General features: G+C 46.7%; 1 protein-coding gene and 3 long non-coding RNA genes across 5 annotated transcripts; 2 read left to right on the top strand and 2 right to left on the bottom strand.

Annotated features, from left to right (window-relative positions):
• Window positions 1-174: 174 nt before the first annotated feature.
• On the top strand, window positions 175-3,032 carry LOC123096737 (chaperone protein dnaJ C76, chloroplastic). Of its 2 annotated transcripts, none has more exons than XM_044518508.1 (9): window positions 175-546; window positions 777-905; window positions 1,046-1,175; window positions 1,254-1,374; window positions 1,557-1,638; window positions 1,864-1,914; window positions 2,128-2,166; window positions 2,323-2,419; window positions 2,639-3,032. In XM_044518508.1, the coding sequence occupies exons 1-9, from the start codon at window positions 277-279 to the stop codon at window positions 2,764-2,766; spliced, it is 1,047 nt and encodes a 348-aa protein (XP_044374443.1). In that variant the 5' UTR covers window positions 175-276; the 3' UTR covers window positions 2,767-3,032. The 2 variants fall into 2 exon arrangements, with proteins under 2 accessions (XP_044374443.1, XP_044374435.1); XM_044518500.1 differs by having other exon boundaries at window positions 2,636-3,032.
• A 46,344-nt stretch (window positions 3,033-49,376) lies between these two features.
• Window positions 49,377-51,254, top strand: LOC123141511 (uncharacterized). Its single transcript, XR_006470338.1, has 2 exons — window positions 49,377-50,498; window positions 50,975-51,254. It is a non-coding gene; the product is annotated as an uncharacterized lncRNA (long non-coding RNA).
• A 393-nt stretch (window positions 51,255-51,647) lies between these two features.
• Window positions 51,648-52,412, bottom strand: LOC123141518 (uncharacterized). The gene is made up of 2 exons (XR_006470340.1): window positions 52,071-52,412; window positions 51,648-51,953 (listed from the first exon to the last, which is right to left on the bottom strand). It is a non-coding gene; the product is annotated as an uncharacterized lncRNA (long non-coding RNA).
• A 3,945-nt stretch (window positions 52,413-56,357) lies between these two features.
• Window positions 56,358-59,048, bottom strand: LOC123141502 (uncharacterized). The gene is made up of 2 exons (XR_006470336.1): window positions 58,699-59,048; window positions 56,358-57,147 (listed from the first exon to the last, which is right to left on the bottom strand). It is a non-coding gene; the product is annotated as an uncharacterized lncRNA (long non-coding RNA).
• Window positions 59,049-72,089: the final 13,041 nt, after the last annotated feature.

The raw sequence follows: 72,089 nt of genomic DNA, 5'->3' as shown, positions 1-72,089 counted from the left end.
AAAAATATCCTATGAATGAATTTAAAGTCTACAAAATTTCTTTCAAAATTCTTCAACAGGAAGGAGGCACTAGACACCAAAAGGATGACACGACAATATGAGTTTCTGCAAGGACCCTTCTGTAAAAGAGCCTATGTTGTTAAGCACTTAAGTCTGAACTCTGACTGAAGCAGAGCTACACGCAAGAAGAGATCGGCAAGAAAACCCAACCCTGTTGCCGCCTTCTCCGGTTCTCCTCCGTCGTCTCCGGCCGGCATTCTCCTCTCGCACTACCCAATGGCTCCTCCTTTCCCCTCGCCGTCTCTGGTCTCCACCACCTCGATCCCGACGCTCCGCATCGTCTCGCCGGTGCCGTCTTCCCGCTGGTGCCGCCGTGCCGGGCCGTTGGCCTCCGCTGGGCTGGGGGGAGCCGCGCGCAGAGACCGGCGCCGGAGCCGGAGTAGGCGGGGACGGAGGGTCCTGAGGATCTGTGCCTACACGGCGGAAGCTGAACACGGGAGGTGGGAGGAGGATGTGGCCGACGATTTCTACTCTGTTCTTGGCGTCGTAAGTGCTCTGAAACAATCCTTACTAATTCTGCAAGTATGTCAATTAGTGTTTAGAATGGAAAATCGAGTGCCTAATATAAGAGCAAAGAAATGTCTGTTGGAACTCATATTACCTAGAAATGTTCAGGTCAGGGTTGGAAATGATGCTTGCTATTTCTGAATTAAGTCGTTGTTTGTGGACTTGCTGCTGACATGTGACACCTGATTCTCTGATTGTTGCACCACCAGATGCCAGATGCAACCTCCGAGGAAATCAAGAAGGCGTACTACAGCTGCATGAAAACGTGCCACCCAGACCTCAGTGGAGGTGACCCTGATGTGACCAACTTCTCCATGTTCATCAACGAGGTTTACACGGTAGGAGCCTCCAGAAATGGTTTTGGCCTTTTGGGTTGCTTATTATGGATGCAAATGTGCAGTTGTTCTGAAGATACCTGCTCTGCATTGAAACGGTCTCTGTTCACAAAGCTAACAAGTGGTGTGGATTCGAAGAGCAGGTGCTGAGCGACCCGGTGCAGCGTGCGGTGTATGATGAGATCCATGGGTACACGGCAACGGCGACAAACCCTTTCGTTGATGACAGTGCAGTCAAGAACCATGTGTTCGTCGATGAGTTTACCTGCATAGGTATTGATAATTTTTCCGTAAGAAGTTTGGTTCTCCGTAAGGAAGCCAGTCTATTTTATCTTGTGCACGTCGTTTCAGGATGCAGAATTTGCGCCAACGTGTGCCCCAGTGTCTTTGAAATTGAGGAAGACTTTGGGAGGGCAAGAGTCTGCTCCCAGAGGGGTAACCCAGAGCTCATTCAGGATGCCATTGATAGTTGGTGAGAATACAAAGGCCACCATAATATTTATTTGGAGTTTATGGCCTGCCAATTGTCCCCATCACTATATCCAAGTCCTTGCAAGATTTTCAGATTTCAGATTTTATTTTACACTTTCATTACATTATATAGTGCACATTTTAAAGTTGCTTCACTGAACTTTCTCATATTCCCGTTTCCAGCCCAGTTGACTGTATTCACTGGACTTCTGCTGCACAACTTTCACTCCTTGAGAGTGAAACACGAAGAATAGAAAGGGTCAATGTAAGACGACTTTCTTTCAGTCATACAGTTCTACATCTCTATATGCTCATATAAGCTATTGGTTATTAATGAGGACCTTGTAGTTCACTTTGGTAGCAAAATGTGTATTACTCTCAGAACTCCAAATAAAAGTATACACAAGAAAATGCCTGTGTTTACTCTGGTTTATCATTTTACATAATTTGTAGTTTCAGTATTGTAATCCTGGTTTCCAATTTTGGGCAGGTTGGGCTGATGAATGCTGGAATGGGAGTTTCAGTCAACATTTTTCGAGTGGTAATAGTCACTTCATTTATGTGATATATTTTCTTATCTAATTTACTCCCTAAGCATGCTCCCAAATTATGTATTTCTTCTCAATATTGATAGTCTTTTGGCTACCATAGTACAAAATGCAGTTCAGTTTTGTTCAAATCCACGGTTCTGTAGATATTGCCTGCTGCAATATGCTGTTATTTACTTGTTATTGAGATACTTCTTATTTGGCAGGCAAGTGCGAGTTGGGAAAAGCGACAAGAAAAAGTCTTGGTATAATCCTTCCCATTTTGTTCATTTGTATAATGCCATATTGCCTCGAGAATTTCATGATTGTTTCCCAATGTCATATATTCGACCAGAACCGAAGATATGTCATTGGTTAGCAAAGGAACTAAAACAAGTACGTAAACCTATCTCCTTTTACAGGAAAAAATCAGAACACATATGATGAACCAAAATAGTTCAGACATGGCTAGCCCTTGGAGTGATATCTGGGGATCTCCAACGCGATACCAAAACACTGGTAATGTTTCTGCAAATAACATATCCTCAATAAAATCCTTCCATTTAAGAAAGCACATCTTATAGCAATACTTCTTTAGTTGGTACCATTATGAATTTGCATCACTTTCCTACTAAGCCGATAGAACAATATTGACTCAAAACAAATGTGTTCTCTTACTGTCTGTTCATTCCCATATGGTTGTATTACGGAATCTGATTAATCAAAATCAAACAGAAGATGAAGAAGCATCAGAGAGAGCGAACAGAGCGGCAGCAGCTGCTAGGCGATGGAGAGAATACTCAAGGAAAGGTGCCGACAGGCCTCCGAGATACAAACTTCCAGATGCAGTAGGCAATAAGGAGTAGCAACAGAACAGAGGAATTTACATGTTGATTCCTGTTGATACCATTTGATCACATTTAGCTACCTGTATATAGTCTAATGGTGTGTAGAGATAGATAACCAAGAAGATGTAGCATCCTCTTTCTTCTGCCAAGATTCCCATTTTTCATCAGTAAATGGTGATGCAGCTGATGTTGACGAACTGCAGAGTACACAGACCCAACTGTAACACAGTCAGAATGTAACACCAAATATATAATGTACATTCGCACCTAGGCAACTTGAGACCCATCTTCTCTTCTCCCATCTGTGCTTGTGCAGATGAATTCCGGGGCAAATTTCCTTTGGCAGACCCCCGAATGGCAACACCCGACACACACCGGTGTCGGACTGCGGCAACATCTGCCAAAGGAGACCCTGCCCAGCAATTCAGCTGCACATCTTCTCCCTTCTCCCCCCTGGTGTGGCACTCTGTTTCATCCGGGGAGCACACATTGTCATTTATACCCGTTCTCGTCTTGCATGGTGCAAGGCAGAAACGTCCTTTGCAGCAGCCGAGCTCTGGCTGCAAAGGCACAATGAGGATCAAACTGAGGATATACTCTAGGACAATGCCAGGCCTAGACTGAATGATGCTTCATACAAGGCTGAATAGGAGAGGCCACGTGCTAAGAAATCATGCTACAACATCTAATCAGTCTTCTTCGCTCAGTCCAACCATACTAGCCACTAATTCAGTGTCCTAATCTAATACTGACACAGAGAGGAAACGATGGGACAGTACAACTCAAGGTAGACAGAATTGCGATTTCACTGTACGATTCTACAACTACTTCAAGAACCAAATCAACTCCTATGATTATAGGATTTTGGCCAGTAGAATCTACGCTTCCAAAATTCTAACAGTGAAGATTCTACGATTTAAGATCCTGGCAGGGGTGCTCCGATCCGATTCAGTATCATGATTCTGACTGCCTTGTACAACTGTATTAGCTAGCCTCTAATTCAGCGTCCTAATCTAACATCATGTACAAAAAGCCTGACTACCTAATAATGTACAAAAACACAATCATCCAGAGCTGTGCGACCCATGCTCTATTTCTTTTTGCAGGATATGCGAGCTTTAATTCTGTGAATCGATCTAATGATGTGTAGTCTCCTGTAAATTCCGTCGGCTAAATCCAATGATGTGCAGTCCCCCGTAAATAAATACGCCAGGCCTTTTTCAAAGGTAACTAGAACCACATTTCCCTCATAATCGTGTGGGCACCATGCTAGTTCGTATTAGAGGGTCATGACTACTAGTACAGTAATATTAAGTTCAAGCAATATAGCAGGACAGGTATAATTTAAGGGTCGATGTTTGATTTTAGGTAGCCTGTGAATACGCAAATCTTGTTGAGTGTGTTGGTTTCAACAGATGGTTTTCTCTTCCTGTGAGATGTTGATGAAGTTCACCGAATTTCTGTAGACACCAAAATATATACCTTTCAGTTAAAATATTTCAATAATTTTAGCAGTACATATGAATTTAAGTATTTTTCAGAATTTCCAAATACTTGGTTGAATTCAAGTGAATGTTTTGGCCCTTTGGCCGGAATGCAAACCGAAATCACTAGTCACTGTGATAATCCGGTTGTTGCTGAAATATTTCTGAAATTGAAAGTGAAAATGACATGGACCCATAATTTTGGTTGAGAAAACTACTTCTACAAATCTCCCCACAAAAAAGAATAAATCTAAAGATATTAAGTGCCTGAGACATGTCAGCCACTCATATAATGGGAGCATATGGGTTGGTTCAAGTGGGTATTGCCAAATTGCTGGTATCTCTAGGCTGAGTACACATTGTGGGTAGCTTACAATAATTTATTGTTTCAATTCTAAATATTTAGGCCTATTACAAAAAATTATGATTTTCATACAAACACAATGGACAACAGGCATGTAACCATGACTAACTATTGACCCCTAGTTAAGAAATTGGATGTACAAAGGAGTACCGCCAATGAGCGAGACCGTAGAAGGGGCTTGAGGGGAAACCTAATGTTGGCAACTCATACACACTCTAGAGTTCATTAATTTTTGTTGGCAGTGAACTAGAATTCATTATTTAGTTACTCCTAAATTTGATACTCTTGCACTAGAAACTTGTATCAAACAATGTATTTGATTTGTGCAATCTAGTATGCTCTACCAAATACTATTGACAAAGGCACATAAATAAATCCAGATGTATAAATAATTTGTCAACTAATGCTATAAATATATTGTAAATGTTTTCTAAACTAATCTAATAAAATAAAATACGAAATTCAACCATGATTTAGCACAACAACAACAAAACATTTGTGATGACAAAATCAACTATTATTTGGACCAACTCCAAAATGATTAGGATAATTTTCGTCCGAAACTGTTCCCGAATCTGTTTTTATAGGATACGATAAGAGATTTTGATATCCGACAACAATCTGATCTGAATACGAGACCAATTGATAGGATATGGTATTGCTAATATACGATGCAGTAGGATAATCCTTTTTTTCTAGCCGGGTAATCAATCTTTTTAATTCCTAAGCCAATTTATGGGTGAAGTTTTTAGTATTAGCTAGCAATACATGAATGCTATCTTTGCTTATGATACAAGACATATGATTGTTATTGATTTATTTGGCTTATTTTAATACCATCTAGTGTTTATGTATAATTCTCTTCAAAACATTTATATATTCCTCGTATATGAATATGGTAAATGATCATTTCCAATCTGACATCGTTCCTTTACTGCACCACGTCTGAATCAACATAATCCAGTATTGGAATCCGTATTCATTCAGCTTCCAAATTCAAAAATAAATATGGAATATGATACAGTAAAAGGATTACCTATCCGAATCCAATTCGGTATCATCCCTAAAAATACGCAATACACATATTGGACAATTTCAATGGAACGCTGTTTCTTTCTCTCGCTATTTCTATAAAAAACGAAGTAAACAACAACAGTTATGAGAAGAGAGCCGGTGACCCAAATCTGCAACTACTACTAGTCCTACCATCATATATATCTTTGTCTTGTTTATATACTAGAGCCGTGAGTGGTGACATGACCCACATAAAAAAAATATGCAGACCATCTCTCCATCTGTTTGCCCGAGCTTCATGTCTTGGAAGTGAGGAAAAACCCTGTCGCAATTGCTATTTTGACACAACCATGCTTATGTATGAGCGGCATTGGGAAAAATGACTCCACCTCCATGACATCTCTAGGAATGCCCCATCTTTAGCCTCAAGTCTATCCCATGTGACCAGGATGTGCTTTCACTCTTTGACGCATGCATGCACTGATCACTTTGACTTGTGATGGAGCATGATTCCAATGCTTCTCATTGCATCCTAGTCGATCTCCGGTGTTGGAGTGTTTGGGTGATACATGTGGCGATGCCGCTGGGTCCGTAGTGGATGGCCAAGCCATGCACGTATGCATCCGTGCGTGGAGCCCAAGCCATGGACGTATGGATGTGCACACCCTCAGAGTATTTGGCTCTCGTTCTTCCTGCCGAGGTGGGTGCATGGAGTTCATGACGCAGAGGGATGGACGCGGTGTCCTGGACTCGCCGGAGCAGTCAGGTCGGCACGAGAGCAAGGCTGGTGCTGCCATCTCTGATGCACGTGAGTGCTTGATGTAATACCCCAGCCAGAGCAGAGGAGGAATAAGAAGACTAAGTCAACATGCACGCATGGCCCTGATGGGCGGGCCCCACCATTCAGAATGGTCACCAAAGAAATTAGGAGGATAATTGGTTTGATGCTCACATTTGGCATTGGCAATACTTGGCAAGCCAACAATTGACAATATCAAATGTCAAAAATTGACAATTTCTTATAAGGTTGGCAAATAAACATGGTAACCAACGAAACACTAGCCCATATTTCGCATCAAACCAATCAGTCCCTAGGTCCATGGTTAATGCTTTTTTTTTCTGTTGTTAAACATCGTGTTCGGTGCAGTTCGTCACCAAATTTACTGTGGTGTTGTTTTTCTCCTAGTGACCCATGTATTGGCTGTTTTTTTTTCGTTTCACTCCGTTTTAGGATGCAACTTTTTTTCTTTTGCATGTGTGATGCAAAGTTTGTGGCAATGTGTGCCCCAGTGTCTTCCAAATTGGGCATCACTTTGGGAGGGCAAGAGCCTATTCCTAGACGGGTAGCATGGAGTTGATTCAGGATGCCATTGATAGTTGGTGAGAATACAATGCCCACCATGATATTTTATTTATCATTAGGAGTTTGTGGCCTGCCAATTATCCCCACCACTATATTCAAGTTCTTGCAAGATGTTTGGATTCAAAATAATTTTACTGAATGTATTATTGACATTTTCATGATGTAGTGCACATGTTCAGGTTGTTGGATTGAACTTTCTTATGTAGCTCCCTTTTTTCTTTTTGCCAAGCTTCTCATTCTTCATTTGTAAACGATGATGTAGCTGATGCTGATGAACTGTAGAGTACATAGACCGAACTGTAAAACATTCAGAATGTTCTCTAAAAAAACATTCAGAATGTAACATCAAGTATATATAATGTACATTTACACCTAGGCAACTTGAGACCCATCTTCTCTTCTCCCATCCGTGCTTGTGCAGATGAATTCCGGGGCAAATTTCCTTTGGCAGTAGACTGGCCGTCAACCCCCGACACACACCGGTGTCGGACTGCAGCAACATCTGCCAAAGGAGACCCTGCCCAGCAATTCAGCTGCACATCTTCTACACAATCATGATCACAGCCAACTCTCCCTCCACCCCCTCGTGCGAAACTCTGTTTGATCCGGGGAGCACACATGGTTAGTGATCACCCTGCAGTAGGGGCATTTATACCCGTTCTGGTCCTGCATGGTGCACCTTTCTGAGCTCTGGCTGCAAATGCACAATGAGGATCGAACTAAGGATATACTATAGGACAATGCCAGGCCTAGACTAGATGATGCTTCATACAGGGCTGAATAGGAGAGGCCATTTGCAATGCATGGGTGGTCAAGCTCATTTCCTGTAAAGAAGAATCAGATACCTGCTAAGAAATCGGGTTATGGCATCTCGTCGGTACCGATCTGCTTAGCTCGGTACAATCGTAAAAGCTAGTCTCTAATTCAGCGTCCTAATCTAACATCATGCAGAAAGCTTGATGACCTAATGTACAAAAACACAATCAGCCAGAGCTTTGCGACCCTTGCTCTATTTCTTTTTGCGGGATATGCGAGCTCTAATTCTGTGTATCGATCTAATAATGGGTATTAGTGTCCTGTAAATCCCATCGGCTAACTTTTAATGATGTGTAGTTTCCCATAAATTATTATTGAGCATAATTATCAAAAATCACAAATAAGTAAACACGCCAGACCTTAGTTCAAAGATATTTAGAACCGTTTTCCTAACAATTGTGCGGACAGCATGCTAGTTTTCATTAAAGGGCCGGCCATGACTATTAGCACAGTAATAGCAAGTCCAAGCAATATAGCAGGATTGTACACCTATAAGTTAAGGGGTGATGTTTGATTTTTGGTAGTCTGTGAATACACAAATCTTGTAGAGTGTGTTGGAATCCACAAATGGTTTTCACTTGCAGTGAGACATCAACGAGGTTCACAAAATTTCAGTAGACACTAAAATATTTACCTTTTGGTTAAAATATTTCAACAATGTCAGTAGTGCACAGGAATTTTAATATTTTTCAAAATACTTTTCAGAAATTCCAAATATCTGGTTGAATTCAAGTGAATGTTTTGGCCCTTTGGACAAAATGCAAACGGAGATCACTAAATTCACTGCGATAACTTTGATTGTTGCTGAAATATTTCTGAAATTCAAAGTGAAAACCATATGGACCATACGTTTTTAGTGGTGACAACTACATGTACAAATATCCTTGCAAAAAAGTGTTTTATGCGGTACAGCAAAAAGTCACAACAATAACGATGTTTGTCCATAAGAATGTTGGCACAAAACATAGAGCATGTTTATTTACTATACTTGATGGTCAAACACTTAGTAATGAAAGTTATAGTACAAAGTGTAGTATTACAGTGATAACATCTCAAGAAATATCATAAGCTAGTCTAATTACGCTATGAATGGAGGTTTTATTTATTTCGGTCAGCAGGTGCTCCAACCACAGACAGCGTGACGCCATGACCGTCGCAACCTACGAAGTCAAGGGGTGGAGGTCCGCAGTGGTCTGACGAGTGGCAAGGGGAACATGAGGAGGAGCGGCCCGCCACATTGAGTTTGCTGCGCGACGCGAGAGATAAAGAAGGCGCGAGAGGAAAACATGGTGCGAGGGGGCAAGATCACGGTCGAGGGGTGACTTGCGCCTAGCGCGCGCCTTTATTATTCCCCCAAGAATCACATCACCGGCATAAAGTTGGAACGGAATCGTGGAAAGGCGAAAGGCAACACGAGATGCTAGTGAGAAAGGAAATTGGATATCCGAGAGCATGTTCTTTGGATGGACTCTGCTCGATCTCGCGCGCGGAGACTCGTCCGTGCTCTTCGGTTCGGTCGCTGCAACTTTGCTCCGACGTTCAGACGTGGCCGCACGACAGGTTAGTGATATACTGCTAAATACTCCATAGACTTCATCGAAGTTTAACTTTCAGATTTGGACTTTACTCTGTAATAATGCAATATGTATTCTAGATTTGGGCCAAAGTAAACGGGATCTAGCAGCAGACTGATCCCTGAGCCACGATAGCTGCTTTCTGGGGTAGATTCTGCAGATGTATTCCTCTCAACTGAGACCACTGGAATAAACAAGGACGGAATATAGCACGAGCAAGAAAGGCGGGTGATACATAGGATATCCGAGAGCATGTCCCCCCGGTGGTTCTTGGTTCCTCAGTTTCGCAGAGACTCATCTGCGCTCTCTCCGATCTGACGGTCGTGATTTGCTCCCTGAGCACGGAGAGCACGGATGAGAGGGGTCGCACTCGCACGGGCTTCATCGAAGTTAACTTTCAAGCCTGCAGATTTTCAAACATTTATTTTTCTGGAATGCAGTTTTTTGAAATTGTATAGACCAGATATCAGTGGAGGCACGTCGAAGTTTCCAAAAATTATGAAAACTTTGTGATTTTGCTTGATGATGTAACACGGAAGTTTTTTAAGTTTAAAACAAATTTAATACTACCATCTAGGGCCTGGAACACTTTAAATGGTGTTATTTATTTAGTTAACACATGTTCTTTCTATGTGGACTACAACAAGTCATATTTTTCAATCAAAATTTATAGGCAGAAATGTTTTTGAGCTTGAGCTCTAGAGCCCTTTTTTTAAGATTCATATTTAGAAGTGCAAAAACTAAAGAAAAGTGTGGGGGCGTGGCACGTTTCATGCGGTTGCCCCCTTTTAGAGCACGAGAAGTTTCGAGGTCAACGGAGCAACATGACCCACATTTCCTACACAAACCGGGTACGTTCCCTCTCGATACACAGAGACTATCTCGGAGATGGTGCGGTTTACAAAGGCCTCAGGGAAAGAATAATAGTAGTTGAATTAATAAAAAAACGCCGACATCCACCATTAAGAAGATGATCTATTAATTTGAATATTCTCTGCCCGAAACAGGTGAACATTCAAAGTGATAGTCCATCTCCTTAATAAGAGTGTAATGAATACCGAAGCTTACTACATGTAGACTACCACACTATTTAAACATGTTATGTTGCTTGTCTCTAGGCGAGGTGAGACTAAAGTTTGATGGTAACCTTATCTTTACCGAGAGCTACTCTCGGCAACTATTCCTTTACCGAGAGCTACTCTCGGTACAGGTACTGTTGGATCATAAAATTAATACATATTCATAATTGTGAACACCGAAGTTTAATCAAATTGTTGGACTATCACACAATGTAACTAGATAGGCGAGGTGAAACCAAATAGGCAACCGTTAGTTTTCCGTGAGCTGCTCTCGGTAAAGAAGTCAAACCGTGATCGTGCTATTAACCGGCGCTGGATGTGCCACGTGGCAGAACGTTGCCGTGAGGCACTGCTCAGCTCTCGGCAAAAAGTTCCTTTGCCGAGTGCTTCCTTGTTCCCGAGTCGTTCTCTCGGCAATATCATGTGTTTGCCGAGATGCTCTTTTTGCCGAGTGTCACTCTTCCGTGTCTATTACTTTGCAGAGTGACCGTGTTTTGGCTCTCGGCGAAGACCCTGACACCTGGCGTATACGAAATTTCTAGTAGTGATGAGTGCTTCTCACACCTTGACCAGGTCCTTGGCTGTTCAGATCTGCAAATCTCCTTTGACAATGGCTGGTTGTTTGTTCAGTCCATTGCCAAAGGAGACCACATATACACATTGCTCGTTAGACTCTGCACTAAGGGTACTCTCCATGCTTGTATCTTAGCACAAGTTCATAGGTAAATTGTTGATGTGACACATCAATTAATGAAGAAAGGGAGGAGGATTGCATGTTAGTGGAGATATGGCTCTTAGCCGGTTTTTATGGGAGAGCAAAGAGGTTGTTCCTCGTGGGAAGTGCTTGGTCAGTTGGCTCACTTTTGTAGACCGCGTGAGCTCGACGACCTTGGTACAACATGGCTCTGGCAGAGTGGCAGTCTGGACTCTTGACACAACCCCGTGTACTGTTTTGTTGCTTTATATATAAAACGGGACGAAAGCCTGTTTTGAGAGAGTCTTGACACAACCGAAAAAGCCTTGCAAACAACTACATATATGGATATACCGGTGGATAATCAATCTTCAACGCGCCTATCTGCTTCAAGCTCGGTAATGGGCAGCGGATCAGCTTCTGGAAAGAACCTTGACTGCTTCATGCCAATTTCGACGTGCTCTTCCCTGAGCTGTTCAGATTGTGCACAAGGAAGAACCTCACAGTAGCCACCTGAAACAACAACTCTCTAACCAAGCAGTGCGTTAGTTTGCCACGCTCTCCGATCGTGCTTTCCGACAAGCAAGACAATGCCGAGTGACAGTGGACGGCGCATAGGAAATTCAACGATGCATAGGAAATTCTCCTCGGCATCGGCATACGCTGCCCAGTTCATGGGATTGCTGCGAACGAACTTCATCCCCATCATCAGGAAAGTTGATGCCCCTCTACGGTGCCGGACCTTCTCTTGGCTAACCATGCTCGGAAGATGTCTCATGGCAGACAACCATGCCAAGCATGGCTGGCCCCACAACCCCACATATCCATCGTGTCTTTCTTCATCGAAGACATCCTGTCACTAATTTGCGGCGTGCCCTTACACGCGTGAGCTGTGGAGCCACGCCCCCTGACTAGCTGCACGCTTCCCAGCACGCCCGATCTTTTTTTCGGAAAAACTTTTAATCTATTCATCTTCAATCATGGTAGTACAACAAACACTAGAAATAATAAAAATTACATCCAGATTCGTAGACCACCTAGTGACGACTACAAACACTGAATCGAGCCGAAGGCGCGCCGCTGTCATCGCCCCAGCACGCCCGATCTGCTATGTTGGTGGGAGTGTTGGGACAAACCATCTGCGGACGAACGCCAAGTTGTGGGCGACTCGAACGCGGGACGGAAGACACGAACTCGAGACACCAGTATTTGTGGCAACATACGCCCCAGAATGATCTCTCATGCTCACGAACGCGAGACGGAGCTCGAGCATACTCGGCAATGGCACGCACACACTCGGAGGCAAGTTATTTCCGGTGAAGAATGCCGCGGCGTGTACACGCCTGTATCATGGCTCTTATTGTTGGACTCGACTCACCGAAACAAAGCAGCTTACAATGGTTTAAATAGACACACGCACACACTAACAGCCCTGAGCTATTCCTATGCCATGCGGCCACATGACTCGGCCACTCACCGGCAAGATGCATGCAACTACATGGGAGGAGTCCACTAACTCACGTCCATGCATGCACTAACAAACTCCTGGAGCTAGTCTCACGCTGGGCGCGCAATGGTTGATAAGATAGTCTTATCTTAAGTCTTGCATGTGATTTAGAGATGACAAAATCTTTTATCTACAATGGGTCATCTCTTAGCCTTTTCTTGAATAACTAGCAATTCCTAAAAATATGGTGAGACATGTCGTGCTAATGTAACACCCACGATGCGGCTATATCTCCCACGTGTCAAAGCACGACTTAGAGTCATAACCGCATTGTGGTTTTGTTGCAAGAAGGGTCATCTTCACACAATCCCATGTAATAAACAAGAATGGGATAAAGAGTTGGCTTACAATCGCCACTTCACACAATGAACATATAATTCATACATCATTCAGAGTACACACATAGTCCGACTACGGACGAAGCCAAAACAAAAGAAGATGACCCAACTGCTAGATCCCCGATCGTCCCAACTGGGCTCCACTACTAATCAACAAGAAACAAAACATAGCAATGACCAAGGTCTTCGTTGAGCTCCCATCTGAGCTCGGTTGCATCACCTGCACTGGTATCATCGGCACCTGCAACTGTTGTGATAGTATCTGGTGAGTCACGAGGACTCAGCAATCTCAAAACCCGCGAGATCAAGACTATTTAAGCTTATGGGAAAGGAAGGGGTAAAGTGGTGAGGTTGCAGCAGCGACTAAGCATATATGGTAGCTGACATACGCAAATAAGAGCAAGAAGAGAGCAAATGGAACAGTCGTGAAGCTAGCAATGATCAAGAAGTGATCCTGAACCCCTACTTACGTCAAACATAACTGAAAACCGTGTTCACTTCCCGGACTCCGCCGAGAAGAGACCATCACGGCTACACACACGGTTGATGCGTTTTAATTCGTATATGGTGTCAAGTTATCTACAACTGGACATCAACAAATTCCCATCTGCCTATAACCGCAGGCACGGCTTTCAAAAAATTATACCCTGCAGGGGTGTCCCAACTTAGCCCATGATAAACTCTCGCGATCAACGAAGGATATACCTTCTCCCAGGAAGACTCGATCAGACTCGGAATCCCGGTTTACAAGACATTTCGACAGTGGTAAAACAAGACCAGCAAGACCACCCGACTGTGCCGACAAATCCTGATAGGAGCTGCACATATCTCGTTCTCAGGGCACAACGGATGAGCAATCCGTACAACTAAAACCAGACCTCAAGTTTCCTTAAGGGGGCGCTGCAAAGGGCTCTAGTTTGGACCAACACTCGGAGGAGCACTGGCCCGGGGAGGTAAATAAAGATGACCCTTGAGTCTGCAGAACCCAAGGAAAAAAGGCTTAGGTGGCAAATGCTAAAACCAATGTTGGGCCTTGCTGGAGGAGTTTTATTCAAAGCAAACTGTCAAGGAGGTCCCATAAATCACCCAACCGCGTAAGGAACGCAAAATCCGGGAACATAACACCGGTATGACGGAAACTAGGGCGGCAAGAGTGGAACAAAACACCAGGCATAAGGCCGAGTCTTCCACCCTTTACCAAGTATATAGATGCATTAATGAAATAAGAGATATTGTGATATCCCAGAATAATCCTGTCCATCATGAAGCAATCTTCAACTTCACCTGCAACTAACAATGCTATAAGAGGGACTGAGCAAAGCGGTAACATAGCCAAGCAACGGTTTGCTAGGAAGGGTGAAAAGGTTAGAGGCTAACATGGCAATTTGGGAGGCATGGTAAACAAGTGATAGGTAACGCAGCATAGCGATAGAACGAAGCAACTAGCAAGCAAAGATAGAAGTGATATCGAGGGTAAAGGTCATCTTGCCTGAGATCCCGATAGGAAGAAGAACGAGTCCGTGAAGAAGACAACCGGACGTAGTCGAACGAATCCTCACAACTCCGGAACGAAACCGAAGCTAACGAGAGAAGCAAACCGGAAAGAAGCAAACAACATGGTAAATACACACGCGTAAACATGGCATGATGCACAAATAAGTATGATGCATGTCCGGTTTAAAGAGGCATGACATGGCAAAGTGCAACAAACAATACTACAAGTTAAGTGGAGCTCAATATGCAACGAGTTGCATATTGACGGAACACCACATCAATTATTTAGTTCTCTCTCGTTTAGGCTAACAAACAATATTTAATGTTGTTAAACATGGCAATAGGTGAAACATAATTAAACTACCTATCTAGGCAAGTTTAAATGAGGCCGGAAACAACAAATAACAATTCCGGAAAAACCTCATGTCATTTAGCAATTTAACAAAAACAACAATTTTAAGCATTTAAATGGTTTATCATGATGCGGATGACATGCACAAGTTTTATGCAATTTTAATGAAAACGTTGACATGAGCATGTTATGAAGCATTTGGTCACCATGGCGGAACAAAACGGGTGCCACGACAACGATAACGAAAATGGTGCCACAACAACATTCCGGTCCCGGTAACTCATGGAGGTACCGGTGCAAAAGGAAGTGTGACGTGAGTGAGTCATGCAAGATGGTGGGGTGATCCCGGATTCCGGGTTCCCACGGGACGGTGGCATGGCAAAAGAGGGGCATCGCAAGGACGATTCGATCACGGTGCAAACATATGGTACATCTCATACAACAAAGCATTCGTTCACGGGCGTCGTCTCGGCGGTTATACCTTCGAAGCGTGCGTTTTGGGGCGGATCGAGTTCGGAGCGGTGTAGAGGAAGTAGTCGTTCACGGGACGGTCGTAGTGGAAGTAGTGGTTCACGGACGTCGTGGAAGTAGTTGTTCACGTGGCGATGGTAGTGGTACACTTGACGGTCTTCGGCGGCGGTAGAGGTACACACGTTGTCGGGGTACTTGTCGGTCCGGTCTTGGTGTAGATGTACATGGCAAACGTAGTGGTACTAAGCGCCAGTCGTCGAGGGACTTGAATAATCCACGGAGACGGTACTTGACGATCCCGGTGACACCAGGCACACGTCCACGAAATCTTCAGACTTGGTTTTCCCGTGCATGACTCCACGGGTCCTGGGGAAACTTGGCGATGGCCAGCAGGAATAGTGATGGGGTCGCAGCACCATGGGGACCGGGAGGAGCTCGGCTCCGCTCGAGCGTTGCAGGCTGATGATGGAGGAGATGCGCGGGCGAGGTGGCTCCTGGTCACCGAAGAGGAAGCAGAGGACGGCGCGGGTCCGGCGACGACGGAGAACGGCAAGAGCGCGCCGCAGGAACATGGCAGCAGCTTGGCCAGAGGAACGACGGAGGCAGCGGCGGTCGCTGGAGAGGGGCTTGGCGCGGCGGGGACGATGGATCCGGGCGGCGGCCGCGGCTCGGGAGCCTCTCCCGATCGGGACGAGGACGGAGAGGGCCGAGCGAGTAGGCTGCAGCACGAGGGACACTGGCGGCAGGGCTTGGCGCAGGGGAGGTCGATGAGCGACGGGGAGGAGGCCACAGGGCGCGGGCGAACCATGGAGGCCGGCGGAGTTGGCTGCCCCGATGGGGTCACCGGCGTGGTGGAGCGAGGGGGGTTCGAGGGCTGCGCGCGGAGGGAGATGGGGGTCGGGCTCCTGGGGTTGCAGCGCTATGTTCTGGCGGCGCTCGAAGGGAGCGAGAGGGAGAGAACGAGAGGACGAGGGGATCGAGCGGAGGGGAGTTGCGGCGCAAGGGGAGGGGATCGAGCGAGAAGGTGTGGCGACGGGCACGGGAACGAGAGGGAGAGATGGGATCGAGCTGAGCTCTCCCCTGCGCTAGGGTTAGAGGGGGCGTGGTTGGGCCTTGGGCCGGCTTAGGCACATGTTGGTTAGGTAGTGGGCTGCAGCTGGCCTGGGCTGCAAGGCTTCTTCCTCCTCTTCTTTAACTCTTTAGCAGAAAAGAAATTAGAGAGAAGAAAAGAAGAGAGGGTGAGGGAAAGATTATGCGCAAGCGGACAATTTTCCCGGACTCACAAAAATGAGTCTGATCCAAGAAAATAGGAATGGCCAAGATTGCAAGATGTAAATTCAAACTCATTTGAATTTAATTCAAATGGGTTTGAACTAGGACTTGATAAAAGGAAGGTCCAAAAATGTTCGGATTTTTGATTGAGCTTCGGAAAATGGCAAAAGAATTATGGACAAGGTTGGAGACCAAGAATTGAGATAACAACGGCATGGGATATTTTGCAAGTGGGTTATGGTTAATTCCAAATAAATGGAATAATTTTATTATAGCTCCCTAATAATAGTAGGAGACTTTGAATATGTTTTAAAGAGAAATCACCATGTGAATATCCCTCGATTTAAATGGATTGAAAAATCCATACAATTTTTTAGAAGAGTTATAAAAATTAATGACATGATGTCATGATGACATGATGCAATGCAAAAATAAAAGAGCAAGCACAAAAGAAACACACGGCGAAACTCGGAATAACTGGAAGTCTTCTCGAGCGTCGGTCTCGGGGCGTTACAACACTCCACCACTACAAGAGGATCTCGTCCCGAGATCTAGAATGGCACCAGAGAGAAACGGAAGAGGAAGAGAGGAGGTAAAACTAAGTTGCTTCTTTGACAAAAGAGTGAAACCACAGAACCTTGAGAAGTTGAGCAATTTAAAAGAAAGAGTACCACATAGATGAACGAGATTGCGAACAATCCGTTAAAAAAGAGGAACAAAGAACATTAGAACTTTAAGGTTGGAAAGACATGAATCAAGAGTTTAATGGACAAGATAGAATTTGAAACCACTCCGGTTAAAACAAGATGAGAGAGGAAGAATTCGGGCAGCACTCCGGTTGAACATGGAAGGAATAGAACACGATCCTCAATACGAGAAGATGAGTGAAGAGAGCAACATCACAATGCATCCGGAAGAAACAATAGAAGATAGATCATTGGAATAACAGAATGGAGAAGAAAATGCCAAATTCTGCCACAAATGATCTTGGAAAGCACCCTTCCAAGAAGGTTAGAACGCAGTTGTTAGAAAACCAACAACGAAACGAATAAGCTTGTAGTGGGCTTATGGAAAACTTCCCAAAATGATGAGGTGACAACCGGCCACTATCGAAAACAAATGCTTGCTTGAGATCAACGAAGGGATGAAAACTGCTTTCGCCGAGAGGATAGGAGAAAACTTGGATCATTAATAAGCACCACAAATAGCAACATTCCTTAGGGAAGGCTTTAGGTGAAATCTATACCCAGATAACTCCAACGAGGAGATTGATGGATTTAGAATACCTCATTCTTGACAACATGTGAATCGCGAAACATGAATGAAAATTGTCAAGAATGATATAACACCACCTCAAAAGATAAGGTAGAAAGAATTGCACTTCAAAATGCAAGAAGAAGAATACTTAAACTCCTCAGGAAAAAAAACATGTGTTGAGCACCATGTTTATTTTTAGAGCATAGCTTGGCTGATCATAACTTTGAGAGAAATCTTGAAGAACAATTGAAGGATGAAAGGAATCCTTGATTAACCACCATGTAGAGCCTCCATGAAGAACTCTGGTAAAAAAAGGATGATAGAAAGAAAGAGAAGTTGAAAGAACAAGATGAAGTCTTGCAGTGATAAGATGAAGCTTCGCGACGAGATAACCGAGAAAACTTGGAACTCCGGAAAAGAAAAGATGAAACATCTCGAACCGAGAATTACTTCATCAAGAACAATCTCCGGAAGAAAAAAATTGAATCACCTCGAGGAAATAAGAATAAGATTTATTGTATGCTTATCCTTCATCAAATTAAATTGATGACAAGCAATGGATTTGGCATACTACTTATTCTCGTAGAAAGAATTAAGAGAGATATAGCGTAAACTTGAGAAGGTCTTCAACAAAAGAACGAATGAATTGATACGATAACGAAGGAAGAGAAATCTTGAACGAACCACCGTAAGAATTGAAAATGAAAGTAGCAAAGGCACAATTTGCCGGGAAGATTTGGAAAACGAATGAAGATACTTGAGGGGATTTAGATACATGAGAACGAAGAGATCATGAACTGATTAGAGGATATTTGGACGATGCACCGGTAAGATTTGGAGAACAAGAGCTGAAGGCTGGTAATGAAGAATTATGACATGATTGGCTTTCGGAGGAAAGAAATGGAAACAACTCATGAAATGCTCCGGATGGGTGAAAAGAATTCTCACAATCGAAAGCAATTATGAGAGGATGGTATAAAGCTAGAACCATGAATCTCTGGAAGAAACTCTTCTTCGGTCTTCAAAATTCGAGAATGACAACGAGAAACACCACCATGAATTATTGAGATACTCCGGGATGAAAATTAGAAAAGTTGAACCAACAACGAAATAATTTGAAAGATCTTGGAGAAAGACATTTGACTGATGATAATTCATTCTTACATCAAACTTTGAAATGAATTTGGGATAGTTCCGGAATAATTAGAAGAGTCAGGTAAGATCCTGGGAAAAGACCTGTGGGTTAGGGCCCACTCAAAAGAAAACACCGTTGCATGATTGATTGAAAAGGGGGGATTGCACCGGTTGAATTAAATGACTTGAATGAGATAAAAACCTCAAAATAACTTGATGGATTGAGAATGGAAACACGAATTTTCTGAGATAATCTTAAGCACTCCGGAGAAGAAATAGAGGAAGGTGAGCAATTAAGAGGTGCACCGACATAAGAAAGCACTTGAAATGAGAAAAAGAATATGACCAACACCGACAACTTGAATTGAAAACCACCGGAGAAGAAAAATGAACGAAGAATAATAAACTTGTAGCTTCATTAGTATCTTCTTGAGAATCACCGGATAAGAACATTGACGGAAAAGAATAGAGAGACTTCCCACAAATAAAAGGGATACATGATTAAGAAATCTGAGTCCTTGAAGAAAAAGGGTGGGAGGGCGGGAAAACAAAGACAATTTGGGGCAGATGGAATGGATATCGTTGAGAAAACTTCGAATTGATCTTGCAGATGTTGAGATGATCGGATCCACTTGAAGAGAAGCATGCCGGTTGGAAGAGAATTAACATGAGAACCTCAATGATCAAGAAGGATTAGCACTCCCATAGAAATATGAGAACACCATTTAGGGAAGGTATGGATTCAACATTTGACTTCGAAGCAACTCGAATACCACAAATAAAACAAAACAAAGGATTTGGGTTGCAGAATAAGCCGGAACAAACATATGATAGAGATTTCATCCGAAGTTTTTGTGGTGGGGCCCACACGGACTCGAGTGTATAGCACCATCATGTACAAGGCAGTGCACATGACATACGAAGTGTCCCCGAACCAGCATAGCCAAGGGTTCTTTAAGACACAACGAGACCACTGTAAAAACGACCGTGGAAAGGCGGACCACTAGACGTCGAACCCCAATCTCATATCATGCATCTGTCGAAAAGTTATTCTAGGAGCTACTTGAATTCCCACCTATAAAACTCCCGAAACTTTCTGGTTATACAAACTGGTGTTGGGGATACAGGGGAAGCAATATATATCTCACCCAAAACTAACAATTCCTACATCCAAGCTGTATCCATCCGTCAACACATAACCAAGAAACCTTCGGAAATCGTGTACCTCAACCTTCGAAAAGCATCCTTTATACGAGTTATGGCAATACTCCCAAACTCCCGCCCCAGTACTGGGTGGCGTCGAGGTTATCTCACCAACAACTGCATAAAGGAGATTTTCGATGTCGGCAAAACTCAGGTATTCTAGAACTGCAACGATAAAATTGCGACGACAACACCTCGGAGCTCAACTCCCCGGGTCAAAGCCACATAATAGACAGGAGGCACCAAGAACAATGTTCTCGTCACAAAATCATCGGAACGATTCCAAGATACCCGCGTGATCCTAAAAAAAATTTAGTGAAATTTGAGGAGAGGAAAGTCAAAACATCTATGTCAGGAGACCTCACCAGAGCGACGAAGGGACTGAGGAGTAAAAAGAATCCTACTCTCCGATATATATAATCCTAAGACTCAAAACATTTTTTTGTTCTAGACTCAACAACGCCAGCAAACAATCAAGAAGGGGGCTCCTAAGTCGGGGATGGCTCTGATTACCAACTTGTCACACCCACAATGCGGCTATATCTCCCATGTGTCGAAGCACGACTTAGAGGCATAACCGCATTGTGGTTTTGTCGCAAGAAGGGTCATCTTCACACAATCCCATGTAATGAACAAGACTGGGATAAAGAGTTGGCTTACAATCGCCACTTCACACAATGAACATATAATTCATACATCATTTAGAGTACACACATAGTCCGACTATGGACGAAGCCAAAAGAAAAGAAGATAACCCAACTGCTAGATCCCCGATCGTCCCAACTGGGCTCCACTACTGATCAACAAGAAACAAAACATAGCAACGACCAAGGTCTTCGTTGAGCTCCCATCTGAGCTCGGTTGCATCACCTGCACTGGTATCATCGGCACCTGCAACTGTTGTGATAGTATCTGGTGAGTCACAAGGACTCAGCAATCTCAAAACCCGCGAGATCAAGACTATTTAAGCTTATGGGAAAGGAAGGGGTAAAGTGGTGAGGTTGCAGCAGCGACTAAGCGTATATGGTGGCTGACATACGCAAATAAGAGCGAGAAGAGAGCAAATGGAATGGTCGTGAAGCTAGCAATGATCAAGAAGTGATCCTGAACCCCTACTTACGTCAAACATAACCCAAAACCATGTTCACTTCCCGGACTCCGCCGAGAAGAGACCATCATGGCTACACACACGGTTGATGCGTTTTAATTCGTATCTGGTGTCAAGTTATCTACAACCGGACATTAACAAATTCCCATCTGCCTATAACCGCAGGCAGAGCTTTCGAAAGATTATACCCTGCAGGGGTGTCCCAACTTAGCCCATGATAAGCTCTCGCGATCAACGAAGGATATACCTTCTCCCAGGAAGACCCGATCAGACTCGGAATCCCGGTTTACAAGACATTTCGACAATGGTAAAACAAGACCAGCAAGACCACCCGACTGTGCCGACAAATCCCGATAGGAGCTGCACATATCTCGTTCTCAGGGCACAACGGATGAGCAATCCGTACAACTAAAACCAGACCTCAAGTTTCCTTGAGGGGGCGCTGCAAAGGGCTCTAGTTTGGACCAACACTCGGAGGAGCACTGGCCCGAGGGAGGGGGGGTGTAAATAAAGATGACCCTTGAGTCTGCAGAACCCAAGGGAAAAAGGCTTAGGTGGCAAATGTTAAAACCAATGTTGGGCCTTGCTGGAGGAGTTTTATTCAAAGCGAACTATCAAGGGGGTCCCATAAATCACCCAACCGCGTAAGGAACGCAAAATCTGGGAACATAACACCGGTATGACGGAAACTAGGGCGGCAAGAGTGGAACAAAACACCAGGTATAAGGCCGAGTCTTCCACCCTTTACCAAGTATATAGATGCATTAATTAAATAAGAGATATTGTGATATCCCAAAATAATCTTGTCCATCATGAAGCAATCTTCAACTTCACCTACAACTAACAATGCTATAAGAGGGGCTGAGCAAAGCGGTAACATAGCCAAGCAATGGTTTGCTAGGAAGGGTGAAAAGGTTAGAGGCTAACATGGCAATTTGGGAGGCATGGTAAACAAGTGATAGGTAACGCAACATAGCGATAGAACGAAGCAACTAGCAAGCAAAGATAGAAGTGATATCGAGGGTAAAGGTCATCTTGCCTGAGATCCCGATAGGAAGAAGAACGAGTCCGTGAAGAAGACAAACGGACGTAGTCGAACGAATCCTCACAACTCCGGAACGAAACCGAAGCTAACGAGAGAAGCAAACCGGAAAGAAGCAAACAACATGGTAAACACACACGCATATACATGGCATGATGCACAAACAAGTATGATGCATGTCCGGTTTAAAGAGGCATGGCATGGCAAAGTGCAACAAACAATACTACAAGTTAAGTGGAGCTCAATATGCAACGAGTTGCATATTGACGGAACACCACATCAATTATTTAGTTCTCTCTTGTTTAGGCTAACAAACAATATTTAATGTTGTTAAACATGGCAAGAGGTGAAACATAATTAAACTACCTATCTAGGCAAGTTTAAATGAGGCCGGAAACAACAAACAACAATTCCGGAAAAACCTCATGTCATTTAGCAATTTAACAAAAACAACAATTTTAAGCACTTAAATGGTTTATCATGATGCGGATGACATGCACAAGTTTTATGCAATTTTAATGAAAATGTTGACATGAGCATGTTATGAAGCATTTGGTCACCATGGCGGAACAAAACGGGTGCCACGACAACGATAACGAAAATGGTGCCACGGCAACATTCCGGTCCCGGTAACTCATGGAGGTACCGGTGCAAAAGTAAGTGTGACGTGAGCGAGTCATGCAAGATGGTGGGGTGATCCCGGATTCCGGGTTCCCACGGGACGGTGGCATGGCAAAAGAGGGGCATCGCAAGGACGATTCGATCACGGTGCAAACATATGGTACATCTCATACAACAAAGCATTCGTTCACGGGCGTCGTCTCGGCGGTTATACCTTTGAAGCGTGCGTTTTGGGGCGGATCGAGTTCGGAGCAGTGTAGAGGAAGTAGTCGTTCACGGGACGGTCGTAGTGGAAGTAGTGGTTCACAGACGTCGTGGAAGTAGTTGTTCACGTGGCGATGGTAGTGGTACACTTGACGGTCTTCGGCGGCGGTAGAGGTACACACGTTGTCGGGGTACTTGTTGGTCCGGTCTTGGTGTAGATGTACATGGCAAACGTAGTGGTACTAAGCGCCGGTCGTCGAGGGACTTGAATAATCCACTTAGACGGTACTCGACGATCCCGGTGACACCAGGCACACGTCCACGGAATCTTCAGACTTGATTTTCCCGTGCATGACTCCACGGGTCCTGGGGAAACTTGGCGATGGCCAGCAGGAATAGTGATGGGGTAGCAGCACCATGGGGACCGGGAGGAGCTCGGCTCCGCTCGGGCGTTGCAGGCTGATGGTGGAGGAGATGCGCGGGCAAGGTGGCTCCTGGTCACCGAAGAGGAAGCAGAGGACGGCGCGGGTCCGGCGACGACGGAGAACGGCAAGAGGGCGGCGCAGGAACATGGCAGCAACTTGGCCAGGGGAACGACGGAGGCAGCGGCGGTCGCTGGAGAGGGGCTTGGCGCGGCGGGGACGATGGATCCGGGCGGCGGCCGCGGCTCGGGAGCCTCTCCCGATCGGGACGAGGACGGAGAGGGCCGAGCGAGTAGGCTGCAGCACGAGGGACACTGGCGGCAGGGCTTGGCGCAGGGGAGGTCGATGAGCGACGGGGAGGAGGCCGAAGGGCGCGGGCGAACCATGGAGGCCGGCGGAGTTGGCTGCCCCGATGGGGTCACCGGCGTGGTGGAGCGAGGGGGGTTCGAGGGCTGCGCGCGGAGGGAGATGGGGGTCGGGCTCCTGGGGTTGCGGCGCTGTGTTCTGGCGACGCTCAAAGGGAGCAAGAGGGAGAGAACGAGAGGACGAGGGGATCGAGCGGAGGGGAGTTGCGGCGCAAGGGGAGGGGATCGAGCGAGAAGGTGTGGCGACGGGCACGGGAACGAGAGGGAGAGATGGGATCGAGCTGAGCTCTCCCCTGCGCTAGGGTTGGAGGGGGCGCGGCTGGTCCTTGGGTCGGCTTAGGCACATGTTGGTTAGGTAGTGGGCTGCGGCTGGCCTGGGCTGCAAGGCTTCTTCCTCCTCTTCTTTAACTCTTTAGCAGAAAAGAAATTAGAGAGAAGAAAAGAAGAGAGGGTTAGGGAAAGATTATGCGCAAGCGGACAATTTTCCCGGACTCACAAAAATGAGTCTGATCCAAGAAAATAGGAATGGCCAAGATTGCAAGATGTAAATTCAATCTCATTTGAATTTAATTCAAATGGGTTTGAACTAGGACTTGATAAAAGGAAGGTCCAAAAATGTTCGGATTTTTGATGGAGCTCCGGAAAATGGCAAAAGAATTATGGGCAAGGTTGGTGACCAAGAATTGAGATAACAACGGCATGGGATATTTTGCAAGTGGGTTATGGTTAAGTCCAAATAAATGGAATAATTTTATTATAGCTCCCTAATAATAGTAGGAGACTTTGAATATGTTTTAAAGAGAAATCACCATGTGAATATCCCTCGATTTAAATGGATTGAAAAATTCATACAATTTATTTAGAAGAGTTATAAAAATTAATGACATGATGGCATGATGACATGATGCAATGCAAAAATAAAAGAGCAAGCACAAAAGAAACACACGGCGAAACTCGGAATAACTGGAAGTCTTCTCGAGCGTCGGTCTCGGGGCGTTACAGCTAAGAGATCACCTCTTGTCTTCTCTTAAATAAGAGAAGACAAACCTTTTCTTATGAGTTCTTTTTCCTCTACCTCATCATCTATCCTACGTGGCATTCCTAAGATAGCACAATTGTACATGCCCTTATACATGCTTATCCATTTATCCTCACAACTAACCCATGAAGCTAGCTAGCTAACCACTCCATGTCAAGATTACTGCTAACAGGGAGCAGAGCCGGCAATCCATCCTTCCGACGCATTGGCGTGCGTGGAGCTCTCTAATACAGCTGATTTGGTGGACGACGTGGTAAAGGAGAGAAACGCCAAGATTTTCGAGAACAAATGGTCTACCACGACGCAAACTTTCACTAGACTAACGGAGGACAACTTATGGACTAACGGAGGACCTGACTGGTAGAAATAAGATTGGCAGCCTGACCCACCGACCTTTAAAACCAGATTGAGTGTTGGTAGCGCCTACAAGCGGTGAATGCCTCGTCGCCTTTGTAATCTAATCATCAATGAAGATCTACTCCACAACATTTTCGTCAAAAAAGCATATTTTCTTACACAGTGTAATTAATGCCTTGATCCGGTGTGACTTTCTCTCCCTATGTTCCTCTTTCTTCCTTCTCTCCACAACTAGGCCACGATGTCAAGATATAAACATGATCCCTAAACTAATTAAACGCAATACACTTAGATACAACACAACACATAAGAAACAATGCATTGGGGTGGTTGTCTCTAATTTTCTTGCACGATAACACGAAAAGAGCCAATGCATTGTGAGCGTCCTAAGCTCGCGCCACATAGTCTATAAGTCAAAGGTTTCTCCTCCTCTCTCGACGAATTGCCATGTTCGCCAGACCGGGAGATCGAAGCACCATTATGCGCAACACAAGGTAGACAGATGTATCTGAAGACATATTGGAGTTTTCGGTACGTCATTAATCCTAAACCGATGGGCTGGCTGTTATGAACATAGGATGCAGATGTATATTGCTTCCGTCATAAATTTCATTGTGCTGGCCTCTCTTCTCCTCTTTCCAGTAAGATGTTGCCATCTCACTCAATATGTTTAACTTCATTTTATTTAATCTGTAGGTGTGGACAAACTCTTCTATAGCTATGATACAATGGGAATGGATGGTGTGTGTGTGTTTTACCCTCGTGGGTATGAGCATGGTACATGCCAACCATTGTACTTGAAAAAGTAAATACAGTCGCTATTTCACCGTTGGAAATTTTGTTGCAATGAGTAAACTCACACCTACTAGCCCTACCATCATATATACCATATGTTCGCCCGACCTTCATATCTTGAAGTGAGGAAAAACCTTGTCGCAATTGCTATTTTGACAAGACCATGCCTTAGGTATGAGTGGCATTGGGAAAAACGATTCAACCACCATGGAAACTTTATGTATGTTCATTCATTCATACACTTGGTATGCGCTAGCTGGTTCTCATACGAATGAGCTAGTTGAATTTCCTACACTACTATGTTTATGTATAATATTATAATCTTGGAACCACGAGAGGCGCAGATCTAACCAAAAGCCCCCAAAAAGTTGTCGGTTTCATGTGTCTTTGTAAGACAATAGATTTGGGGGAACCGGCACAACCCTCCAGGGGTGGCCTATCACATATATATAATGAAGGGGTACAACGTTACAACATACGTACACATATATGTAAACTATACAATCTAACACCCTCCCTCAATCTTAGCCACTTCCTAAAGAATCTAGAAGGGTAAGATTGCGCCGACAAGTTTCAAACTGTGGTAGAGGCAAGGGCTTGGTGAAGATGTCCGCAAGTTGATCCTTGGAAGAGATGAACTTGATCTGTAGTTGCTTCTGAGATACACGTTCCCGTACAAAATGGTAGTCAACTTCAATGTGTTTCGTTCGAGCATGGAATACCGGATTAGCAGACAGGTATGTAGCACCGATGTTGTCACACCAAAGAATAGGAGACTGTGATTGAGATATACCCAATTTCTGAAGCAAAGACTGTATCCAGATTATTTCTGCAGTTGCATTAGCCACAGCTTTATATTCAGCTTCAGTACTGCTACGCAAAACAGTAGCTTGTTTCCGAGCACTCCAGGCGATCAAGGTAGAACCAAAGAACACAGCATAGCCCCCCGTGGATCGCCTGTCATCCGGACTGCCGGCCCAGTCCGCATCAGAATAAGCCGAGATAACCCCAGAGGAGTTCGGTCGAATGTGCAAACCATAGGATAATGTGAAGCGAATATAGCGCAAAATGCGCTTTACCGCAGACCAATGAGTGTCCCGAGGTGCCTGAAGATACTGACAAACTCTGTTGACAGCAAAAGAAATATCCAGACGTGTGATCGTCAAGTACTGAAGCCCACCAACAATACTCCTATACTGTGTTGCATCAGCAGAAGTCAAAAGCTCACCATCCACAGCAGTGATCCTGTCAGTGGTAGACATAGGTGTAGTAGTCGGTTTGCACTTAAGCATCCCAGCCCGCTGCAACAAATCCAAAGCGTACTTCTTCTGCATCATAACAAGACCATCAGAACCGAAAGCAACTTCCACGCCAAGGAAGTAGTGAAGGTTTCCAAGATCTTTGACCGCAAAATCAGCACCAAGAGACCAAACAAGAGCAGCAGCAGCCACCGGAGAGGAACTGACAAGTATAATATCATCTACATAGACCAGCAAATACATAGTAACTTCGGGCCTTTGTAGAAGAAACAATAAAGAGTCAGCAGCCGATGATGCAAAACCGTGAGCACGAAGAGCTGTCGCAAGACGAGCATGCCAAGCACGAGGAGCCTGCTTCAGACCATAGAGTGCTTTGGTGAGACGACACAAATAATCAGGATGATCAGGGTCAGAAAAACCAGGGGGCTGCCGCATATAGACCTCCTCCTCCAGTACACCATGAAGGAAAGCATTCTGCACATCAAGCTGATGAAGAGACCAACCCCGAGTAACTGCAAGAGAGAGAAGAAGCCTGATAGTAGTAGGTTTAACCACTGGACTGGAAGTGTCTTCATAGTCAAGACCATAACGCTGCCGAAAACCGCGGGCAACCAGCCGCGCCTTGTAGCGCTCAATAGACCCATCAGAATGCTTCTTCACTTTGAAAACCCATTTAGAATCAATGACATTGACACGGGGTGGTGGCGGAACAAGAGTCCAGGTCTTGTTACGAAGAAGAGCATGGTACTCCTGCTCCATGGCCTCTCTCCAATGAGGTATACTCAACGCAGCTTGATACGTACGAGGCTCAGAGGCCGGATCCGCACAAGCAGCAGCTAAACAGGCAGCCAACCAAGCAACAGTACCATCATGTCGCTGCTTGGGTTGAAAAACACCACTGCGACTCCGCGTATGTGGTCGTTGAGGAGGTGCGGGAACCACAGGAGCCGGAGAGGGCAACGGCAAAGGTGACGGTGATGGAGACGCCCCAGCCGGCGACGGAGACGCCTCAGTCAGCACAGGCGAGAGAGCGCCTGATCCGGGCGAGCTCGATCCAGATGAGACTGGCGTGGCCGGCTGAGGTGGTGAGCCCGGCGAGGCAGGCCGCGGTGGTGAGGCCGACCCAGAGGCCAGGAGCGGCGAGGCCGGCCCAGAGGCCAGAAGCGGCGAGGCCGGCCCAGGGACCAGAGGCGCCGAGGCGGGCAGGGGCACCGAGGCGGGCGGCCCAGAAGCCGAAGGCGCCGACGTAGGCGGCCTAGAGGCCAAAGGCGCCGGTCCAGAAACCCGAGGCGCCGAGGCGCACGGCGTCGCTGGGTGCTCGGTCGTACGTGCATGAGCACAAGGACCGAGGCGATGCAAGGGCTGATCACCGTGATCCACTGGTGAGACCAACGAGGAAGGCGATGGCGCCTCCAAAATCTCCAAACGAGCTCCGCGTCTAGTGCCTGCACCATGGTTAGGCAACAATAGAGGAGAATATGCAACATCATCAAATTGGTCAGAGGCAACAGAGGATGAATGCAGAGATGGTGGTTCAGCAGTGGACACAGGAAGTTTGGCAAAGGGAAAAACATGCTCATCAAACACGACGTCTCGAGATATATAGACACGATTCGTGGGAACATGAAGACATTTATAACCTTTATGAAGAGAGCTATAACCAAGAAAGACACACTTCTTGGAACGGAACTCAAGCTTGCGCTTGTTATATGGACGAAGATGCGGCCAGCAAGCACACCCAAAGACCTTGAAAAAGGTATAATCAGGTTGTTCATTAAGGAGAACCTCAATGGGAGTCTTCATGTTTAAAACACGAGTGGGAGTAAAGTTTATGAGAAAGAATGCAGTGTTGAAGGCATCACTTCAAAACCGAAACGGAACAAATGCATGGGCCAAAAGAGTAAGACCAGCTTCAACAATGTGACGATGCTTACGTTCTACTGAACCATTCTGCTGATGTGTATGTGGACATGCTAAACGATGAGCTATCCCAAGCGACTGGAAGAAGGAGTTGAGTTTGTGATACTCACCGCCCCAGTCCGACTGAACATGAACAATTTTGTGCTTGAGAAGGCGTTCAACATGTTTTTGGAACTGAACAAAAATGTCAAACACATCAGATTTACGTTTGATAAGATAAAGCCAGGTAAAGCGACTGTAAGCATCAACGAAACCGATATAATAATTATGACCACTGACAGAAGTCTGAGCAGGACCCCATACATCTGAAAACACAAGTTCTAAAGGATGTTTCACCTCACGTCTGGACTCCGAAAAAGGAAGTTGATGACTCTTCCCCTGCTGACAAGCATCATACACTGCTACATCTTTATTGCTAGACACACTAGGAAGCTCATGACAACGCAAAACATGCCGGACAATAGGTGTGGCCGGGTGACCAAGACGAGCATGCCACTGTGACGGAGATACCCGAACTCCACTGAAGACGCAAGCGACGCCAGGATGCTCCAGACGATAGAGGCCCTAGCAGAGCCGCCCACTAAGAAGAATGTCCCTCGTGCCCCGGTCCTTAATAAAAAGATCAAAAGGGTGAAATTCACAAAGCATATTATTATCACGTGTGAGTTTAGGAACTGAAAGAAGATTACGTGTCACAGATGGAACTCGAAGAACATTGCGACGCTGAAGACTCCTATTGGCATGTCTAGTGAGAAGCGATGCTTGACCAATATGAGAGATGTGCATACCTGCTCCATTGGCGATCTGGATCTTGTCGGAGCCATGATAGGGTTCACGAGTATGAAGCTTCCCCATCTCACTTGTCAGGTGCTCCGTCGCCCCAAGAGTCCATGTACCAGTGTGGATCGATGGAGTAGGACTGAGTGTGTCCCTGTTGCTTCTGCGGCGCTGGAGATCAGCCATGGCGACCTGACGGGCAAGGTTGCGTGTATCTTTGCCGTCATTTCCAAGGCCAAGAAAACTCCGCTGGAAGCGCTTGTGACACTTGGAAGCCCAGTGCCCATCGCGGCCACAAAGCTGACACACATGCTGGCCGCCAGCCCCCGGTAATGTCGCAATAGGAGGGGGGGCCGAGGCGGGCGGTGGTGGTGAAGGAAATATGCCCTAGAGGCAATAATAAAGTTATTATTTATTTCCTCATATCATGATAAATGTTTATTATTCATGCTAGAATTGTATTAACCGGAAACATGATACATGTGTGAATACATAGACAAACATATAGTCACTAGTATGCCTCTACTTGACTAGCTCATTAATCAAAGATGGTTATGTTTCCTAACCATAGACATGTGTTGTCATTTGATTAATGGGATCACATCATTAGAAGAATGATGTGATTGACATGACCCATCCCGTTAGCTTAGCACTTGATCGTTTAGTATTCTGCTATTGCTTTCTTCATGACTTATACATGTTCCTACAACTATGAAAAATATGCAACTCCCGTTTACCGGAAGAACACTTTGGGTACTACCAAACGTCACAACGTAACTGGGTGATTATAAAGGAGTACTACAGGTGTCTCCGAAGGTACATGTTAAGTTGGCGTATTTTGAGATTAGGTTTTGTCACTCCGATTGTCGGAGAGGTATCTCTGTGCCCTCTCGGTAATACTCATCACTTAAGCCTTGCAAGCATTATAACTAATAAGTTAGTTATGAGATGACGTATTACAGAACGAGTAAAGAGACTTGCCGGTAATGAGATTGAACTAGGTATTGGATACCGACGATCAAATCTCGGGCAAGTAACATACCGATGACAAAGGGAACAACGTATGTTGTTATGCGGTTTGACCGATAAAGATCTTCGTAGAATATGTAGGAACCAATATGGGCATCCAGGTCCCGCTATTGGTTATTGACCGAGAATGGTTTTAGGTCATGTCTACATAGTTCTCGAACCCGTAGGGTCCGCACGCCTAATGTTTCGATGACAGTTTTATTATGAGTTTACAAGTTTTGATGTACCGAAGTTTGTTCGGAGTCCCGGATGTGATCACGGACATGACGAGGAGTCTCGAAATGGTCGAGACATAAAGATTGATATATTGGAAGCCTATGTTTGGACATCGGAATGGTTCCGGGTGAAATCGGCATTTTACCGGAGTACTGGGAGGTTACCGGAACCCCCCGGGGGGTTATGGGCCTACATGGGCCACGAGGGAGAAGAGAGAAGGAGCCAGGAGGGGGCCGCGCGCCCCTCCCCCTCCTAGTCCGAATAGTACAAGGGAAGGGGGCGGCGCCCCCCCCCCCTTTCCTTCCCCTCTTCCTCCTCTTCCCCCCCCCCCTTCTCCTATTCCAACTAGGAAAGAAGGGAGTCCTACTCCCGGTGGGAGTAGGACTCCCCCCTTGGCGCGCCCTCCTTGGCCGGCCGCCTCCTCCCCCTGGCTCCTTTATATACGGGGGCGGGCGGGCACCCTAGACACACAAGTTGATCTACGGATCGTTCCTTAGCCGTGTGCGGTGCCCCCCTCCACCATATTCCACCTCAGTCATATCATCGTGAAGCTTAGGCGATGCCCTGCGCTGGTAGAACATCATCATCGTCACCACGCTGTCGTGCTGACGGAACTCATCCCCGAAGCTTTGCTGGATCGGAGCCCGGGGATCGTCATCGAGCTGAACGTGTGCTGAACTCGGAGGTGCTGTACGTTCGGTGCTTGGATCGGTCGGATCGTGAAGATGTACGACTACATCAACCGCGTTGTGCTAACGCTTCCGCTTACGGTCTACGAGGGTACATGGACGAACACTCTCCCCTCTCGTTGCTATATCATCACCATGATCTTGCGTGTGCGTAGGAAATTTTTTGAAATTACTGCATTACCCAACAGTGGCATCCGAGCCTGGTTTTATGCGTTGATGTTATATGCACGAGTAGAACACAAGTGAGTTGTGGGCGATACAAGTCATACTGCTTACCAGCATGTCATACTTTGGTTCAGCGGTATTGTGAGATGAAGCGGCCCGGACCGACATTACGCGTACGCTTACGCGAGACTGGTTTCACCGCTACGAGCACTCGTTGCTTAAAGGTGACCGGCGGGTGTCTGTCTCTCTCACTTTAGTTGAACCGAGTGTGGCTACGCCCGGTCCTTGCGAAGGTTAAAACAGCACCAACTTGATGAACTATCGTTGTGGTTTTTATGCGTAGGTAAGAACGGTTCTTCCTAAGCCCGTAGCAGCCACGTAAAATTTGCAACAACAAAGTAGAGGACGTCTAACTTGTTTTTGCAGGGCATGTTGTGATGTGATATGGTCAAGACGTGATGCTATATTTTATTGTATGAGATGATCATGTTTTGTAACCGAAGTTATCGGCAACTGGCAGGAGCCATATGGTTGTCGCTTTATTGTATGAAATGCAAACGCCCTGTAATTGCTTTACTTTATCACTAAGCGGTAGCGATAGTCGTAGAAGCAATAGATGGCGTAACGACAACGATGCTATGATGGAGATCAAGGTGTCGCGCCGGTGACGATGGTGATCACGACGGCGCTTCGAAGATGGAGATCACAAGCACAAGATGATGATGGCCATATCATATCACTTATATTGATTGCATGTGATGTTTATCCTTTATGCATCTTATCTTGCTTTGATTGACGGTAGCATTTTAAGATGATCTCTCACTAATTATCAAGAAGTGTTCTCCCTGAGTATGCACCGTTGCGAAAGTTCTTCGTGCTGAGACACCACGTGATGATCGGGTGTGATAGGCTCTACGTTCAAATACAACGGGTGCAAAACAGTTGCACACGCGGAATACTCGGGTTAAACTTGACAAGCCTAGCATATACAGATATGGCCTCGGAACACGGAGACCGAAAGGTCGAGCGTGAATCATATAGTAGATATGATCAACATAATGATGTTCACCATTGAAACTACTCCATCTCACGTGATGATCGAACATGGTTTAGTTGATATGGATCACGTAATCACTTAGAAGATTAGAGGGATGTCTATCTAAGTGGGAGTTCTTAAGTAATATGATTAATTGAACTTAAATTTATCATGAACTTAGTACCTGATAGTATTTTGCTTGTCTATGTTTGTTTGTAGATAGATGGCTCGTGCTGTTGTTCCGTTAAATTTTAATGCGTTCCTTGAGAAAGCAAAGTTGAAAGATGATGGTAGCAATTACTGAAGGAAATATGCCCTAGAGGCAATCATAAAGTTATTATTTATTTCCTTATAATCATGATAAATGTTTATTATTCATGCTAGAATTGTATTTACCGGAAACATAATACATGTGTGAATACATAGACAAACAAAGTGTCACTAGTATGCCTCTACTTGACTAGCTCGTTAATCAAAGATGGTTATGTTTCCTAACCATGAACAATGAGTTGTTATTTGATTAACGAGGTCACATCATTAGTAGAATGATCTGATTGACATGACCCATTCCATTAGCTTAGCACCCGATCGTTTAGTATGTTGCTATTGCTTTCTTCATGACTTATACATGTTCCTATGACTATGAGATTATGCAACTCCCGTTTACCGGAGGAACACTTTGGGTACTACCAAACGTCACAACGTAACTGGGTGATTATAAAGGAGTACTACAGGTGTCTCCAATGGTCGATGTTGGGTTGGCGTATTTCGAGATTAGGATTTGTCACTCCGATTGTCGGAGAGGTATCTCTGGGCCCTCTCGGTAATACACATCACATAAGCCTTGCAAGCATTACAACTAATATGTTAGTTGTGAGATGATGTATTACGGAACGAGTAAAGAGACTTGCCAGTAACGAGATTGAACTAGGTATTGGATACCGACGATCGAATCTCGGGCAAGTAACATACCGATGACAAAGGGAACAACGTATGTTGTTATGCGGTCTGACCGATAAAGATCTTCGTAGAATATGTAGGAGCCAATATGGGCATCCAGGTCCCGCTATTGGTTATTGACCGGAGACGTGTCTCGGTCATGTCTACATTGTTCTCGAACCCGTAGGGTCCGCACGCTTAAGGTTACGATGACAGTTATATTATGAGTTTATGCATTTTGATGTACCGAAGGTTGTTCGGAGTCCCGGATGTGATCACGGACATGACGAGGAGTCTCGAAATGGTCGAGACGTAAAGATTGATATATTGGAAGCCTATATTTGGATATCGGAAGTGTTCCGGGTGAAATCGGGATTTTACCGGAATACCGGGAGGGTTACCGGAACCCCCCGGGAGCTATTTGGGCCATAGTGGGCCTTAGTGGAAAAGAGAAGGGGCTGCCCTAGTTGGGCTGCGCCCCCCCCCTTCCCCTAGTCCTATTAGGACTAGGAGAGGTGGCCGGCCCCCTCCTCCTCTTTTCCCCTCCGAGGAATCCTAGTTGGACTAGGATTGGAGGGGGAATCCTACTCCCAGAGGGAGTAGGACTCTCCTGCGCCTCCCCCCCTTGGCCGGCCAGCCTCCCCTCCTCTCCTCCTTTATATACGGAGGCAGGGGCACCTCTAAACACACAAGTTGACACAAGTTGATCCACGTGATCGATTCCTTAGCCGTGTGCGGTGCCCCCTGCCACCATATTCCTCGATAATACTGTAGCGGAGTTTAGGCGAAGCCCTGCTGCTGTAGTTCATCAAGATCGTCACCACGCCGTCGTGCTGACGAAACTCTTCCCCGACACTTTGCTGGATCGGAGTCCGGGGATCGTCATCGAGCTGAACGTGTGCTCGAACTCGGAGGTGCCGTAGTTTCGGTGCTTGATCGGTTGGATCGAGAAGACGTACGACTACTTCCTCTACGTCGTGTCATCGCTTCCGCAGTCGGTCTGCGTTGGGTACGTAGACAATACTCTCCCCTCGTTGCTATGCATCACATGATCTTGCGTGTGCGTAGGAAATTTTTTGAAATTACTACGAAACCCAACAGTGGCATCCGAGCCTAGGTTATTGATGTTGATGTTATATGCACGAGTAGAACACAAGTGAGTTGTGGACGATACAAGTCATACTGCCTACCAGCATGTCATATTTTGGTTCGGCGGTATTGTTGGACGAGACGACCCAGACCAACCTTACGCGTACGCTTACGCGAGACCGGTTCCCTCGACGTGCTTTGCACAGAGATGGCTTGCGGGCGACTGTCTCTCCAACTTTAGTTGAACCAAGTATGGCTACGCCCGGTCCTTGCGAAGGTTAAAACGGAGTCTATTTGACAAACTATCGTTGTGGTTTTGATGCGTAGGTGAGATTGGTTCTTACTTAAGCCCGTAGCAGCCACGTAAAACAAGCAACAACAAAGTAGAGGACGTCTAACTTGTTTTTGCAGGGCATGTTGTGATGTGATATGGTCAAAGCATGATGCTGAATTTTATTGTATGAGATGATCATGTTTTGTAACCGAGTTATCGGCAACTGGCAGGAGCCATATGGTTGTCGCTTTATTGTATGCAATGCAATCGCGATGTAATGCTTTACTTTATTACTAAACGGTAGTGATAGTCGTGGAAGCATAAGATTGGCGAGACGACAACGATGCTACGATGGAGATCAAGGTGTCGCGCCGGTGACGATGGTGATCATGACGGTGCTTCGGAGATGGAGATCACAAGCACAAGATGATGATGACCATATCATATCACTTATATTGATTGCATGTGATGTTTATCTTTTTATGCATCTTATCTTGCTTTGATTGACGGTAGCATTATAAGATGATCTCTCACTAAATTATCAAGAAGTGTTCTCCCTGAGTATGCACCGTTGCCAAAGTTCGTCGTGCCCAGACACCACGTGATGATCGGGTGTGATAAGCTCTACGTCCATCTACAACGGGTGCAAGCCAGTTTTGCACACGCAGAATACTCAGGTTAAACTTGACGAGCCTAGCATATGCAGATATGGCCTCGGAACACGGAGACCGAAAGGTCGAGCGTGAATCATATAGTAGATATGATCAACATAACGATGTTCACCATTGAAAACTACTCCATCTCACGTGATGATCGGTCATGGTTTAGTTGATTTGGATCACGTAATCACTTAGAGGATTAGAGGGATGTCTATCTAAGTGGGAGTTCTTAAATAATATGATTAATTGAACTTAAATTTATCATGAACTTAGTACCTGATAGTATCTTGCTTGTTTATGTTGATTGTAGATAGATGGCTCGTGCTGTTGTTCCGTTGAATTTTAATGCGTTCCTTGAGAAAGCAAAGTTGAAAGATGATGGTAGCAATTACACGGACTGGGTCCGTAACTTGAGGATTATCCTCATTGCTGCACAGAAAAATTACGTCCTGGAAGCACCGCTGGGTGCCAGGCCTGCTGCTGGAGCAACACCAGATGTTATGAACGTCTGGCAGAGCAAAGCTGATGACTACTCGATAGTTCAGTGTGCCATGCTTTACGGCTTAGAATCGGGACTTCAACGACGTTTTGAACGTCATGGAGCATATGAGATGTTCCAGGAGTTGAAGTTAATATTTCAAGCAAATGCCCGAATTGAGAGATATGAAGTCTCCAATAAGTTCTATAGCTGCAAGATGGAGGAGAACAGTTCTGTCAGTGAGCATATACTCAAAATGTCTGGGTATAATAATCACTTGATTCAATTGGGAGTTAATCTTCCGGATGATTGCGTCATTGACAGAATTCTCCAATCACTGCCACCAAGCTACAAGAGCTTCGTGATGAACTATAATATGCAAGGGATGAACAAGACTATTCCCGAGCTCTTCGCAATGCTGAAAGCTGCGGAGGTAGAAATCAAGAAGGAGCATCAAGTGTTGATGGTTAACAAGACCACTAGTTTCAAGAAAAAGGGCAAAGGGAAGAAAAAGGGGAACTTCAAGAAGAACGGCAAGCAAGTTGCTGCTCAAGAGAAGAAACCCAAGTCTGGACCTAAGCCTGAAACTGAGTGCTTCTACTGCAAGCAGACTGGTCACTGGAAGCGGAACTGCCCCAAGTATTTGGCGGATAAGAAGGATGGCAAGGTGAACAAAGGTATATGTGATATACATGTTATTGATGTGTACCTTACTAGAGCTCGCAGTAGCACCTGGGTATTTGATACTGGTTCTGTTGCTAATATTTGCAACTCGAAACAGGGACTACGGAATAAGCGGGCACTGGCAAAGGACGAGGTGACGATGCGCGTGGGAAACGGTTCCAAAGTCGATGTGATCGCAGTCGGCACGCTACCTCTACATCTACCTTCGGGATTAATATTAGACCTAAATAATTGTTATTTGGTGCCAGCGTTGAGCATGAACATTATATCTGGATCTTGTTTAATGCGAGACGGTTATTCATTTAAATCAGAGAATAATGGTTGTTCTATTTATATGAGTAATATCTTTTATGGTCATGCACCCTTGAAGAGTGGTCTATTCTTATTGAATCTCGATAGTAGTAATACACATATTCATAATATTGAAGCCAAAAGATGCAGAGTTGATAATGAAAGTGCAACTTATTTGTGGCACTGTCGTTTAGGTCATATCGGTATAAAGCGCATGAAGAAACTCCATGCTGATGGACTTTTGGAACCACTTGATTATGAATCACTTGGTACTTGCGAACCGTGCCTCATGGGCAAGATGACTAAAACACCGTTCTCCGGTACTATGGAGAGAGCAACAGATTTGTTGGAAATCATACATACCGATGTATGTGGCCCGATGAATATTGAGGCTCGTGGCGGATATCGTTATTTTCTCACCTTCACAGATGATTTAAGCAGATATGGGTATATCTACTTAATGAAACATAAGTCTGAAACATTTGAAAAGTTCAAAGAATTTCAGAGTGAAGTTGAAAATCATCGTAACAAGAAAATAAAGTTTCTACGATCTGATCGTGGAGGAGAATATTTGAGTTACGAGTTTGGTGTACATTTGAAAAACTGTGGAATAGTTTCGCAACTCACGCCACCCGGAACACCACAGCGTAATGGTGTGTCCGAACGTCGTAATCGTACTTTACTAGATATGGTGCGATCTATGATGTCTCTTACTGATTTACCGCTATCTTTTTGGGGATATGCTTTAGAGACGGCCGCATTCACGTTAAATAGGGCACCATCAAAATCCGTTGAGACGACGCCTTATGAACTGTGGTTTGGCAAGAAACCAAAGTTGTCGTTTCTTAAAGTTTGGGGCTGCGATGCTTATGTGAAAAAGCTTCAACCTGATAAGCTCGAACCCAAATCGGAGAAATGTGTCTTCATAGGATACCCAAAGGAAACTGTTGGGTACACCTTCTATCACAGATCCGAAGGCAAGACATTCGTTGCTAAGAATGGATCATTTCTAGAGAAGGAGTTTCTCTCGAAAGAAGTGAGTGGGAGGAAAGTAGAACTTGACGAGGTAACTGTACCCGCTCCCTTACTGGAAAGTAGTTCATCACAGAAAACTGTTTCAGTGACACCTACACCAGTTAGTGAGGAAGCCAATGATAATGATCATGAAACTTCAGATCAAGATACTGCTGAACCTCGTAGATCAACCAGAGTAAGATCCGCACCAGAGTGGTACGGTAATCCTGTTCTGGAGGTCATGCTACTAGATCATGATGAACCTACGAACTATGAAGAAGCGATGGTGAGCCCAGATTCCGCAAAGTGGCTTGAAGCCATGAAATCTGAGATGGGATCCATGTATGAGAACAAAGTATGGACTTTGGTTGACTTGCCCGATGATCGGCAAGCAATTGAGAATAAATGGATCTTTAAGAAGAAGACTGACGCTGATGGTAATGTTACTGTCTACAAAGCTCGACTTGTCGCAAAAGGTTTTCGGCAAGTTCAAGGGATTGACTACGATGAGACCTTCTCACCCGTAGCGATGCTTAAGTCCGTCCGAATCATGTTAGCAATTGCCGCATTTTATGATTATGAAATTTGGCAAATGGATGTCAAAACTGCATTCCTGAATGGATTTCTGGAAGAAGAGTTGTATATGATGCAACCAGAAGGTTTTGTCGATCCAAAGGGAGCTAACAAAGTGTGCAAGCTCCAGCGATCCATTTATGGACTGGTGCAAGCCTCTCGGAGTTGGAATAAACGTTTTGATAGTGTGATCAAAGCATTTGGTTTTATACAGACTTTCGGAGAAGCCTGTATTTACAAGAAAGTGAGTGGGAGCTCTGTAGCATTTCTGATATTATATGTGGATGACATATTACTGATTGGAAATGATATAGAATTTCTGGATAGCATAAAGGGATACTTGAATAAAAGTTTTTCAATGAAAGACCTCGGTGAAGCTGCTTACATATTAGGCATTAAGATCTATAGAGATAGATCAAAACGCTTAATTGGACTTTCACAAAGCACATACCTTGACAAAATTTTGAAGAAGTTCAAAATGGATCAAGCAAAGAAAGGGTTCTTGCCTGTGTTACAAGGTGTGAAATTGAGTAAGACTCAATGCCCGACCACTGCAGAAGATAGAGAGAATATGAAAGATGTTCCCTATGCATCAGCCATAGGCTCTATCATGTATGCAATGCTGTGTACCAGACCTGATGTGTGCCTTGCTATAAGTTTAGCAGGGAGGTACCAAAGTAATCCAGGAGTGGATCACTGGACAGCGGTCAAGAACATCCTGAAATACCTGAAAAGGACTAAGGATATGTTTCTCGTATATGGAGGTGACAAAGAGCTCATCGTAAAAGGTTACGTTGATGCAAGCTTTGACACTGATCCGGACGATTCTAAATCGCAAACCGGATACGTGTTTACATTAAACGGTGGAGCTGTCAGTTGGTGCAGTTCTAAACAAAGCGTCGTAGCGGGATCTACATGTGAAGCGGAATACATAGCTGCTTCGGAAGCAGCAAATGAAGGAGTCTGGATGAAGGAGTTCATATCCGATCTAGGTGTCATACCTAGTGCATCGGGTCCAATGAAAATCTTTTGTGACAATACTGGTGCAATTGCCTTGGCAAAGGAATCCAGATTTCACAAAAGGACCAAACACATCAAGAGACGCTTCAACTCCATCCGGGATCTAGTCCAGGTGGGAGACATAGAGATTTGCAAGATACATACGGATCTGAATGTTGCAGACCCGTTGACTAAGCCTCTTCCACGAGCAAAACATGATCAGCACCAAAGCTCCATGGGTGTTAGAATCATTACAGTGTAATCTAGATTATTGACTCTAGTGCAAGTGGGAGACTGAAGGAAATATGCCCTAGAGGCAATAATAAAGTTATTATTTATTTCCTTATAATCATGATAAATGTTTATTATTCATGCTAGAATTGTATTTACCGGAAACATAATACATGTGTGAATACATAGACAAACAAAGTGTCACTAGTATGCCTCTACTTGACTAGCTCGTTAATCAAAGATGGTTATGTTTCCTAACCATGAACAATGAGTTGTTATTTGATTAACGAGGTCACATCATTAGTAGAATGATCTGATTGACATGACCCATTCCATTAGCTTAGCACCCGATCGTTTAGTATGTTGCTATTGCTTTCTTCATGACTTATACATGTTCCTATGACTATGAGATTATGCAACTCCCGTTTACCAGAGGAACACTTTGGGTACTACCAAACGTCACAACGTAACTGGGTGATTATAAAGGAGTACTACAGGTGTCTCCAATGGTCGATGTTGGGTTGGCGTATTTCGAGATGAGGATTTGTCACTCCGATTGTCGGAGAGGTATCTCTGGGCCCTCTCGGTAATACACATCACATAAGCCTTGCAAGCATTACAACTAATATGTTAGTTGTGAGATGATGTATTACGGAACGAGTAAAGAGACTTGCCGGTAATGAGATTGAACTAGGTATTGGATACCGACGATCGAATCTCGGGCAAGTAACATACCGATGACAAAGGGAACAACGTATGTTGTTATGCGGTCTGACCGATAAAGATCTTCGTAGAATATGTAGGAGCCAATATGGGCATCCAGGTCCCGCTATTGGTTATTGACCGGAGACGTGTCTCGGTCATGTCTACATTGTTCTCGAACCCGTAGGGTCCGCACGCTTAAGGTTACGATGACAGTTATATTATGAGTTTATGCATTTTGATGTACCGAAGGTTGTTCGGAGTCCCGGATGTGATCACGGACATGACGAGGAGTCTCGAAATGGTCGAGACGTAAAGATTGATATATTGGAAGCCTATATTTGGATATCGGAAGTGTTCCGGGTGAAATCGGGAATTTTACCGGAATACCGGGAGGGTTACCGGAACCCCCCGGGAGCTATTTGGGCCATAGTGGGCCTTAGTGGAAAAGAGAAGGGGCTGCCCTAGATGGGCTGCGCCCCCCCCCTTCCCCTAGTCCTATTAGGACTAGGAGAGGTGGCCGGCCCCCTCCTCCTCTTTTCCCCTCCGAGGAATCCTAGTTGGACTAGGATTGGAGGGGGAATCCTACTCCCAGAGGGAGTAGGACTCTCCTGCGCCTCCCCCCCTTGGCCGGCCAGCCTCCCCTCCTCTCCTCCTTTATATACGGAGGTAGGGGCACCTCTAAACACACAAGTTGACACAAGTTGATCCACGTGATCGATTCCTTAGCCGTGTGCGGTGCCCCCTGCCACCATATTCCTCGATAATACTGTAGCGGAGTTTAGGCGAAGCCCTGCTGCTGTAGTTCATCAAGATCGTCACCACGCCGTCGTGCTGACGAAACTCTTCCCCGACACTTTGCTGGATCGGAGTCCGGGGATCGTCATCGAGTTGAACGTGTGCTCGAACTCGGAGGTGCCGTAGTTTCGGTGCTTGATCGGTTGGATCAAGAAGACGTACGACTACTTCCTCTACGTCGTGTCATCGCTTCCACAGTCGGTCTGCGTTGGGTACGTAGACAATACTCTCCCCTCGTTGCTATGCATCACATGATCTTGCGTGTGCGTAGGAAATTTTTTGAAATTACTACGAAACCCAACAATTACACGGACTGGGTCCGTAACCTGAGGATTATCCTCATTGCTGCACAGAAAAGTTATGTCCTGGAAGCACCGCTGGGTGCCAGGCCTGCTGCTGATGCAACTGACGATGTTAAGAACGTCTGGCAGAGCAAAGCTGATGACTACTCTATAGTTCAGTGTGCCATGCTTTACGGCTTAGAACCGGGTCTTCAACGACGTTTTGAATGTCATGGAGCATATGAGATGTTCCAGGAGTTGAAGTTAATATTTCAAGCAAATGCCCGGATTGAGAGATATGAAGTCTCCAATAAGTTCTACAGCTGCAAGATGGAGGAGAATAGTTCTGTCAGTGAACACATACTCAAAATGTCTGGGTATAATAATCACTTGATTCAACTGGGAGTTAATCTTCCTGATGATAGTGTCATTGACAGAATTCTCCAATCACTACCACCAAGCTACAAGAGCTTCGTGATGAACTATAATATGCAAGGGATGAACAAAACTATTCCCGAGCTCTTCGCAATGCTAAAAGCTGCGGAGGTAGAAATCAAAAAGAAGCATCAAGTGTTGATGGTTAACAAGACCACCAGTTTCAAGAAAAAGGGCAAAGGGAAGAAGAAGGTGAACTTCAAAAAGAACGGCAAGCAAGTTGCTGCTCAAGAGAAGAAACCCAAGTCTGGACCTAAGCCTGAAACTGAGTGCTTCTACTGCAAGCAGACTGGACACTGGAAGCGGAATTGCCCCAAGTATTTGGCAGATAAGAAGGATGGCAAAGTGAACAAAGGTATATGTGATATACATGTTATTGATGTGTACCTTACTAATGTTCGCAGTAGCACTTGGGTATTTGATACTGGTTTTGTTGCTAATATTTGCAACTCGAAACAGGGACTACGAATTAAGCGAAGATTAGCTAAGGACGAGGTGACGATGCACGTGGGAAATGGTTCCAAAGTCGATGTGATCGCGGTCGGCACGCTACCTCTACATCTACCATCGGGATTAGTTTTAGACCTAAATAATTGTTATTTGGTGCCAGCGTTGAGCATGAACATTATATCTGGATCTTGTTTGATGCGAGACGGTTATTCATTTAAATCAGAGAATAATGGTTGTTCTATTTATATGAGTAATATCTTTTATGGTCATGCACCCTTGAAGAGTGGTCTATTTTTATTAAATCTCGATAGTAGTGATACACATATTCATAGTGTTGAAACCAAAAGATGCAGAGTTGATAACGATAGTGCAACTTATTTGTGGCACTGCCGTTTAGGTCATATCAGTGTAAAGCGCATGAAGAAACTCCATACTGATGGGCTTTTGGAATCACTTGATTATGAATCACTTGGTACTTGCGAACCGTGCCTCATGGGCAAGATGACTAAAACGCCGTTCTCCGAAACTATAGAGCGAGCAACTGATTTGTTGGAGATCATACATACTGATGTTTGTGGTCCAATGAATGTTGAGGCTCGCGGCGGGTATCGTTATTTTCTCACCTTCACAGATGATTTGAGCAGATATGGGTATATCTACTTAATGAAACACAAGTCTAAAACATTTGAAAAGCTCAAAGAATTTCAGAGTGAAGTGGAAAATCATCGTAACAAGAAAATAAAGTTTCTACGATCTGATCGTGGAGGAGAATATTTGAGTTACGAGTTTGGTCTACACTTGAAACAATACGGAATAGTTTCGCAACTCACGCCACCCGTAACACCACAACGAAATGGTGTGTCCGAACGTCGTAATCGTACTTTACTAGATATGGTGCGATCTATGATGTCTCTTACAGATTTACCGCTATCGTTTTGGGGTTATGCTTTAGAGAAGGCCGCATTCACGTTAAATAGGGCACCATCAAAATCCGCTGAGACGACACCTTATGAATTGTGGTTTGGCAAGAAACCAAAGTTGTCGTTTCTTAAAGTTTGGGGCTGCGATGCTTATGTAAAGAAACTTCAACCAGATAAGCTCGAACCCAAATCAGAGAAATGTGTCTTCATAGGACACCCAAAGGAGACTATTGGGTACACCTTCTATCACAGATCTGAGGGCAAGATTTTCGTTGCTAAATTCGGATCCTTTCTAGAGAAGGAGTTTCTCTCGAAAGAAGTGAGTGGGAGGAAAGTAGAACTTGATGAGATAATTGTATCTACTCCCTTGTTGGAAAGTAGTTCGTCACAAGAACCAGTTGCTGTGACAACTACACCAACTAGTGAGGAAGCTAATGATATTAATCATGAAACTTCAGATCAAGTTTCTACTGAACCTCGCAGGTCTACCAGAATAAGATCCGCACCAGAGTGGTACGGTAATCCTATTCTGGAAGTCATGTTACATGACCATGATGAACCTACGAACTATGAGGAAGCGATGATGAGCCCAGATTCCGCAAAATGGCTAGAGGCCATGAAATCTGAGATGGGATCCATGTACGAAAACAAAGTATGGACTTTGGTTGACTTGCCCGATGATCGGCAAGCCATTGAGAATAAATGGATTTTTAAGAAGAAGACTGACGCTGATGGTAATATAACTGTCTATAAAGCTCGACTTGTTGCGAAAGGTTTTCGACAAGTTCAAGGGGTTGATTACGATGAGACTTTCTCACCCATAGCGATGCTTAAGTCTGTCCGAATCATGTTAGCTATTGCTGCATTTCACGATTATGAAATTTGGCAAATGGATGTCAAAACTGCATTCTTGAATGGATTTCTGGAAGAAGAGTTGTATATGATGCAACCAGAAGGTTTTGTTGATCCAAAAGGTGCTAACAAAGTGTGCAAACTCCAGTGATCTATTTATGGGCTGGTGCAAGCATCTCGGAGTTGGAATAAACGTTTTGATAGTGTGATCAAAGCATATGGTTTTATACAGACTTTTGGAGAAGCCTGTATTTACAAGAAAGTGAGTGGGAGCTCTGTAGCATTTTTGATTTTATATGTAGATGACATATTATTAATTGGAAATGATATAGAATTTCTGGATAGCATAAAGGGATACTTGAATAAAAGTTTTTCAATGAAAGACCTTGGTAAAGCTTCTTACATATTGGGCATCAAGATCTATAGAGATAGATCAAGACGCTTAATAGGACTTTCACAAAGCACATACCTTGACAAAATTTTGAAAAAGTTCAAAATGGATCAGGCAAAGAAAGGTTTCTTGCCTGTGCTACAAGGTGTGAAGTTGAGTCAAACTCAATGCCCGACCACAGCAGAAGATAGAGAGAAAATGAAAGATGTTCCCTATGCTTCAGCCATAGGCTCTATCATGTATGCAATGCTGTGTACCAGACCTGACATATGCTTAGCAATAAGCTTGGCAGGAAGGTACCAAAGTAATCCAGGAGTGGATCACTGGACAGCGGTCAAGAACATCCTGAAATACCTGAAAAGGATTAAGGATATGTTTCTCATATATGGAGGTGACAAAGAGCTAGTCGTAAAAGGTTACGTCGATGCAAGCTTTGACACTGATTCGGACGATTCAAAATCGCAAACCGGATACATGTTTATATTAAACGGTGGAGCTGTAAGTTGGTGCAGTTCTAAACAAAGCGTCGTGGCTGGATCTACATGTGAAGCGGAGTACATAGCTTCTTCTGAAGCAGCAAATGAAGGAGTCTGGATAAAGGAGTTCATTACCGATCTAGGTGTCATACCTAGTGCATCAAGACCAATGAAGATCTTTTGTGACAATACTGGTGCAATTGCTTTGGCAAAGGAATCCAGATTTCACAAGAGGACCAAGCACATCAAGAGACGCTTCAACTCCATTCGGGACCAAGTCCAAGTGGGAGACATAGAGATTTGCAAAATACATACGGATCTGAATGTTGCAGACCCATTGACTAAGCCTCTCTCACGAGCAAAACATGATCAACACCAAGACTCCATGGGTGTTAGAATCATTACTATGTAATCTAGATTATTGACTCTAGTGCAAGTGGGAGACTGAAGGAAATATTCCCTAGAGGCAATAATAAAGTTATTTTTTATTTCCTCATATCATGATAAATTTTTATTATTCATGCTAGAATTGTATTAACCGGAAACATGATACATGTGTGAATACATAGACAAACATATAGTCACTAGTATGCCTCTACTTGACTAGCTCATTAATCAAAGATGGTTATGTTTCCTAACCATAGACATGTGTTGTCATTTGATTAATGGGATCACATCATTAGAAGAATGATGTGATTGACATGACCCATCCCGTTAGCTTAGCACTTGATCGTTTAGTATTCTGCTATTGCTTTCTTCATGACTTATACATGTTCCTACAACTATGAGAAATATGCAACTCCCATTTACCGGAAGAACACTTTGGGTACTACCAAACGTCACAACGTAACTGGGTGATTATAAAGGAGTACTACAGGTGTCTCCGAAGGTACATGTTGAGTTGGCGTATTTCGAGATTAGGTTTTGTCACTCCGATTGTCGGAGAGGTATCTCTGGGCCCTCTCGGTAATACTCATCACTTAAGCCTTGCAAGCATTATAACTAATAAGTTAGTTATGAGATGACGTATTACAGAACGAGTAAAGAGACTTGCCGGTAACGAGATTGAACTAGGTATTGGATACCGGCGATCAAATCTCGGGCAAGTAACATACCGATGACAAAGGGAACAACATATGTTGTTATGCGGTTTGACCGATAAAGATCTTCGTAGAATATGTAGGAACCAATATGGGCATCCAGGTCCCGCTATTGGTTATTGACCGAGAATGGTTTTAGGTCATGTCTACATAGTTCTCGAACCCGTAGGGTCCGCACGCTTAACGTTTCGATGACAGTTTTATTATGAGTTTACAAGTTTTGATGTACCGAAGTTTGTTCGGAGACCCGGATGTGATCACGGACATGACGAGGAGTCTCGGAATAGTCGAGACATAAAGATTGATATATTGGAAGCCTATGTTTGGACATCGGAATGGTTCCGGGTGAAATCGGCATTTTACCGGAGTACCGGGAGGTTACCGGAACCCCCCGGGGGGTTAATGGGCCTACATGGGCCACGAGGGAGAAGAGAGAAGGAGCCAGGAGGGGGCCGCGCGCCCCTCCCCCTCCTAGTCCGAATAGGACAAGGGAAGGGGGCGGCGCCCCCCTTTCCTTCCCCTCTTCCTCCTCTTCCCCCCCTTCTCCTATTCCAACTAGGAAAGAAGGGAGTCCTACTCCCGGTGGGAGTAGGACTCCCCCCTTGGCGCGCCCTCCTTAGCCGGCCGCCTCCTCCCCCCTGGCTCCTTTATATACGGGGGCGGGGGGCACCCTAGACACACAAGTTGATCTACGGATCGTTCCTTAGCCGTGTGCGGTGCCCCCTCCACCATATTCCACCTCGGTCATATCGTCGCGAAGCTTAGGTGAAGCCCTGCGCCGGTAGAACATCATCATCGTCACCACGCCGTCGTGCTGACGGAACTCATCCCCGAAGCTTTGCTGGATTGGAGCCCGGGGATCGTCATCGAGCTGAACGTGTGCTGAACTCGGAGGTGCCGTACGTTCGGTGCTTGGATCGGTCGGATCGTGAAGACGTACGACTACATCAACCGCGTTGTGCTAACGCTTCCTCTTATGGTCTATGAGGGTACGTGGACGAACACTCTCCCCTCTCGTTGCTATATCATCACCATGATCTTGCGTGTGCGTAGGAAATTTTTTGAAATTACTGCGTTACCCAACAAGTGGTAGCCCCGAAGGAGCCCGGGGTGATGAAGAAGAGCGGCCACCCTTGGTGGCAGCGTTGGCCGAGAGGGAGCCGTTGCCCCTGGAGCAACGCGTCTCAACCCGTTGCTCGGTGAGAAGGAGGCGGGAAAAGAACTCGTGTGCCAGCATGGGTGTCGAGTTGCCCCGCTCGTTGATGATCTCGACTAAGGCATCATACTCCTCATCAAGACCATTGACAATAAACGAGTTGAACTCGGAGTTGGTGAGGGGATGTCCAATGGAGGCCAACGTGTCGGCGAGGCCCTTGACCTTGTTGTAGAACTCAGTGGCAGTGGAGTCAAGCTTCTGACACTCGCCAAGCTAACGACGGAGTGTAGAGACACGGGCCCGAGACTGCGCCGCAAAGGTGCGCTCAAGGATGGTCCAGGCCTCATGAGACGTTTTCGCGAAAACAACAAGCCCGGCGACAGCCGACGAGAGCGACCCCTGGATGGAGGAGAGGTTCGCCTGGTCCTGCCCCGTCCAGACGTGGTGGGCCGGATTGTAGACCGGACCGTGCACGCTGTCCACCAGTGCGGGGGGGAGGGGGGCAGGGAAGAGAGCCGTCGATGTAGCCGAGCAGATAGTGGCTCCCCAATAGCGGGAGAACCTGCGCACGCCAGAAGATGTAGTTTTCGGTGGAGAGCTTGATGGTGATGAGATGGCCGAAGTGAAATGGCGGCGGTAGTGACGATCCCACCGAGGGGGCTGCCTGGGACGCAAGCGCCATGGAGGCAGCCGGAGTCACCGAAGACGGCGGAGGGCCAGACAGCGCCGCGGCCGGGGCGTACGCAACAAGACCCGCCATCGGGGCGGTCGCGGGCGCTGCCGGCACGAGCGGCGGGATGTCGTCCGCGGGGACGGTGGCGGACGTCGTTGCCGCGGTGTGAACCGCGAGCTCTCGCCCGAGGGTTGAGGGCGCAGGCGGGGTCGAGTAGACGGAGCCGATGCTCCGGGTCCCGAGCGGGGCCGGGACAACGATGACGTCTAGAGAGAGGTTCAGAAGGGCCGCGAGGGAGGCCGGTAGTAGCCCCGCGGCGGTGGAACCGGACGTGGCGGCGCTCGACATGGCGGCGGCGAGATCGGTGGCGGCGACGGTGCGGGTTTTAGGGTTTTGGAGCGGAAGCGATCGTAACCTAGCATGATACCATGTAAGACAATAGATTTGGGGGAACCGGCACAACCCTCGAGGGGTGGCCTATCACATATTACAACTGTTACGGCGATTGGCGATTTTAGGGGCCGTCCATCCACTCCTATCAAACGGTAGAGAAATAGGAGTTACGCGGAGTTACGAAACTTAAATTACGTGGAATTACAAATAACGGTGGGACCATTACAAAATTTAGGTGGGACTAGTAATTTTCTAAAGGGCAAATCCGTTAATTTCCCTCCAATCTCACTCAAGGCCGATACATCTCCTGTTCACCCTCACCGTCGGGTCGGTTCCTCGATCGTTCCCCTCTCGGTTCGAAGCAGAAGGGTAGGATAGGGTGGGTTGGCAGAGGGGTCGGGGAGGATGGCCGCTTGGGCGAGGAGGCGGAGCCAATGACCCCGACGGTGGCGGCGGCGGAGTGGCCCCAGGGGCTCGAGGACCGGCGTCTGCTGCGGACCCGGTTCCTGGCCGTCAAGAGCCAGATCGAGCGCACGGCGGTGGTAGCCGTCCAGAGGAAGAGGAAGAGCACCCTGCGCCGGTTCGGCGGCCGTGGCGTCACGGAGAGGAGGCGGAGAGAAAGGCCACCGGTGGCCCCGTGAAGGTCGAGGAGGCCCCCGCCTCATCGTGCTCACCTCGATCCACTTTTTCTCGCATGTGTTCGGTGCGGGCAGAGGAAATAGCAGAGGATCACGTCGACGTCGACGCCCGAGGGGTCGAAGGGAGGGGCGGCGGCCTGGAAGAGCGCGACGAGCAGCGAAGCAAGTCGGTCGTGGGGCTGGAGCAGCAGCACCACAGCCTCCTCGATCCCCTGTTCTCATATCCTATCCGTGCGAGCATGGGAAATAGCAGAGGAGCACGCACGTGTTGACGTCCGGGGAGTCAGAGGGGAGGCGACCTACCGGTGGAGCGCGGTGAGCAGTGGATCCGGTCGGTCGTGGGGCTGAAGCATCAGCGCCGCCGCTTCCTCCTTTCCTTTATCAAAGCTGAAGTGGTGTCGTCGACGTCGTCGTTGATGGTGGCGGTCATGTTGCCTGGGACGCCGTCAACACGCCGGTGCTGCCGCTGCTGGTGGAACTATGCAAGTCGCTGCTGGTGCAACACTGCTGCTCATGGTGCCCAACGTCGTCGGCGCGCAACTCTCCTACCTTCTGCCCACCGGGTCACCCAGCAACGTCGATGGTTCAACAACATGGTGATCACCCGAATGCCCATCAAAATTGTTGGCATGTGTTGCGGCTCTCATGGTCCTACTGCCAACGGTGGGCGTCCAAGAGGCACTTGACCACCGTGGCATCCCTCGTCCTCAAACTGCGCCGGTTCGGCGGCCGCTCTGGCAAGCACGTCCCAGCGGTAGGTGGGCGAATTCAGCTGAAGGAGCCGGAGTACAGAGGTATACTTCCCCCTTCTCAGTGCTTTTGATTATAGTGATTACAGTCAGTAGGTATATTTCCCCCTTCTCAGTGCTTTTGATTACAGTGATTAGAGTCAGTAGGTAGTGATTAGAGTCAGTAGGTAATACTGAACATGGTAAATTTCATTAGAATATGAATTGCAAGTTGATGGGTTCAGAACCTTTGTGCTATGAAAAACAGTTATAGTAAGAGATTCAGACAATGTTCTTCTGATTAGGCACTGGACTAGCAAACGGTTTGGTACTGTCTGAGTCTTTACCCATAAAATGTGATAGTAATTAAGATCATATTATGCAAGAACCAAAGTGGTGCTGATTTATGATTAAATCTAGAAAAAGACTGATATTTGGTCACATGGATGAATGTTAATCCTTGTTGAGCGTGTCACTTGTATAGAACACAGTGAGAAATAAGGAAAGAAGACTGATATCTTCTCGTGGAGGTGTGGATGCAGGACCCCTCCAACGTGCCAAAGATTAGCACATGGAGCTGCCGGAGCCGGACGGCCCAACCTCACCGCCGACAGAAAAGCGCACGATGGTGCATGGAGTCATCATCCATGTTGGATCGGTGGAGGATCACATCACCACACGTTGTCACAGCTTCACTTTCTGTGTTTTTGATATGGTTGATGGCACCAGCCCTTCTCCTTTCGAAGATGGAGGTCACGGGTTTGCAGGGGACAGGCTGGAGATTTTTAGATTTAATTGTTTGAATACGTATATTTCATTTCATATTGTGTCAAGTCTTGCGTACTGCTCCCTCCGCTCCATCCGTTTCAAATTTGTGAACGGAGGGGTGCTTCATATGAGCTTCTATCTATAAACTTTTGTCCGCAATCTATTTGTGATAACTTCTCTCCAAGGTAGGAGCCACTTTTGTATGCTTACTTCTCGTGATTCATTCTTTGTTGTCAAATTCTCGTTCATTTGGTGAGCTTGTGTAATATATGTGTTCATTGATCATGGCCAAGTAAATCAAATTGAATTTCCTGTTAAGGTCTGATGCTTACAGCTGAACTGAACAAAATATATAGTGAAATAATCAACTGATAACAAAGCAAAGAAAAGGTTGCCCCCTAGTCCTTGGAGCTGAGTCCAGTTCTTAACCACAAGCTTCCTCGAGGATAAGCAGCAACAACAAAGATAATTTAGCTTTGCACGATCCTCGGCACTTTTTATGCAAATCTGAATAATCTCACTTGAATCTAATAAAAATGCATCAACTTCTATACAGCTTTTTTATGCAAATCTGAATAATCTCACTTGAATCTAATAAAAATGCATCATCTTCTATACAGCTTCTAACGGCCGCCAGTAAAAACTGATAATCTTCTCTACAACAATCTAGAGCTCCTTTATCTTCTCTTGTTGTGCAACATCCTTCTTATCATGTTCTTGCGCCTTCCCTTCCAGCTCTTCTAACCACCCATCCTGAAATTGCACAGTTTTTTAAATCAAAAATTGCACTGTGGTATTGATGTAAGCATATCTGTTTCCCCATTTACTGCTGCCTTGTGTATGGATCATTGTGAACATTAAAGATGATACCTGAGTTACTCAAAGCAGTTGACACTGTCAGATTATTCTTTTGAACTTTTGGAGTGATAGTGGGAGGCTGAGTATCTAGAGTTCCATTCACTGCCTCTGTAGATTAATATCTGCTCATTGTCAAATGACAGGAGAACACAAGGAACAAGATCCTACACATAGAGAACCACATATTTTTTGTTTAGGGTATAAGAAAGTATATACTCCCTCCGTATCAAAATATAAGACGTTTTAGTAGGCTAGTTTAGCCTACAAAAATGTCTTATATTTTGGTTCAGAAGTAGTACATGATATATTTCCATCATCTGTAACTACATGGTAACATAATGGCTATGGGGGGATGAGAACCTTCAGCTTTGCTTCATTTTTTTTGCTGTCACTTGGTTCCAAACCCTCGCAATCAACATTTCACCAAATCATTTCCCTCAAAAGCATCCCGAACATCCATTACAAGATTGATATATGTTCCATTTTCGCTGCAAAACCAAGGAGTAAAATAACACTTGTTTAGTCTCATGTCCTGGTCAATACGGACGAAGAAACACATACATCTACAGTCTATTTTACAGCAAGTAACTTTTGTAGATATAGAACAAGTTACCTACATGATACATGATACAGTGGGGAGGCAGGATACAAATCATAGAAATAGCAAATGTCTATGATCTAATATCCTTGGCATACAACCTCACAAATAAATTTGGAATCAATCGTGAGGCCAGTAGGGTCAAAATTAGCATTCATTTGTAATAATTAGCTCATGGTTATCCAGATTTAGCAGGCAGGATTGCGCATTTTCAAGCATGATATGAATCATCCTGTGAACACACCTCCCGAGTTGGCAGCGACATCCTCGCATATCGAATTGCCAGCTGACCCATCGCCGGCATCACACCACCGTCGACGCGGCGGTTCGGGAATTTCCACCCATAGCTTCTTCGAAACGGCACAGTAAGGCGAAGCAGGTGATGCACCACCGGTGGCCGGTGATGGGTCGGTGTAGAAGAGTAGTGGTATCCGATCCTTCAGGCGAGGTGGGCGGTGGCCGGCGGCTCCGATCCCGCGGGTGAGGCTGGCGGCTCCGATCCCGCCAGTGAGGAGGGCGGCGGCGTTCGAGCGGACTGGGCTGGGGAGGAGAGGGTCGTGGGTGAGGCGGCAACCGGGATCCCGCAGATGAGAATGGGGCGGCGTTCAACCTGGCTGGGCCGGGTGGATCGGAGGAGCTCCGATCTGGTGGTGGCGAGAATTCTGGAGGGGATAGGAGCAGGAGAATACGGGGGTGGAGCGATTGTTACATGCGGGATAAGATCGTGGGGGCTAGATTTTTTTTCATGATTGACTGGTGGGGGTCATAGGCTGCCAAGGGCCGCAAATTTGGAAAAGTGGCGGGATTATATTTTCAGTGAAGGGGGAAAGGTATTTTTGGCATAAACACGTGAAATATTTTTAGAAAATTAGAAAGTATCGGTGAGGGCCGGAACGAGCAAGATCGGTGCTTGTGGGTCCGGACGACTGAGATCGGTACTTGTGGGTCAGTACAAGTAAGACCGATAGTAGCGAGTCTGGAAGACTAAGATAGGTACTTGTGGACCCGTATGAGTAAGAATGGTACTTGTGGGCATGGATAACAAAGATTGGTACTTGTGGTTTCAACGACTAAGAGCGATATTAGTGAGCCCAAACAAGTACGACCGATACTTGTGGGTATGAACAACTAAGATCGATAGTAGCGAGCCCGAATGATTAAGACCGATACTTTGTGGGTCCGGACAACTAAGATCGATGCTTATGGATGAGAATGACTAAGATCGCTACTTCTGGGTCCGGACGATTAAGATCGATAGTAGTGGGCCCGGACGACTGAGATCGATAAAAGCGAGCCCGAATGCGTAAAATGGTATTTGTGGGTCCAGACGACTAAGATCGATACTTGTGGGTCCGAACGACTAGGATCAATAGTAGTGAGCCTGAACGAGTAAGACCGATACTTAAGTCCGGACGAGTAAGATCGATTGTAGTGAGCCCGAGCGAGACTGGTACTTGTGGGTCCGGGCGACTAAGATTGGTATTTATGGATCTATATGACTAAGATCGATAGTAGTGGGCCCGGACGAGTAAGACCGGTATTTGGGGGCGATCACACTAATAATGCTATGGCCGTCCAAACCCACAACTAGCACTATGGCTCGTCTGATCCCTCAACTAGCACTATGGGTCATCTGAATCCAGAACTAGCACTATCGGTCATTCGGGTCCACACGCACAATGATGGGTTGTTCAGTCCCACAGCTAGCACTATGGGTCGTCTGGACTAACAACTAACACTGAGTCGTCCGATCCCCCAACTAGCACTATGGGTCATCTGAACCCAGAACATAGCACTGTCGGTCATCTGGGTCAACAAGCACCATGATGGGTTGTCTAGTCCCACAACTAGTACTATGATTCTTCTGATCCCACAACTAGCACTATGGGTCGTCCAATCCCGTAATTATCATTATTGGTCGTGTGATGCCACTACTAGCACTATGGTTTGTTCGAACCCAGAACTATCAGTATGGGTAGTCTGAACCCACAACTACCTTTAAAGGTCGTCCTGATACACAACTACCACTACGGGTCATGTGGTCCCTCTACTAATACTATAGGTAGTCCTGACACACAACTACCACTACGGGTCGTCCAAACCACGACTAGCACTATGGGTCACACGGACTAACTACTACCATTATGGGTCATCGCGACCACGACTAGCACTATGGGCCATACTGTGTAGGAGATATGCCCTAGAGGCAGTAATAATAGTTATTTTGTATCTCCAAAGTTTGTAATGAAAGTTTATGTTCCATGCTATAACTGCAATGATTCTCAATTCTGCAATAACACAAGGCTCGGAGGAAAACTCATGTGCACGTGTGGTATAATAAACTGTAAAATGTATTCCTAGTCATGCCTCTAAGACTAGCTCAAGTATTGCATGATAATCCTGTTTTCCTGATCATGGGCATGTCTATGCCGGCAATTTTGAGGGCACATTGTTAGAAGAACACTTGTGTTGAATCGATCCGAATTAATGTTATGCTATGAGATACATTCTTCACTAGTTAATCGTTAATAACACAGAGAAAGTTAATGTTTGCATAATTTCTTAGACCATGAGAGTATCGAGTTCCTTCGTACTTGCTTCGTGAACTTTGGGGTTTGTTAAACGACATCCCATAACTAGGTGGCTATTATGGCGGCTTACGGGTTCACGGAAAAGTATGGCAAGAAACGAGATAACTCAAGATTGGGATTTGCTCCTCCGACGATGGAGAGATATTCTTGGGCCCTCTCGGTGTTACGGTATCCATCATCGTCTGGCCAGGCACAATGTGATTTGATCATAGGGATGCCGGAACACGGAAACGAGAAAAGAGGACAAAACCGGTAACGAGGTAACTAGCATAGTGGACAAGTTGTTGATCCACAGGGATGCAAGTAAATATCACCTCGGGTGTTTGTAATATATCGCGAAGCAACATGAATAGCACACGGCAACTGGAGGTTCACTCGAATATTTATTCGTGTGGGTATAGGGGTCAATATGGGTGTCCACGGCTCTGATGTTGATCATTGATCGGAAAGTGTTTCGTGTCATGTCTATGCTTCACCGAACCTATAGGGTCACACGCTTAAGGGTCATCTATCTGCAGAATACTACACAGGGAGTCTGAGAGAAAGTCACCGGAAAAGTTTCAGAGACAGCGGAAAAGTTCCGGAGAGAACACCGGAATAGTTTCGGTAAAACTGAAAAGTTGTTTCAGGGTATACCATTAAGTCAAATTGGTTTCGGCACACGCCTGATAATTCTTGGAGGATGCCAGAATTATTCTGAAAACTTCTGAGAATTTTCCGGGATAAAAACCGAAAATGTTCCGAAGCCGCCGAAACCGGTTTGATTGCTTTTCGCAGATAAAGATTACTAATCCGGAATTGTTTCGAAACATGTCCAAAATGGTCCTGAATTTGAATTTTGCTTCTATTTTTTTCTATTCGCCAAAACTTAACTTTCCCAGATTGAATATAGGGTAGTGTGATTTTTTGAGAATTTTTATGGATTTTTTTTGGCCAAATTTTGACCTAAAATGCTCCTGAATTTGATTTTTTTTTTTTGCAAAACTTCTTCATTGCAACGCCCAAAGCCCCCAGCCCGCTAGCAGTCCGCTCTCACGCCATGGCCATTAGGGAAAAATAAAATAAAAATCTTGGAAAATATATAACAAAAAATGAAATAAATCATGGAAGTGCCATGAAAATGAAAATCACTAAAAAAAGTACATATTCACTAAAAAAAGTACATATTCAGTAAACAAGATCCTGGATACATGGCAGAGTTAGAATAACCTAACAAGTTCTCAGAAGGAATTTATAGTACACAATTAACTACGAGGCAGAGGTAGACAGCGGTGGCTGTCCGGTGAGACAAAGTTAGACGACCGCGCTGTCCGGCGAGGCGGGAGGTAGACGATGACGGCTGTCCGGCGATCCAATAAGACAGGAGGTAGATGATGGCGGCTGGCCGGTGAGCTGGAGGTAAACGACGGTGGCTGGCAACTGTCTAGTACACACACCAATCCGATGGTTCGAACACCAGACAAGAAGAATAAATTGTTAATGAGTAAAAAATCTATAGTGTGCATAAAACGATTGTAATAAAGGTCTGCTATATTCCAGCACACAGATCCCTTAATACCAAAAGTAATGCATGTGCAGGGTCAAAGAGAAATCCGCGTACTGGTATGCTCTCATTTAGCTTAGCACCACCTATAAGACTTCCCTTCTGGGAGTTACTGGGATAGATATTATTGCCGAATTTATTGTTTTGTCACTCTTCCAAGCCATGTCCTTTTTTTTATTCACTTGAATAACCAGCCTATTGACCCAAACTGTATATGTGTCATTGAACAAACTCCAAGCAACAAGGCCACATGGAACAATTGGAGCACCATCAGCGGTTACCTCAGGTGCACAATCCGATGTCAAATGTGCAGCATTCTTATACCACAGTTGTTTGTCACCTTGACTTTTCACATACCTAGGAAAAAACGAGCAACCATTGGTCTGAGTATGTCAACATAATTTGTTCCGACAGGGCAATAGTCAATACAACAGTATAGTGTGCCTGCTAATGCATAGAGCTGAATGAATACACAAGATCCTGTCCTATGGTGTCCTATAAAAAAGAGAATAGAAGGTAGGAAATGAATATTTTCAAATTCCTTGCGAAGCACTGAACTAGATATGACAATCTCATTTTCAGAAAGGAGTGCCATCTTAGAATGCAGCTAATCTAGCAAAAAATGTAGATACAGGTCTCAGCAAAATGAACCACATGTTATGCAACTACTGTACTAAGTCAAGATCCCTGTTGTATGCTCAAGTGATTTAAGTCAAGATCCAACCTTTAGTTTGCAACAGAAGGGAATCTGCACAGAGACAGCTGGATCCAGACTAAGCTTTCTTTCTGTACTATCTAGGCTGAGCAAAGTGTCAACCAAAGTATCTAAGCTGATCACTCTTTAAGCACACGCTCCACAATTATGTTCACAAAGAAAGCATATATGGTGCTACATTGCAAAAAAATGTACTGAAGGCTCACTGTGGACACTGCAGAAATAGATAAGGAACATGGAGACGGTTTAAATCTTTACTCCAGCAATCAAAAATTGTTTTCATATTAGAAATATATGGAAGCAAACATAATACTATTAAGAAGACAAATATCATACATGAATTGACAACTAACACTGTTGTAACTCATGTCCCATCACAATTCACAAGGTCATTTACAATATATGACACAGCAGAATGGACATTGCAATTATAAAAACCGTATTCAATACCGAATTTTGATTTTGGTACTCGTGTGGAAACTGAAGTGAAAATGACTACAAGGTTTTGAATTACAAGCATAGCAAGAAGAGCGAACTAGATGATTATGCTTTTTTTTAGAATGGAGGCACATGCCCAGCCTTAAAATGAGGCCCTTAGAGTATTCCAACTAAGGTTTGACACGGGGCGATGGGAACAAAAGCAAATAGGTTCGATACATAGCCGGAAAGGCCTCACAAGCGAAGAAGCGCATGCTAATACTAACTATCACACCACAACACCAACGAAAGCACCGTACCCAAGGACTGTGATTATGCTAAGCACATGTTTCCATGATTAGAGAAGTCATAAGCTTGCTCTCAGTATACTTATTATTTTTCAGTGATAAGGATTTAATTAACCATGTCTAGGCATAAGCAAGCAAGATTTCAGATTTAGACTCTCACAGCTACTCTAATCATGCATGCCAAGAATTCGTACAACTGGTAAATCACCCTATTCAAGTGCTGAAATGAATATAATTAAACAGCAGTAGATTTCAGCAAACATCCCCTCAGGCCGGCCTTAATATGTTCAGACTTGGGAACAGGCAAAATAACAGAGCAAAAGTACTAGAGCGATCAGGAAATGTATTGCTCTGAACATGCAGTTGGTTGGGCGTAGTTCGGTGGCAATCAGAGCATGGGACTGCCGCGGCCGCACGACGACGCGAACATGAGGATCGGAGGAGCTAGTAGGACATATATGCAGCTACCTGTAGTCGGCGGGAAGCTCGCCGGCGGCGAGGTAGTACGGGCGATGGACGTCAGAGGGGAAACCGCTCGAGTAAACAGGAGGGAACTGCGCAGCCTGAGGCAGTATGGTTTCCGGCGTACGGTGGAGAGATCGATCCTCTGTCGTCGGCGGCAGGTTAGGGGGCGCCTGGGAAGCGGAGGCTTCCGCCGACTCGGCGCGCCGCGGTGGAGGGCCTGCAGTACTGGTGGCCGGCCGGATCCCTGCGGCAGGAGCGAGAGGAGGGTGGCGGCGGCGGCGGCTATGCGAGGGGATTGAGATTGGATTCGTCCGTGCGTGGGGACGGGGACGAACTTGTCGTGCGGAACGGAACGGACGGAGCAGCTCAATTACTAATTTACCCTTCTTACAGAAAATAAATCTTCAAATGACTTTCCCAGATCTAACGGTCCGAAAAATTCCGAGGTGGAGTTACATGAAATTACTAGTCGTAACTCGTCAATCACCATAAAAGAGCTCATCACATATATATAATGAAAGGGTACAACGTTACAACATAAGTACACATATATGGAAACTATACAATCTAACAGTCTTGTTAGACGAACGATTTCTTCTTCATAGTTCATGGCTGAAGTCGAATGAACTAGTTTAATTTGCTACACTATTGTGTTCTTGAAGCCGGACATAATTAGAACTTCTGAGATTTCATGAATTTTTGTACTTTATTCATTTGGAACCTTGAGATGCTAAAATAAACAAAAGCCCAAATAAACTTATCATTTAGGGTGTCTTGCTAATACCGATGATTTTATAAAGTTCATGGCTTAACTTGGATCAAGAACCGTATTTTAGGCGCCCTTTGATTTAGAGAAATTTTGCAAGAATTCTAAAAAATAGGATTCGTAGCCCTTTGGAACCCTTTGATTGTAGGAATAGAATCATACTCATGTATAACATTTTTATTTCAAAGGATTGTAAATATAGTTTCATAGTGATGGTGGCGGCGCTACGATGTCATTCCGTTCTTGGAGGCTCTCTTGCATGAGCAAGGTTCCTACCCGCCTGTGATTGGGTGCGGTTGTGGATGATAGCATATTCCTCGCATTGAGGGTTCCGTGGCCATGACGGCTATGCTCCCATCATGAGCTAGTACGGCGAGGAGTTATGATCGGAGGCCTTAACTTGGGATCCCATCATCTGTTCCTAGTCAGCTCTAGGGTGAGTGTCTTCATCGTCCAATGACGTGGCACCCTTCGATCCAGGGTGAGAGGGTAGAGTGTTCATTCAGAGATGGAGCTGGTTGGCGCAATGGTGATTGACTCCCGGGTGTTGCTGATGGAATAGTTTCGTCCGAAGGCTTGTCTCCTTCTCAAATTGGCTCCATTCTCGACTCAATTGTGCATGAGGGCTTTCATCTTTCTTTTGTTGTTGTCTTGTCGTTTTGGGGCTTTTTTGACATCCCTGACACTGTTGCATCTTGTTGTTTCCTTTGTTGTTCGTGTGGTATAGTGCCGTGTTGTAATGCTAGGATGTTGCTTTATATATAAAGCGGGACGGAAGCCATTTTCGGTCAAACTTTTTTGTAACACTTTTTCTCTGTCTTACACTCACAATTTTGGAGGTCTACATTATCACCGTATGTGTTAATCATACTACTTAGCATTGGTTTGTGTCAAAAGAAATGTGTCACAAAAAATCGTTCAAACATTTGTAGTTTCTACTAGTACGGAATACCAATTACATGCACACTGAAATCGTGTGTTCAACAATGCGTCAGTTGTCCAGGTTACTGATGCCAACCGCGAGCGTACCTGCCGACAGTCGGCTTACTTATGCAGGGCATACCAATTCGTCTCACACCATGACCGGGTCTTTGACTGTTTAGGTGTGCAAACAGGATGCAACACTTGAAATTGCAACTGCACGTGTCACAACATACTAAAAGGAAGCAACTACGTGGCTATGCAAACCATACACCATGCATGACCTTTCCATGGGGCACAAAAGCTGCATCGTCAGGCAAGTCTCCTTTGGCAATGTCTGGTTGTTTGATAAGGCTACTGCCAAAGCAGCCCGCCTAACAATGCATGGCCCCGTACGTCGGTCGTTGGACCCTTCGCCGCGGCTTGCCCATGTTAGGCTCACGCTATCTACTCTCCTAGATTGAGGTTTATCCTCCTCGGCCGACGAATATATAGGTGCATATGGCGCGCGGGGCCATGTTCGCCGGACCGGGAGATTGAACTAGCATTATGCTTGGGACACGCTGTATTTAAAGATATGTTAGCGTTTCCAGTACGTGAAAGAAAAGGAAGATCTTGCAATGAAGGTTCTGCGTGCTAGCTAACATCTCTCTCTTATTGCTTTCTGTTAGACTGTATTTACATGTGTATATTATAACGTTGTATATCACCTCATTATGTATATATGTGATAGGCCACCCGTAGAGGGTTGTGCCGGTTCCCCCCAAAGCCTATTGTCTTACATGGTATCACGCTAGGTTACGTCCGCTTCCGCCTAAAAACCCTAAAACGCCGCCGCCGCCGCCGCCGCCACCGCCGCCGCCGCCGCGCCCGCCGTCGCCGTCGCCCGACTGCTATGACGTCCGCCGCTGCGTCCGGCTCCACCGCCACCGGTTTTCTGCCGGCCTCCCTCGCGGCACTTCTCTCGAGGCCGCTGGATGCCGCCTCCCTTCAGGCGCCGATCGGGACACGGAGCGTCGGCTCCCTCTTCGCGCTCCCGCCGGCTGCTACTTCGCCCGGGCAGGCACTTGTGGCCCACACCGCCGCCGCCCCGTCAACCGCGGCTGTCGCGCCCTCGGCCACTGCGCCGCTGGTGGCGGAGGACGTCGCGCTGGCAGGCTTCGCGGCGTCAACCGCGGCCATCGCGCCCTCTGTCACCGCGCCGGCTGCCCCTCTGACTGTCTCCACGGTGGTCTCACCTCAGCCAGTCTCCTCGATGGGATCGCAGCCGCCACCGCCGTTTCACTTCGGCCATCTCATCACCATCAAGTTGTCGTCGGACAATTACATCATCTGGCGCGCGCAGGTTCTTCCGCTTCTTGGGAGTCACTATCTGCTTGGCTATGTCGACGGCTCTCTCCCTTGCCCTCCTGCGCTGGTTGACAGCGTGCACGGTCCGGTCTATAATCCGGCTCACCGTGTCTGGACAGGGCAGGATCAGGCGAACCTCTCCTCCATCCAGGGGTCGCTCTCTCCGGCCGTTGCTGGGCTTGTTGTCTTCGCCAAGACGTTCCCACGAGGCATGGACTATTCTTGAGCGCTCGTTTGCGGCACAGTCGCAGGCTCGTGTATCTGGGCTCCGTCGCCAACTTGGGGAGTGTCAGAAGCTTGACTCCACCGCCACTGAGTTCTACAACAAAGTCAAGAGTCTCGCCGACACGCTGGCCTCCATTGGACAGCCCCTCACCGACTCCGAGTTCAACTCGTTTATTGTCAATGGTCTTGATGAGGAGTATGACGCCCTAGTCGAGATCATCAATGAGAGGGGCAACTCCACGCCCATGCCAGCACACGAGGTCTTTTCACGCCTCCTGCTTACTGAGCAACGAGTCGAGACGCGCCGATCCAGGGGCAACGGCGCCCTCTCGGCAAACGCCGCCACCAAGGGTGGTCGCTCCTCTGCTTCATCCAGGGCTCCTTCGGGGCAGTCACCACCACCCGCCTCGGCCCCTCCTCCTACTGCGACGCTACCAGGGGCTGGCGGTCCACGTGTGTGCCAGCTTTGTGGTCGCTATGGGCACTGGGCCTCGAAGTGTCACAAGCGCTTCCAGCGGGGTTTTCTTGGTCTCGGCAATGACGGGAAGGATACACGCAACTTTGCTCGTCAGGTCGCCATGGCTGATCGTCCGCCGCCGCAGAAGCCACAGGGACACACTCAGTCCTACTCCATTGATCCCCACTGGTACATGGACTCTGGGGCGACAGAGCACCTGACCAGTGAGATGGGGAAGCTTCACACTCGTGAACCCTACCATGGCTCCGACAAGATCCACACCGCCAATGGAGCAGGTATGCACATCTCTCATATTGGTCAAGCATCACTTCTCACTAGACATGCCAATAGGAGTCTTCAACTTCGCAATGTTCTTCGAGTTCCATCTGTGACACGTAATCTTCTTTCAGTTCCTAAACTCACTCGTGATAATAATGTGCTTTGTGAATTTCATCCTTTTGATCTTTTTATTAAGGATCGGGGCACGAGGGACATTCTTCTTAGTGGGCGGCTCTGCCAAGGTCTCTATCGTCTGGAGCATCCTGGCGTCGCTCGCGTCTTCAGTGGAGTTCGGGTATCTCCGTCACAGTGGCATGCTCGTCTTGGTCACCCGGCCACACCTATTGTCCGGCATGTTTTGCGTCGTCATGAGCTTCCTAGTGTGTCTAGTAATAAAGATGTAGCAGTGTGTGATGCTTGTCAGCAGGGGAAGAGTCATCAACTTCCTTTTTCGGAGTCCAGTCGTGAGGTGAAACATCCTTTAGAACTTGTGTTTTCAGATGTATGGGGTCCTGCTCAGACTTCTGTTAGTGGTCATAATTACTATATCAGTTTTGTTGATGCTTACAGCCGCTTTACCTGGCTTTATCTTATCAAACGTAAATCTGATGTGTTTGACATTTTTGTTCAGTTCCAAAAACATGTTGAACGCCTTCTCAAGCACAAAATTGTTCATGTTCCAGTCGGACTGGGGTGGCGAGTATCGCAACCTCAACTCCTTCTTTCAGTCGCTTGGGATCACTCACCGTTTAGCATGTCCACATACACATCAGCAGAATGGTTCAGTAGAACGTAAGCATCGTCACATTGTTGAAGCTGGTCTGACTCTTTTGGCCCATGCATCTGTTCCGTTTCGTTTTTGGAGTGATGCTTTCACCACTGCATGTTTTCTCATCAATCGTACTCCCACTCGTGTTTTGAATATGAAGACTCCCATTGAAGTTCTCCTTAATGAACAACCGGACTACACCTTTCTCAAGGTGTTTGGGTGTGCTTGCTGGCCCCATCTCCGTCCATATAACAAGCGTAAGCTCGAGTTTCGTTCCAAGAAGTGTGTTTTTCTTGGTTATAGCTCTCTTCATAAAGGATACAAATGTCTTCATGTGCCCACTAATCGTGTCTACATCTCTCGGGATGTTGTGTTTGATGAGCATGTTTTTCCCTTTGCCAAACTCCCTGTGTCCACTACCGAGCCACCTGTCATGCATTCATCCTCTGTTGCTTCTGACCAATTTGATGATGTTGCATATTCTCCTCTATTGTTGCCTAACCATGGTGCAGGCACTGGTCGTGGGGCTCGTTTGGAGATTCTGGAAGTGCCATCTTCCTCTTCGTCGCCATCGCCTTCATCCTCGGCACCTTCTGTTGTGCATGAGGAGCACATGGCGCCCCTGCATGGCCTCGGTTTCCGTGCTCATGCACGGCCGATCGACGTCCTGGCCCGGTCGCCTCTGGCTTCTGGGCTGCCTTCGCCATCGTCGCGCCCTGCAACCCCGCCGACTGGGCCGGCCTCCTCGGTCCCCGTCTCGCCCAGGGCGTCGGGGCAGTCATCACCAGGCCTGGCCTCGCCCGCCCCTGCCTCGCCCAGGGTGTCTGGGCCCTTCTCACCAGGGCCGGCCTCGCCTGCTCTCGCCTCGCCAAGGCCGTCTGGGCCGGTGTCACCGGAGCTGGCCTCGCCCACTCTCGGTTCGCCCATGGCCTCTGAGCCCCTGTCGTCGGGCCAGTCTTCACCATGCAGCCCGGAGTCGTCTGTCCCGAGCTCGCCTGAGGTGATTCCTGCATCTCCGGCGACCGTCACGTCTCCGTCACCTTCGCCTCCGCCGGCTCCTGCTGCTGCTCTACGTCCACATACGCGCAGTCGGAGTGGCATTTTTCAGCCTAAGCAACGTCACGATGGCACAGTTGCTTGGTTAGCGGCGTGCATGTCTGCTGCTCTCGCAGATCCATCCTCTGAGCCACGCACGTATCAAGCTGCTATGCGCATTCCTCATTGGAGAGAGGCCATGGAGCAGGAGTATCAAGCGCTTCTTCGCAATCAGACATGGACTCTTGTTCCTCCACAATCACGGGTAAATGTCATTGATTCCAAATGGGTTTTCAAAGTGAAGAGGCATTCTGATGGGTCCATTGAGCGCTATAAGGCTCGTCTGGTTGCTCGTGGTTTTCGACAGCGTTTTGGACTTGACTATGAAGACACCTTCAGTCCAGTGGTCAAGCCTACTACCATCAGACTTCTTCTCTCTCTGGCTGTTACTCGAGGTTGGTTTCTTCGTCAGCTTGATGTTCAAAATGCTTTTCTTCATGGTGTCTTGGCGGAGGAGGTTTACATGCGCCAGCCTCCGGGTTTCTCTGATCCGGATCGCCCTGATCATCTCTGTCGTCTGTCCAAGGCAATTTATGGTCTGAAGCAGGCTCCTCGTGCTTGGCATGCTCGTCTTGCAATGGCTCTTCGTGCTCATGGTTTTGCATCATCAACTGCTGACTCCTCATTGTTTCTTCTTCAAAGGCCTGAGGTTACTATGTACTTGTTGGTCTATGTAGATGATATCATTTTGGTCAGCTCCTCTCAGTCGGCTGCTACTGCGCTTGTTCGCTCACTTGGTGCTGATTTTGCGGTCAAGGACCTTGGGAAGCTTCATTACTTTCTTGGTGTGGAGGTTACTTCTCGTGCTGCTGGCCTTGTTATGACGCAGAAGAAGTACTCTCTGGATTTGTTGCAGCGAGCTGGGATGCTTAAGTGCAAACCGACGACTACACCCATGTCTACCACTGATAAGCTCAATGCTGTTGATGGTGTGCTTCTTTCTTCTTCTGATGCGACAGAGTACAGGAGTATTGTTGGTGGGCTCCAGTACTTGACGATCACGCGACCAGACATTTCCTATGCTGTTAACCGAGTCTGCCAGTATCTGCAGTCACCCCGTGACACTCATTGGTCTGCTGTTAAGCGGATTTTGCGCTATATTCGTTTCACGGTGGCTCATGGTTTGCATATTCGGCCGTCTGACTCTGGTTGTCTTTCAGCATATTCTGATGTAGACTGGGCTGGCAATCCGGATGACAGGCGATCCACGGGGGGTTATGCTGTCTTCTTTGGCTCTAACCTGATTGCCTGGAGTGCTCGGAAACAGGCTACTGTCTTGCGTAGCAGTACTGAGGCTGAGTATAAGGCTGTGGCCAATGCCACATCAGAGATCATCTGGGTACAGTCCTTGCTTCAGGAGTTAAGTATACCCCAATCACAACCTCCTGTTCTTTGGTGTGATAACATCGGTGCTACATACCTTTCTGCAAATCCGGTATTCCATGCCCGAACGAAACACATTGAAGTTGACTATCACTTTGTGCGTGAACGTGTCTCTCAGAAGCAACTACAGATCAAGTTTATTTCTTCCAAGGATCAACTTGCTGACATCTTCACCAAGCCATTGCCTTTGCCACAGTTTGAGACTTGCAGGCGCAATCTTACCCTTCTAGATTCATTAGAAAGTGGCTAAGATTGAGGGAGGGTGTTAGACTGTATTTACATGTGTATATTGTAACGTTGTATATCACCTCATTATATATATATATATATGTGATAGGCCACCCCTAGAGGGTTGTGCCGGTTCCCCCCAAAGCCTATTGTCTTACACTTTCAAGTTGCTATCACGTGGACTACATACAGAGGGGATCACTGGAGATGGCTCTCCTCTCCCCCCTCTCCCCCCTCCCCCTCGTGGCGTCGCCTGCTTCTGGCTCCGTCCCGGCGGTGCCCCTACCCCATGCGACCTCCCCTCCTTCCTCCCCTCCGCGGACTCCTCCGGGCTCCGCTGCGGCGTCGCGTGCCGCTCCCCTCTCCTCTTTGGTCTCCCCTTCTCGCTCTGGTCTCTTCGCCCCTCTCCAGACTAATAAGTTTTGGGCTCTTGATTCGGGACAGGGCCTGGTGGGCTGGCCTCGGGGTTGGCTTTGGCGTCCTTTTCTGTTCCCCCCTTCCTTCTTTGGTCTCTGGGCCGCGGGTGGCCCAGGTCCAGCCCACCCCTCCTGTGAGGCCTTGTATCGAGCCGGGCCTGGCTCGGTCCGGGTACTTATGGGTGCGGAGGGGCGCGGTTCCCCCATTCTAGGGTTTCCTGCCTCCTCCTCAGATCTGTCTCGTCTCCGTTTTCCCATTCGGCGCTTCACCAGATCTACTCCTCCCCCTCCCCTCTCCCTCTCCTTTGCGGCGGTGGCTGCGATAGATCGTTCTCGTGCTTCCTCCACTGAGGCGGTCTCCGGGCAGAAGCGGGGGCGTGATGGCTCCGGCGAGGCGACCGCGGATCTGGAGTACGAGGCGGCTCTTCGCGCGAAGCTGTAGGCCTCGCTCGCTCCGGAGGCAGGGTCGGCGTCGGCGTCGGCTGGCGTGTCTCCCCGCGCCTCTGGTTCAAGCCCATCGGTGCCTCCCCCACGTCTGGTGCTCCTTCGGTTGCGGTCGATCCCTGGGAGTCGTCGGCGGCGGCCAGTAGGGCGGGCTCGTCGGGGCCTTCCCTGGCGCCTCCTCCGCTGGCTGATTCCCGGGGCGGCGCTCCGTCGCGGGCTCCGGTGGTGGTGGGAGGTGGTCCGTCCCGCTTTGTTCCCCGTGGCGCGTTGGGGGCCCCGGTTCGCCGCCCTACCGGTCCCGCTGCTGGGCGGGGCTCCAGTCCTGGGCTTGCTGCGCCTGGTGACGGTATCCTTCCTCCGCCTCCTCGTGGTTCTAGTCGCATCGCTCCCCAATCCCAATTCTCCAACCCCATCCTCACCTGTTTTGCGTGTCACCGCCCCGGCCACTTCCAATCTCGGTGCGAAAACCCTCCCTTCTGCCTCATTTGCAGGGAAGACGGTCACCTAACGGTTGACTGTCAGAACCGCGTCAAGCCCCCCGCTTTTGTCCATTATGGTACCGGTATCCCTGGGTGTTCTTTCTTTGCTTTAGATAGGGGGATCCCGGAGGCAGCTCCTATCCCGTCGCTTTCCAATGTTGGCATTATCTTCGTCCAGGCTAAACGCATTTCTTCCCAGACCCTTCTTGACGAGCTTCAGTTATGGGATGAGGGTGGTTGGGATTGGCAAATTCGCCAGCTTTCTGAGTTCGATTTTGCTGCAACGTTTCCTTCCAAGGAGAGCCTCCGTATGATCTCTTCTTGCACTAGCTTCGCGCTGCCTCTGAATCAACTTGTGGTCTCGGTCAAAGCTGCTTCTCTCGGGTCCAAGGCGATTTCTTCTCTGTCTGATGTGTGGGTGCTGGTTGATGATGTTCCTCCTAACATGCGCACCACGGCGTTTCTTATGGCTTTCGGGGTTCTCATCGGGAAACCTATTGAAGTGGACCAAGATTCGCTGGCCATTCTAGGGCTGGCCCGGGTTCGGGTTTGGTGTGTTGACCCTTTGTGCATCCGCGGCGCCATTGACGTCTTCCCTGCGGCTGGTGGCTTTCGGCTCCGGGTGCGGGTGGAGGGGGCCTCGGGTCTGGTGTCGCCTCCTCCTCCTCCCCCGCCCCCGGTTTCTGGCAACGGCGACAAGAGCAAAGATGGGGATGGATGCCCTGACGGCTCCATGCAAGGGACCGATCCTCGTTTCACCCAGTCGGAGTGGGATGGTCTTCCTCCCGAAGACCAGGAGATGTTAAAGGAGAATGCGCTTGCTGACAGGGGGGCCCAGGACTCAGTGCCTGATTTGGGCGGCAGGGAAGCGGCCTCTGATGGGGCTAAGGGCACGCCTTTCTCGGCGGTGTGATCCAATCGCCCTGCCCGTCCCGCTTCTCCATATTTTTCTGGCATTGAAGATTTACCCCCGGTTGGCCCCCTGTGCCCAAGAAGAAGAAGAAGTCCTCTGTCAAGAAATACTCCGCCAAGAGCCGTGCTTCTGGTGACTCTAGGCAGTCAGCGGCTGGGCTCTGCCATAGGCTTGAAGTTGATCTGGGTATGGCCTCGGGCCCGTCCTCTGTACGGCTTCCCCCAGCCGTGTTCGCCCTGTGCCTGTGCGCTTGCCTGCTTCCACGGCTCGCAAGAGCGGCCGCGTCTCCAACAGTGGTGAGCGGGTGGTCCATCGGGCTGCTCGGCGTGCTGCGGCTCGGGATCTGCCCCCCTCAGGTTCGTCCCCAGCCCCCTCCCCCTCCCTTCCCACGGCCCCCTCTCCTGTGCGTTTAGTTCTGCCTTTACAATCTGATAATCACTTGCTTAAAATTTTAGATGATGTGGGTATTTGCTTAGACTCGAGCTTGGGTTCTCCCTCGTCTATTCTTGGTATTATTAGGGCGAATGAAAGAGCCCAGGCTGATATTGCGAAAGCCAAGGAGGCTGGGGTGGGTGCGGCTGCCCCACCGGTTGTGGCTGGTGGGGACGAGGGGGGAGATGACAGGTGTCAAGCTCCCCCGGTGGTCTCTAAACGTAGGGCAGGGAAGCATCCAAAATCCTGCATGGCGCCAAGCAGGTCAAGTCTCCGTATTAAAAACTTGTCTTATAAATGAAGGCTTTATTCTGGAACATTAGAGGTTTCGGCGCTAGGCGGCGCAGGGACCAACTTAAAGACTTGGCTCGATCTGAAAATGTAGAATTTATTGGCCTTGTCGAGACTTTCAAATCTTCCTTTTCCGTGAGCGAATTATCGGCCATTGCTGGGATAGACAGATTTCATTGGAACTTTGTGGCCTCAGTTGGTCATTCGGGAGGCTTTCTTCTTGGTACCAAAAAAGATACTTTCGATTTTGTGGCTTTTGACCATGGCATTTTTGGGCCAGCACGGTGGTTTCTCTTCGATCTCTCAATTCCTTGCTGGAAATAATGGTGATATATGGTCTGGCTGACCATGCGATGTCTTTTGCTTTTTTGGACGAGATTAGTATTAAAATTGAATCTTGCGAGCTTCCCCTCCTAATCGGGGGCGACTTCAACCTGCTTCGTTTCCCTTCTAACAAGAGCTCGTCTAATTTCTCTTGGCCTCTGGCTGATGCCTTCAATGCCTTCATTAGGGACACGACTATTCGTGAGATTCCTAGGGTTGGAGCCCGTTTCACTTGGTCTAACCATCAAAATCCCCCCATCCGCTCTGTTCTCGATAGGGTTTTTGTTTGTCCTTTGTGGGATTCTCTATTCCCCCGTGTAAGTCTTAGAGCCCTTGCCTGTGTTGGCTCTGATCACCCCCCCTGACTCTCGATGATGTAACATGCCCAGTGGGTCTACCAAGGTTTCAGTTTGATGCGTCCTGGCTGCATGTGGAGGGTTTCATTGAGTTGGTGGCCCAAAAGATTATGTCTTTCCTTTCTTCTACTCGCCGGTCTTTTGGCCCGATGGATGACTGGCACCAATGCTCTTATTTCCTTCGTAGATTCCTTAGAGGTTGGTCCAAAAACCACTATGCTGAGTCATGGCGTGACAAAGCTAGGTTGATGGCTCAAATTGGCGTTCTGGATGAACGCGCGGATAATTCTGGGCTGTCCTCGAATGAATGGCAAACTCGGTATGGTCTAGAAGAGGCGTTGTTGGGCATTCATAGGCAGGAGGAAGTGTACTGGAAACAGCGTGACACTATCAACTGGACCTTAAAGGGCGACTCGCCCACGTCTTACTTCTTTGCTATTGCTAACGGTAGGCATCGGAGATGCATTATTGATAGCCTTATTATTGACGGTGTCAGGGTATCTGACCCCCTGGTGATTATGCGCCATGTGGTTTCTTTCTTCTCTAACCTTCTAGCGGCTAAACCTGAGGTTGGCTTTAAGCTGGCTTCGTCCTTCTGGTCTCCTCTTGATCAGCTTTCGAACGCTGATAATGACAATTTGCTGATTCCTCCCTCGGATGAGGAAATTTTCGAGACGATCAGTTCTGCCAACTCTAATGCGGCCTTAGGCCCGGACGGCTTCTCCATTCCTTTTTTCTGGCAATTCTGGCCTCAGCTAAAAGGCCTAATTATGGCTATATCTCAAGGTTTTTGGTTGGGGACTGTTGACATCTCGAGACTTAACTACGCGGTCCTCACCCTCATCCCTAAAGTCAAAGGCGCTGACTTGATCTCCCAATTTCGACCCATTGCCTTGATTAACAATTTTGCCAAGATCCCTACCAAGGGCATGGCTACTAGAGTTTCTCTGATCGCCCATCGGGTCATTAGCCCTTTCCAATCTGCGTTCATTAAGGGGAGATTCATTTTGGACGGGGTGCTTTGCTTGCACAAGATAATCCATGACCTTAATAGTAAGAACACCAAGGCTGTGGTCCTGAAGCTGGATTTTGAAAAGGCGTATGACTCGGTGAGCTGGAGCTTCCTTCGCCAAGTTTTGCTGGCCAAGGGTTTCGATGGTTCGGTGGTTCACCGTCTGATGCAACTTGTCACTGGGGCCACACGGCGGTGGCTGTCAATGGTCAGACCAGTAATTTCTTTGCGAATGGTAGGGGTTTGAGACAAGGAGATCCGGCGTCCCCCTTGCTTTTTAATTTTGTGGCCGATGCTCTATCTCACATTCTATCTCGTGCTGCGGCTACTGGTCACATTTCGCCTGTTAGCTCTCACCTCATTCCTAATGGCATCTCTCACTTACAATATGCGGATGACACCATTATTATGGTGGAACTTAATGACATCTCCATCATGAATCTGAAATTTCTTCTTCCATGCTTTGAAGCTTTGTCAGGCCTTAAAATCAACTTCGCTAAGAGCGAGGTCATTGTGACTGGGGTTCCTGTCTCGAAGGCGCAGCGGGTGGCCCACCTTTTGAACTGCTCTCTCGGATCTTTCCCTCTAAAGTATCTGGGCGTACCCATCTCCCGTCTTAAGCTTCTGGCCAAAGAGTTTGCTCCTGCTGTGACTAAAGTTGGCAATAGAGTTTTGCCGTGGCGAGGCCGTTATAACTCTCAGGCGGGCAAGGTTGCCCTTACCAATTCTTGCCTCTCCTCTCTCTCGATGTTTCTAATGAGCTTTTACCTTCTGTCCGAAGGGACTCACTCGGGCTTCGATAAGCACAGGGGTGACTTTTACTGGAATTCTTCCGATAATAAACGCAAATATAGGATGGTTAAATGGGATCTTATCTGTAGACCTAAGAACATGGGGGGCCTTGGCATCATTAATACCAGAATCATGAATAAATGCCTTTTGTTAAAATGGTGGTGGAAGATTATATTGCTTGATGATCGCCCTGCTTGGCTTAACCTTCTCAAAGCTAAATACTTCCCCTCCTCGAGCCCTATGTTCGCTCCCTCGTCTGGTGGCTCTCAATTTTGGCGTCAGCTTGTTAGTATTAGACTGATTTTCCGGTCCCTTGTGAAATTCGTTGTTAGAGACGGTAAATCTACTCGGTTTTGGTTAGACTGGTGGGTTGGGGACACCACGCTTGCGGTGGCTCACCCGACTCTGTTTTCGTTTTGTGCTGATCCCGAGATCTCTATCTTTGAGCTCTTGGCTCAAGGT

This window comes from Triticum aestivum, chromosome 1B (genome assembly GCF_018294505.1).
Source record: "Triticum aestivum cultivar Chinese Spring chromosome 1B, IWGSC CS RefSeq v2.1, whole genome shotgun sequence".
Classification (NCBI taxonomy): Eukaryota; Viridiplantae; Streptophyta; class Magnoliopsida; order Poales; family Poaceae; genus Triticum; species Triticum aestivum.
Note: the sequence above shows the minus strand (reverse complement) of the source record. Positions and strands in the feature narration are given on the sequence as shown.

What these genes read in the sequence shown, in the direction of transcription:
- LOC123096737 (XM_044518500.1), top strand. Translation starts at nt 277, where the DNA reads ATGGCTCCTCCTTTCCCCTCGCCGTCTCTGGTCTCCACCACCTCGATC. An exon ending in CGATGAGTTTACCTGCATAG is followed by an intron (nt 1,176 to 1,253) that starts GTATTGATAATT and finishes ACGTCGTTTCAG; the next exon opens with GATGCAGAATTTGCGCCAAC. An exon ending in AACGCGATACCAAAACACTG is followed by an intron (nt 2,420 to 2,635) that starts GTAATGTTTCTG and finishes AAAATCAAACAG; the next exon opens with AAGATGAAGAAGCATCAGAG.